Here is a 67,108-nt window from a genome sequence, read left to right as displayed (position 1 = left end):
ATGCTACAGTTCAGTTTTCTCATCTGTAAAATGGGGATGATAATGGTACCTACCTTGCAGGGTTGTTATAAGGATTAAAGGAGACAGTGCAAGAAAAGGCTTTGGTTGGTGAAGAGCCCAACCTCAGAGGGGAGCTGCTGGGATCTTTATCTTGATTGGGATGTCCCTGTCTCCCCCTCCCCTTGCTCCCTGAACATGACCAAGAAAAGTGAAAAACAGAAGTTATTCACTCGGCTGCACCCTTCCCCTTGATGCCTGGGAGTAGGTTTTGCCAATAAATGTATCTGGGTTGGAGTGGCTGCCTTGCCTGAATTTCCCTTCCCAGAGGCGGGGGTTCCAGGGGTCTTGGCTGAACTCGGTGGGCATGGTGTGTGTGGCACAGGCCTGGCACAGGGCTGCATCTGTGTGGCAAGGGGAGCCAGGCTGAAGCGTGACCGTGAGCCCTAGGGTGGGAGGCCAGCCCCCAGAGAGTGGCTAGGGATCAAGAGATGAGATTATGCTCTGAGACTCCTTCCTCTCTCAAATAAGCAAGACCTGTGGGGGTGGGAGGAGGGGCTGTAAGGGGACCTTGCCCCCTGCCCATTGTACTTGTGAGCCCCCAATTCCCTTTAGAACAGTGGGCCCCTTACCAGGAAGCTGGACAACCCCTTTGACAGAGATGACCAGAGAAGGAAACAGAGGCCCAGAGAGGGCACATGGCCACACAGGCACAGGGTCTCCTGGCCAGCTTTCTGCTTACCCTCACCCTGGTCCCCTACCCCCAATCACTTCCAGCAATTCTAGGGTGCTGTTGGGCTAGATGTCCCTCACTCCGGGAGAGGAGGGTGCCGGGACTGGATATCTGCCCTCCCCAGACTTCCAATGAGAGGTCAGTGCAGGGCTGGGCCACCTGGCTTCCTGCCCTGGATCTATATTTACTGTCTATCCCCAGCTGACCCCTCCCAGGCTGGCCAGGGCAGCTGCCAAAGGGCCAGAGAGCTAACTCTGCCAGCGGAGAGCCGTCCCAGCGTCCACCTCCCACACATAGCAGCTGCAGATCCCCACAGCACTGGCCCTGTCCCCAGGGCTCGCCAGACCCCCCATTCCCCACCTGCATGTACCCAGAAGTCAGGCTATGAGACAAGCTTGCAGAGAGCTCAGGCCTCAGGCATCCCCAGGCCTCTTCCACAGGCTGGCTGTGCAGCCTGGGACAAGCCAGTCCCCTCTCTGGGCCTCCATTTTCTGCTGGGCTAATTCTTTCTGGCAGATCCTTTCCATCGCCTGGAGAAGGATCCTTTCCATCCTTTTCCAGTTTATCATATCTGGACTTCGGGAAATAAACGCTGCCTCAATTTGGAAGACCACTTCCTGCTCCTGCCAAGGGTTAAGCATGTTTTTAATTGCAATTCTGAAACAGTACGTGGAGCTCGGGCAGCAGGGGAGGCTGGGACCCTGGCCAGAATCCATAGGGCATTGCTACTCAGTGGGGCTCTGGGACCAGCAGCAGTGCCATTTCTAGGGAGCTTGCCAGTAATCCAGGAGCTCAGGCCCTGCCCCAGAATTGAGAAATAAGAATCTGCATTTTAACCAGATCCCCAGGTGATGTCCAGCACAGGAAGCTGGGCCTTAAGAACAGATAGCCAGGGAGCAGGGCGAGGGTGTGCAGACCTCATGCTTCTGCTTGTCCATCCCACTCCTCCCACCCTTAGAGAAGATTCGGAGGCCTTCTTGAGGGAGTAGAGGGGCCTGGGGTGGGGGCGGGGTATCAGGGCAAAGAGAGAGCAGCTGGATCACAGTCTGCCTAATCCCCCTTGTACTGCACCTCAGACCCCAAACAGCTTGGGCCAGGAAGGCGTTAGGGAAATGTGGGGGACACAGGAATCCCCCCAGACTGACTTCCTGCCTGGCTGGAGGCCTCACACTACCCCAATTTCCTGTACCTCACATGATCTCCCATCCCCCAACACACACACACACACAGACATGCACACACACACACACACACACACACACACACACACACAGAGTCTCTGGGTTTTTTGGGGAGTTTTTTTTGGTTTTGTTTTGTTTTGTTTTGTTTTGTTTTGAGATGGAGTTTCGCTCTTGTGGCCCAGGCTGGAGTGCAGCGGCATGATCTCAGCTCACTACAACCTCCACCTCCCGGGTTCAAGCAATTCTCCTGCCTCAGCCTCCCGAGTAGCTGGGATTACAGGCATCAGCCACCACCCTGGCTAACTTTTGTATTTTTAGTAGAGAGGGGGTTTCACCATGTTAGCCAGGCTGGCCCCGAACTAACGTGATCCTAATGTCCTCACGTGATCCACCTACCTCGGCTTCCCAAAGTGCTGGGATTACAGGTGTGAGCCACTGCATCTTGCCCATCTCTGGGTTTTAACTCCTGCTTGCCCATTCAACTCTTTTGTGAAAACCATGTCAACGAGAATGAACTACTGTAATGAGGTCAACATTTGTGTGTGAACACAAAGGAACCCCACCCTGATAAGGAAGTAATTCAACAGGCTCAAAAAGCTCTGGACCTGAAGATAATTTATAGGACTATCTATGTGAGCAGAAAGCTAGAAAGAGCCCAAATACTCAGAAATAGGACAGCAGTTAGTAAATTACAGTAAATTACCCTCCATCGATACAATGGACCACTAGGCAGACCTTAATAAGAATAATTATGAGGAAGCTATTGGATCAACTTAATGGCATCACATGACCCTGGGCCTTTGAGGCCAAGGTGTTTGGAATACTAGCTTTGTGATTTATTTTTTCATTTTGTTTTGTATAGATGGGGTCTCATTATGTTGCCTAGGCTGGTTTTGAATTCCTGGCCTCAAGCAATCATCCCACCTTGGCCTCCCAAAGTGCCAGCTTTGTAATTTATTAATAGTAGAAGTTGGATGAATAACCTGATCTCTGAGGTTAAATGCATCTGTAAAATAGAGATAATGATACTCACCTTACAATGTTGTGAAGCAGATAAAATGATATCATATATCCAGAAGTTCTGGCCCAGTGCTAGCAGTTTCATAGGCAAAAATTCAGAGTGATGTGTTCCTCATGGTAACGGCCACATAGAAATATATAGTAGGGTGCACAGGAGTGAGGGTTCGAGGCTTAGACAGAAAAAGTTAAAATGCCACCATGACAGAGTTATAGGAGATATCATTTTCTTTTTCTCCTTGTGGACTTTAGGTGCAGAGGGTTAAATTAGTCATCCTTCTGAGGTCAGGGCAGGTTATCATCAACTGTTCTTGTTTCCTTTCCTTCTTCCTTTTCTCATTCCATTTCTTCTTTTCTTCATCCGTCTTTTTTCTTTTTTTTTTTTTTTTTGAGATGGAGTCTTGCTCTGTCGCCCAGGCTGGAGTGCAGTGGTGCCATCTTGGCTCACTGCAAGCTCTGCCTCCCGGGTTCACACCATTCTCCTGCCTCAGCCTCCCGAGTAGCTGGGACTACAGGTGCCCGCCACCACGCCCAGCTAATTTTTTATATTTTTAGTAGAGACGGGGGTTTCACCGTGTTAGCCAGGATGGTCTCAATCTCCTGACCTCGTGATCCGCCTGCCTCGGCCTCCCAAAGTGCTGGGATTACAGGCGTGAGCCACCACGCCCAGACCTCTTTTTTTTTTTTTTTTTTGAGACAGAGTCTTGCTCTGTCACCCAGGCTGGAGTTCAGTGGCACGATCTTGGCTCACTGCAATCTCTGCCTCCTGGGTTTAAGTGATTCTCCTGCCTCAGCGTCCTGAGAAGCTGGGATTACAGGCGCCCACCACCATGCCTAGCTAAATTTTGTATTTTTTAGTACAGATGGGTTTTCACCATGTTGCCTAGGCTGGCCTCGAACTCCTGACTGACCTCAAGTGATCCTCCTGCCTCGGTCCCCCAAAGTGCCTGGATTGCAGGCACGAGCCACCACACCTGGCCTGCTTCTCTTTTGTCCTCATTCCCTACTCCTATTTTATTCCCCCTCCACAGCAACCATTTTAACTTGCTTAATTTGTTTCTTTTTATACGAATGGGTTCTTGAAAACATGCGTCATTGTTGTTTTTTAAAATTTTATTACGAAAATTTTTATACACAAAAGTAGAGAATGAATCCCAGTATACTCATCTGTCAAATTCAGAAATTATCATCTGGGTGTGGTGGCTAATGTCTGTAATCCCAGCACCGTGGGAGGCTGATGAGGGAGGATTGCTTGAGCCCAGGAGTTCAAGGCTGCAGTGAGCTAAGATCATGCCACTGCATGCCAGCCTGGACAACAGAACCAAACTTATTCTCTTAAAAAAACAATAAAATAGGCCGGGCGCAGTGGCTCACGCCTGTAATCCCAGCACTTTGGGAGGCCGAGGCGGGAGGATCACGAGGTCAGAAGATCGAGACCACCCTGGCTAACACGGTGAAACCCCGTCTCTACTAAAAATACAAAAAATTAGCCGGGTGTGCTGGCGGGCGCCAGTAGTCCCAGCTACTCGGGAGGCTGTGGCAGGAGAATGGCGTGAACCCAGGAGGCGGAGCTTGCAGTGAGCCGAGATGGCGCCTCTGCACTCCAGTCTGGGTGACAGAGCGAGACTCCGTCCCCCCTCCCAAAACAAAAACAAAAACAAAAACAAAAACAATAAAATAGGTCGGGCGCAGTGGCTCACACTGTAATCCCAGCACTTTGGGAGGCTGAGGCAGGAGGATCACTTGAGGTTAGGAATTCAAGACCAGCCTGGCCAAAATGGCAAAACCCCGTCTCTACTAAAAAATACAAAAATTAGGCTTGGCGCGGTGGCTCACGCCTGTAATCCCAGCACTTTGGGAGGCCGAGGCAGGCAGATCACGAGGTCAAGAGATCGAGACCATCTGGCCAGCATGGTGAAACCCCGTCTCTACTAAAAATACAAAAATTAGCTTGGGTGGTGGTGCATGCCTGTAGTTCCAGCTACTCAGGAGGCTGAGGCAGGAGAATCACTTGAACCCAGAAGGTGGAGGTTGCAGTGAGCCGAGATTGCACCACTGCACTCCAGCCTGGAGACAGAGCAAGACATCGTCTCAAAAAAAAAAAAAAAAATTAGTTGGGCATGGTTGCATGTGCCTGTAATCCCAGCTACGCAGGAGGCTGAGGCAGGAGAATCGCTTGAATCCAGGAGGCAGAGGTTGCAGTGAACCTAGATGGCATCACTGCACTCCATCCTGGGTGACAGAGCAAGATTCTGTCAAAATAATAATAATAATGATGATGATAAAATAAAAACAAAAATTATCAAAATTGTGCCTTGAAATCTTGCTTAAATATTTGCCTAAAATACATTTGCTTTATCTTCCTCTTTTTTCCCTTTGCTGAAATACTTTAAATCCCAGACTTCATGCCATCTCACCCTTATATTCTTTAGCTATGCATGCCCCCATCATTGAATCTAACCACAATGCTATCACACCCAACAAAATTAGCAGTAATACCTTCATATCATCTCATATCTAATCCATAACCAACATTTTTAAATTGTCTCAAAATGTACCTTTACACTTGGTTTGTCTTATGTGTATTTCTATACGTAATCAGCATTAGATTCTAAATCTTGATCTGCTGTTTCCTCTTTTGTTTTTTCTTCGTGTCTTTTTTTTTTTTTTTTTTTTTTCTTTTGAGACAGGATCTCACTCTCACCCTGGCTGGAGTACAGTGGCACAATCACAGCTCATTACAGCCCCCACCTCCCAGGCTCAAGGGATCCTCCCGTCTCAGCCTCCCGGGAAGCTGGGACCACAGGCACTTGCCACCATGCCCAACTAAATTTGTTTTGTAGAGACAGGGTCTTGCCACGTTGCCCAGGCTGGTCTCCAACTCCTTGGCTCAAGCGATCCTCCCACCTCGGCCTCCCAAAGTGTTGGAATTACAGACTTGAGCCACCACGCCTGGCCTTTCTTTTCTTACAAAGCCACCAGTTCCCCTCCCATGATAACTCACTAATCCATTAACCCATTAATCCATTAATCCATGAATGGATTAGTCCATTCATGAAGGCTCTGCCTTCATGACCCAATCATCTCTTAGAGTCTTACCTCTTGGCCGGCACAGTGGTTTACACCTGTAATCCAGCACTTTGGGCGGCCGAGGTGGGCAAATCACCTGAGGTCGGGAGTTCAAGACCAGCCTGACTAACATGGAGAAACCCTGTCTCTACTAAAAATACAAAATTAGCTGGGCATGGTGGCACATGCCTGTAATCCCAGTTATTCGGGAGGCTGAGGCAGGAGAATCGCTTGAACCAGGGAAGTGGAGGTTGCAGTGAGCCGAGATTGCACCATTGCACTCCAGCCTGGGCAACAAGAGCAAAACTCCCTCCCCCACCAAAAAAAAAAAAGCACTACCTCTCTCGGGGTGCGGTGGCTCACACCTGTAATCCCAGCACTTTGGGAGGCCAAGATGGGCAGATCACAAGGTCAGGAACTCGAGACCAGCCTGGCCAATATGGTGAAACCCCGTCTCTACTAAAAACACAAAAATTAGCTGGGTGTGGTGGCGGTCACCTGTAATCCCAGCTACTCAGCTACTGAGTACGGAGAATCTATTCAGGAGGCTGAAGCAGGAGAATCGCTTGAACTCGGGAGGCACAAATTGCAGTGAGCCAAGATCACACCACTGCACTCCAGCTTGGGCTACAAGAGCAAAACTCCGTCTGAAAAAAAAAAAAAGATCTCATATATAGGGTCCTGTCTCTGTCTTCTCCGTTGTGTTTCTTCAGACTATTTCACGGCTCTTTTTTATTACCAAAGTTTTAGAGAAGGCCTTAATATCTGGTAGACCAAGTCCTCCTTGTATTAAGATAGGGTAGATCATCTTGTGGTGATAACCCCAAATCTCAGTGGCTTAATCCATGAATGTTTATCTCCCACTTACACAAGATCCACTGCATTTGTCCATGGCAGCTTCCTTCATATGGGGCCCATGGATCCAAGCTGATTATATCTGTAGTGAAACTGAAATATACGACTTCCAGGTCACTTTGGCAGAAGAAGAAAGGGCTGGAGGATGCACACAAGCTCTTAAATGCCTGAGCTGGGCAATGATGAAGTCACTGTGCTTACAGCCCTTTGACCAGAACTAGTCATTTGGCCCTGCCTAACTTCAAAGAGGCCGCAAAACGGGAAGAGCCCAGCGATATTCAAAGCAGACTAAAATGTTTCCAACCAAACGCCTCTTCATTCTTTTTCATAAAGATAATTTAGCTATAATGAGGGCCTTTATTCTTACTCTTATTGTAGTCTTCCAAAACATTCCATTGGAAATCTGATTGAGATCGCTTAAATGTTTTTAACGTTGTTGGCATATCTTTTTTTTTTTTAATTTGAAACGGAGTTTCGCTCTGTTGCCCAGGCTGGAGTGCAGTGGTGCGATCTCAGCTCACTGCAACCTCCACCTCCCGGGTTCAAGCAGTTCTCATGCCTCAGCCTCCCAAGTAGCTGTGAACCTGGCTCATTTTTGTATTTTTTTAGGAGAGACAGGTTTTCACCATGTTGGCCAGGCTGGTCATGAACGCCTGACCTCAAGTGATCCGCCCACCTTGGCCCAATCCCAAAGTGCTGGGATTACAGGCACGAGCCACCCTGCCTGGTCTTATTTTAATGAGAAAGACCATCTACCCTAACAAGTCCAAAGGCTGAGGCTAGAATGCTACCCCTTCCTTTATCCTTTATGTCCCTGAAGGCTCCCACTACTGGGCTTCCAAGCCCTAGGTTTATATTTATTTTTTTTTATTTTTATTTTTTTTGAAAGGATCTCACTCTGTCGCTCTCTTGCCCAGGCCAGAATGCAATGGTGTGATCTTGGCTCACTGCAACCTCCACCTCCCAGGCTAAAGGGATCCTCCCACTTCAGCCTCCTGAGTAACTGGGACTATAGGCACACACCACCACACCTGGCTAAGTTTTGTTTGTTTGTTTGGTTGTTTGTTTGTTTGAGATGGAGTCTTGCTCTGCCGCCCAGGCTGGAGTGTAGTGGCTGGATCTCAGCTCACTGCAAGCTCCATCTCCTGGGTTCACGCCATTCTTCTGCCTCAGCCTCCCGAGTAGCTGGGACTACAGGCGCCCACCACCACGCCCGGCTAGTTTTTTGTATTTTTTTTAGTAGAGATGGGGTTTCACCGTTTTAGACAGGATGGTCTCGATCTCCTGACCTCGTGATCCGCCTGTCTTGGCCTCCCGAAGTGCTGGGGTTACAGGCCACCACGCCCGGCCTAAGTTTTGTATTTTTTATAGAGATGGAGTCTCGCCATGTTGCCCAGGCTGATCTCAAACTCCTGAGCTCAAGCGATCCTCCCACCTCAGCCTCCCAAAGTTCTGGAACTACAGGAGTGAGCCACCATGCAGGCCTATATTTATTCTTACAGTTGTGCAGCACTCTCCATTTTGATTTTTGTTGCTTATGCATGTCCCAATTGAGTGGAAGATCCCAGAAGCGGGGACTTTAGGTTGAGCATTTCTTTTCTCCTCCCACCTACATCCCAACCCCTGTTCCTAGCACAGTTTATGGGAAGACTGCACCCTAAGTCCAGTGTTGAGGCCAGGGTGGGGTTGGAAACTTGGGAGAGGTCTTGAAGGCTAAGAACCAGGGATAGGAACCCCACTCCCCTTTATTGGAGAGAGGCAGAGCCTGGAACTTGGAAACTCTCTGGTGCCCTGTGGCCATGCAGGGCATCACATCACATGGTCAGGGGGCTGAGCTTGCTGATATGCTAATTCAGGTTTCTCTTCTTCTTATAAAGCTACCAGTTCCCCTCTAATTCATTCATTAATTATGAATGAATTAGTTCATTCATGAGGGCAGCCCTCAAGATCCCTATCATCTCTCGCTCTGTCACCCAGGCTGGAGTGCAGCGGTGCTATCTTGGCTCACTGCAACCTCCGCCTCCCAGGTTCAAGCAATTCTCCTGCCTCAGCCTCCTGAGTAGCTGGGACTACAGGCGCCCGCCACCATGCCCAACTAAATTTTGTATTTTTAGTAGAGATGGGGTTTCACCATATTGGCCAGGCTGGTCTTGAACTCCTGACCTTGTGATCCGCCCACCTTGGCCTGCCAAAGTGCTGGGATTACAGACGTGAGCCACCGCACCTGGCACCCATCATCTAAAGGTCTCATCTTTCTCATTTTTTGTTTTTTGTTTTTTGTTTTTTTGACGGAGTTTGGCTCTTGTCGACCAGGCTGGAGTGCAACAGCATGGTGGCATGGTCTTAGATCGCCACAACCTCCGCCTCCCGGGTTCAAGCGATTCTCTTGCCTCAGCCTCCCAAGAAACTGAAAATACAGGCACCCGCCACCATGCTGTACTAATTCTTGTATTTTTAGTAGAGATAGGGTTTCACCATGTTGGCCAGGCTGGCAAACTCCTCAGGTGATCTGCCAGCCTGGAACTCCCAAAGTGCTGGGATTACAGGCATGAGCCACCGCGCCTGGCCAGCCTCACCTTTCTCTTCTGCTCTCAATCTTCTAGGCCCCTTCCTTCTTTGGGCCTTATCAAGTTGTTGAGAGTTGTTGGGTAGGGGATGGTGTCACTCCCAGGCTGGGTAATAAACCCTTTTCTCTTCTGATCACTGCTAACAAGGTATGTCATATTTGGGAGGTTTGTTTCTGTCTCTTTGTAAATGGGGGGTCTGGGTTCTCAGTTTTGCTGATCAAATGGAACAGTTCTAGGGCTGTGTGACAGGATGTGACCCAGGGTTGACAGGCTGCAGGATATGAGCTGCGGAAATTGAGAGGGCAGAGAGCAGAATGGGCTGAAGAAGTAGCTTTTAGTATTTATTGAGCACATACTATGTGCTAGGCACAGTGCCAGGTGCTTTCCGTGTTCTTACTCTTTTCCTTCTCACAATAACCCTGTGAGGTCAGTTCTAGCCCCATTTTAGTGATAAAGAAACTGAAGCACAGAGAAGATAAGGAACTCACCATAGGTCATATGGCTTCTAAGAGGCAGGGTGGGATTCAGACGCACGGCTGTTTGACCAAGAGCCTGGTGTCCTTCTACACCTCTATGCCATCAAGCTCATGGAGTCCAGAGACAGAAGGCTTCTGGAGAAGAGGAACTAGACTTTGGACACTGGATAGAACTCAAGTTGGTGGCATGCACAGTGGCTCACACCTGTAATCCCAGCACTTTGGGAGGCTGAGGTGGGCGGATCACCTGAGGTCAGGAGTTCGAGACCAGCCTGACCAATATGGCAAAACCCTGTCTCTACTAAAAATACAAAAATAGCCGGGCGCGGTGGCTCAAGCCTGTAATCCCAGCACTTTGGGAGGCCGAGACGGGCGGATCACGAGGTCAGGAGATCGAGACCATGCTGGCTAACACGGTGAAACCCCATCTCTACTAAAAAATACAAAAAACTAGCCGGGCGAGGTGGTGGGCGTCTGTGTTCCCAGCTACTCGGGAGGCTGAGGCAGGAGAATGGCGTAAACCCGGAAGGCAGAGCTTGCAGTGAGCTGAGATCTGGCCACTGCACTCCAGCCTGGGCAACAGAGCCAGACTCCTTCTCAAAAAAAAAAAAGAAAAATACAAAAATAGCTGGGTGTGGGGGCATGCACCTGTAATCCCAGCTACTTGGGAGGCTGAGGCAGGACAATCGCTTGAACCTGGGAGGTGGAGGTTGCAGTGAGTGGAGATGAGATTGTGCCACTGCACTCCAGCCTGGGTGACAAGAGCAAAACTCCGTCTCAAAAAAAAAGAAAAGGGAATTCAAGTTGGTCTCTAAGGTCAGGGATAATGGAGGGTGGGGCACTTCCCAGGTAGGTAGGGGAGTGGTTTGGCCAAGGGCAGGGAGGTAGGAATGGTGTGTGGACAGCACAGGGAAGGCTTGACTGCAGAGGTAGGTCCTTCCAGAACAGGTTCATATAAGATGGGGAAAGCAAGGTCAGGTTTGAAGAATCCTAACTGCCAAGAAGTGTTTGGGCTTGATTCAGGAGGCACTAGGGAGTCTTGCAGGTTCTTGGACTGGGAAGTGACATGATTAAAGTGATTCGCCTGGAAGTGAATTCATACAGGAGGAATTCGCTGCAAGGAGGCAAATTGGGAATCTGTGCATGTCAGTGAGTCAGTAGCAGAGGCAGGTGGACATAGCCCATGCTGTCACAGGGCCTGCAGTCAGTATGGGAGCCTGACGTTCAGCAAGAGTGAGCACTGGCTGGCCATGGTGCTCACGCCTATAAACCCAGCACCTTGGGAGGGGCTGAGGTGGGCAGATGCCTTGAGCCCAGGAGTTTGAGACCGGCCTGGGCAACGTGACAAAACCCTGTCTCAAAAAAAAAAAAAAAAAGCCGGGCTTGGTGGCACGCGCCTATAGTCAGTATTTGAGAGGCTGCGGTGGGAGGATCACTTGAGTCCAGGAGGTCAAGGCTACAGTGAGCCGTGATCGCACCACTGCACCCCAGCCTGGGTGACAGAGTGAGACCTTGTCTCAAAAACAAAACAAAAGAAAACACTAGTATTGTGCAGGGAGTGGCAGCAGCAGAGGGAGCTGGAGTTAGGCAGGGCTTCTTAGAGGCAGAGACATTTGATCTGACTCCCGAAGGACAAGCAGTAACTGTCCCAGTGATGAGAGAGGTGGAATATCTTGAAGGAATAGAGTCTAGGAAATGGAATATATGTGAGAAGTAGCCTGAAGAGAAATGGGTGAAATTTGCTCAGCAAAGTGAAGTGACATCATGGAAAGTCTACTGGGTTGGCAGACCACATGGTGACCTCAGAAGGTTATTTCTTCCCCATGTACCTGGGCCCAAAGCCAGCTGACAGGAGGTGAGGAAGGAAGGGCCGGGTGAGGAAGCAGAAGCAGGAGGTGTGGGTTGTGGTCTGAGGGTCCAGCAGGAGTGCTCAGCTGACTTTTTCCCAAGATGGACCAGAAAATGCTTTGCAGGCTGGGGGGACACATTCACACTCGCACACATCAAATCGTGTCTCTCTTTCCTTTAAAACATATCTTTGTATTTTCAGATTTCAAAAATAATACATGTATAAAATACCTACAGAATGATCTAACATAGAGAATAAAAATCTCTAGTAATTTGGCCAAGTGTGGTGGTTCATGCCTGTAATGCCAGTACTTTGGGAGGCCAAGGCAGGAGGATCACTTGAGGTCAGCAGTTCAAGACCAGCCTGGGCAACATGGTGAGACTTTGTGTCTACTAAAAATTTAAAAATTAGCCAGGTGTAGTGGTGCTCACTTGTAGTCCCAGCTACTCAAGAGGCTAAGGTGGGAGGATCACTTGAGCCCAGGACTCTGAGGCTGCAGTGAGCTATGATGGCACCGCTGCCCTCCAGCAGAGTAAGGCAGAGTGGGAGGCTGTCTCTAAAAAAAAAAACAAAAAAAAACTCCAGTAACCACTGTTAATAATTTAGAGTATATTCCTCCAGATTTATTATATGTGAACACTAATTTACATACATATTTTTCTTTCTTTCTTCTTTTTTTTTTTTTTTTCGAGACAAGGTCTCGCTCTGTCTCCCAGGCTGGAGTGCAGTGGCACGATCTGGGCTCACTACAACCTCCACCTCCTGGGCTCAAGTGATTTTCCCACCTCAGCCTCCCTAGTAGCTGGGACTACAAGTGTGTTCTACCACACCCAGCTAATTTTTTTTTATTTTTGGTAGAGGTGGGGTTTCATCATGTTGCCCAAGCTGGTCTTGAACTCTTGGACTCAAGTGATTTCACCCACCTCAGGCTCCCAAAGTGCTGGGATTAACAGGTGTGAGCCACCGCGCCCAGCCTACCTTACATATATTTTAAAATAGAGCATGTCTGTATGCGTGTGTGTATTTTTTTTTTCTTTAATTTTAGAGTGTCCCACTCTGTCACCTAGGCTGGAGTACAGTGGCTCAATCACGGCTCACTGCAGCCTCAACCTCCCAGGCTGAAGTAATCCTCCTACCTCAGTCTCTGGAGTAGCAAGGACAACAGGCACCCATCACCACACCCAGTCAATTAAAAAATAAAATTTGGTAGATACAAGGTCTTCCTATGTTGCGTAGGCTGGTCTCAAACTCCTGGGCCCAAGCGATCCCCTCAAACTCCCAAAGTGCTGGAATTATAGGCATGAGTCATTCCACCTGGCCCTTATATAATTTTTTTAAACAAAACTTCAAAATACATGAAGTTAAAACTGATGGAACTGAAAGGAGAAATAGATAACTCTACCATTATGGCAGGAAGCTACCACTACTCTCCCAGTAATCAATAGAACTAGTACACAGAAAAGCACGAAGGATATAGAACACCTAAATAGCACTAGCAACCAACTTGACCTAATTTATCTTTGGGGGACACTCCACCCAACTACAGCAGAATACATATTCTTTTCAAATGCCCATGGATCATTCACCTTAAAATAGACAACATTCTGGGCCACAAACATAAACCTTAACGAATTTAAAAGAATGGAAATCACAGAAAACATAGCCTATGTTCATAACTTTTTTGAAGGAGTCTCTTCTGTCGCTTCAGGTTGAGTGCAGTGGCGCTGATCTCAGCTCACTCAAAAGCCCGGCCCCGAGCCACGGCTCTTCCCCTGCCTCAGCCTCCCAGTAGCTGGGACTACAGGCCTCACCACCACGCCTGCCACTTTTCGTGTATTTTTAGTAGAGTACTTTCTCCGGGTTTCTCACCCCTCAGGCATGATGGTCTCTCTGGATCTCCTGGACCTCGCGATCCTCGGGCCTGCCTCGCCCTCCCCAAAGTGCTGGGATTACAGGCTTGAGCCACCGCGCCCGGCCATAACATTATTAAATTATAAATCAATAACAGAAAGCCATCTAGCAAATCCCTAAATATTTGTTTTTGTTTGTTTGTTTTGAGATGGAGTCTCTCTCTGTCGCCCAGGCTGGAGTGCAGTGGTGCGACCTCAGCTCACTGCAAGCTCCACCTCCCGGGTTTAGCAATTCTCCTGCCTCAGTCTTCCGAGTAACTGGAATTACAGGTGTGTGTCACTATGACCAGCTAATTTTTGTATTTTTAATAGAGATGATGGGGTTTCACCATGTTGGCCAGGCTGCTCTCAAACTCCTGACCTCAAATGATCTGCCCACCTAGCAAAGTGCTAGGATTACAGGCATGAGCCACAGCGCCAGGCCACAAATCCCTAAGTATTTGGAAAGTGAAACAATGCACTTCTAAATAACCCATAGACCAAAGCTAAAGTGATAAGTGAAACTGGCAAATATTTTGAACTAAAGGAAGATGAAAACATATCAAAATCTGTGAGATGCAATGAAGTAGTGCTTAGAGGGAAACGGAGCCTTAAATACCTAGATTGGAAAGTAAGAGGCCAGGTGAGGTGGCTCACGCCTGTAATCTCAGCACTTTGGGTGGCTAAGGCAGATGGATCATTTGAGGTCAACAGAGTGAGACTCCATCTCAAAAAAAAAAGAAAGAAAGAAAAAGAAAATAAGAAAGATCTCAAATCAATAACCTAAACTCCTGCTATAAGAAACTAGAAAAAAATGAGCAAATTAAACCCAAAGCAGACAAAAGGAAGGAAATAATAAAGACAGAATAGAAAACAATGAAATTGGCCAGGCTCAGTGGCTCAGGTCTGTAATCCTAGCACTTTGGGAGGCCAAGGCAGGTGGGTCACTTGAGGTTGGGAGTTCGAGACCAGCCCGGCCAACATGGTGAAACCCCATCTCTAATAAAAATACAAAAATTAGCCGGGCATGGTGGTGCGTACCTGTAGTCCTGGCTACTTGGGAGGCTGAGATGGCGGAACCGCTCAAACCCGAGAGGTAGAGTTTGCAGTGAGCCGAGATAGCACCACTGCACTCCAGCCTGTGTAACTGAGTGAGTCGCAAAAAAAAAAAAAAAAAAAAAAAATCAATGAAATTGAGAACAAACTGTAGAGGAAGTCGATGAAACCAAAAGCTAGTTCTTTGGAAAAAAAATCAGTAAAATTGATAAACCTTTGGTCAGACTGACGAAGAAAAACAGAGAAGAGACACAAACTATAAATAACAGAAAAGGAAGACATCACTACAGACCCTAAAAACATTAAAAGAATAACAGAGGAGGCCGGGCGCGGTGGCTCAAGCCTGTAATCCTAGCACTTTGGGAGGCCGAGACGGGCGGATCACAAGGTCAGGAGATCGAGACCATCCTGGCTAACACGGTGAAACCCCGTCTCTACTAAAAAGTACAAAAAACTAGCCGGGCGAGGTGGCGAGCGCCTGTAGTCCCAGCTACTCGGGAGGCTGAGCCAGGAGAATGGCGTAAACCCGGGAGGTGGAGCTTGCAGTGAGCAGAGATCCGGCCACTGCACTCCAGCCTGGGTGACAGAGCAAGCACCGACAAAAAAAAAAAAAAAAAAAAAAAAAAAAAAAAAGAATAACAGAGGAGTACTACAAACATAAATACCCATACATTTGACAACTTAAATGAAATTGTAAAATTTCTGTTGGCCAGGCGCGGTGGCTCACTCCTGGAATCCCAGCACTTTGGGAGGCTGAGGCAGGCGGATCGCTTGAGGCCAGGCATTTGAGACCAGCCTGGCCAACATGGTGAGACCCTGTTTCTACTAAAAATACAAAAATTAGCCGGCCATAGTGGTGCGCCTCTGTAATCCCAGCTACTTGGGAGGCTGAGGCAGGAGAATCGCTTGAGCCTGGGAGACGGAGGTTGCAGTAAGCTGAGATCACGCCACTACACTCCAGCCTTGGCAAAAAGAGAGAAACTCTGTCTCAAAATAATAATAATAATAATAATAATAATAATTAATTAAATTAAAAAGTAAAATAAAATTCCTATACATCAGGATAAAAAAAATTCCCATCATCTGTGCTGTGTGGGAATTTTTTTTTTCTTTTTTCTTTTCTTTTGAGACAGGGTCTTACTCTGTCATCCACGCTGGAGTGCAGTGGAGCAATCATGGCTCATTGCAGCCTCAACTTCCTGGGTTCCAGTGATCCTCCTGCCTCAGCCTCCTGAGTAGCTGGGATCACAGGCATGAGGGCACTATCCTCAGCTAATTTTTGTATTTTCTGTAGAGACTGGGTCTTGCTATGTTGCCCAGACTGGTCTCAAACTCCCAGGCTCAAGCAATCCTGCTGCCTCGGCCTCCCAAATTGCTAGGATTATAGGCATGCGCTACCACACCCAGCCCCTATATAATTTTTTAAACAGAGTGAAAGACACAAACAGCCAAATTCACTCAAAATGAAATAGAGGATTTCGACCGGGCAAGGTGGCTCACGCCTGTAATCCCAACACTTTGGAGTTGGGATTATGAGCCCAGGGGTTCAAGATCAGCCTGGGCAACATAGCAAGACTTCCTCTTTAAAAAAAAAAAACAAAAAAAAACCAAGAAGGAAAGTTTCCAGTCTAACACGTAAAGAGCTTGGAAATCACCTCTACATTCAAACAAGTAAAAAGCTGAAAAAACTGAAAAATCAACTCTTGTTAGGTCCATCAGAGAAGTGGGGTCACACAGCAAATTGTTGTGCCCTAAATTGGTGAGCCAGTCAGATAAAATCACAATTTTTTTCTTAGACAGGCTCTTGCTCTGTCTGGAGTATAGTGGCACAATGATAGCTCACTGCAGCCTCAAATACCCGGGCTCAAGCAATTCTTCTGTCTCAGCCTCTCTAATAGTTGGGACTACAAACACGAGCCACCACACCCAGCTAATTTTTCAATTTTTGGTAGAGATGAGGTCTCCCTGTGTTGTCCAGGCTGGTCTCAAATTCCTGGGCTCAAGCAATACTCCTGCCTCAGCCTCCCAAAGTGTCGGGATTACAGGCATGAGCCACGATGCCCAGCCTGAGAATCACAGTTTATGGGAGCAGAAATTCACAAGCAGCAACCTCCACAGGAACCAGTGCCACTGTAGGAAAACCTGAAGTGTAATTGACAAATTGCTGTAGGCTTAATGTGAGCAACTCTGAAAGTTAAAAACCCCAGGGGGTGAGGGTCAGGGGTTATTGAGGCCGGAAGTGAGTATAATAAAGTTTCTTTTTTTTTTTGAGACGGAGTCTCGCTCTGTCGCCCAGGCTGGAGTGCAGTGGCCGGATCTCAGCTCACTGCAAGCTCCGCCTCCCGGGTTCACGCCATTCTCCCGCCTCAGCCTCCCGAGTAGCTGGGACCACAGGCGCCCGCCACCTCGCCCGGCTAATTTTTTGTATTTTTTAGTAGAGACGGGGTTTCACCGTGTTAGCCAGCATGGTCTCGATCTCCTGACCTCGTGATCCGCCCATCTCGGCCTCCCAAAGTGCTGGGATTACAGGCTTGAGCCACCGCGCCCGGCCTATAATAAAGTTTCTATAGGGAGGCAGGGCCAGAGGAGAAAGTTGGAGTGGTGACCTAAGCAGGCAGTGGTGTAATCTGGAACCAAATCGGCCCGCAGTGCGATGCGGAGACTCCATGAGGCCCTGCTTTTCTCTTCCTCTTGGCCCTGCTCTGCATCCACTGAGACCACTTCCTTCCCGTCCTCATTTTGCTAGCTCCAATCCACAGCTGTTGTAGCAGAGGATGCTAATGGCCCAGGCTCACTTCCATGGGCTATATGGAGGTCCCGCAATCAATGCGTGCCCTCGACTTCAATACCCAACTCAGGTCACTCAGGGAGGCAGGCCATCAGTCTGGTGTGTGATGCTGTGCCCGGTACTAAGAGGGTGACAAGGAGGAGAAAGCCCTGTAGCTGCCTGCTCAGCTCTATCCTGGGAAGGAGTAACCTGAAATTTGCTGGAATGCCAATCACTCTCACGGTTTCCACCAGTAGCCTCAACTTCATGGCCACAGACTGCCAACAGGAAACAACTGAGGATGTTGCCTACGTTGCCAAAGACCCTGTGAATCAGAGAGCCTGCCACATTCTGGAGTGTCCCAAAGGCCTTCCCAGGATGTCATCAGCACCATTGACCAGGCCTTTGAGTTGTGCTTCAAACAATACCTCAGGAACCCACCCCAACTGGTCACCCCCATGACAGGATGGCTGGCTTTGATGGATCAGCTTGGGATGAGGAGGAGGAGGAGGAAGAGCCACCTGACCATTAGCACTACAATGACGTCCCAGGGAAGGAACCTCCTCCTGGGGAGTTGGTAGACATGAGGCTTCGGGAAGGAGCTGCTTCAGAGGCTGCTTGACCCACTCCACCCAGTGTCTGGTCCCCCAGCCACTTGGGAGCTACACTGCCTGTGGGACAGCCTGCTGGGGGAGATCCAGAAGTCCACAAACAGATGCTACCTCCACCACCCTGTCCAGCAGGCAGAGAGATCTCTAGTGATCCCTCCTGTGTCAACATCCAGAACCCAGACAAGGTCCAGCAAGAAGAAGGTGGTACTGGGCCCCCCATCCTGCCATCAGTGGCAGCGCACCCTGGGACCTCTTTGACATGAAGCCCTTTAACGATGCTCTTTGGGTGCCTCCCCCTCCCCAGCGGTGTCTGTGGCTGAGCAGCTCCAAGGGGAGCCCTGGTTCCATGGGAAGCTGAGCCAGCAAGAGGCTGAGGCATTGCCACAGCTCCACGGGGACTTCCTGGTGCAGGAGAGCACGACCAAGGCCAGTATGTGCTTACTGGCTTGCAGAGTGGGCAGCCCAAGCATCTGCTACTGGTGGACCCTGAAGGACTGGTTTGGACAAAGGGTCACTGCTTTGAGAGTGTCAGCCCCAGCACTTTGGGAGGCCAAGGCGGGCGGATCACGAGGTCAGGAGATCGAGACCATCCTGGCTAACAACGTGGAACCCCGTCTCTACTAAAAATACAAAAAAATTAGCTGGGCATGGTGGCAGGCACCTGTAGTCCCAGCTACTCAGGAGGCTGAGGCAGGAGAATGGCGTAAACCCAGGAGGCGGAGCTTGCAGTGAACCGAGATAGTGCCATTGCACTCCAGCCTGGGCAACAGAGAGAGACTCTGTCTCAAAAAAATAAAAATAAATAAAAAGAGAGAGTGTCAGTCACCTCATCAGCTACCACATGGACAATCACTGGCCCATCATCTCTGCAGGCAGTGAACTGTATCTATAGCAACCTGTGGAGCCAAAACTGTGATCTGCCCCAGCACTCTCTTCCAGAAGATTCCACCCTATTCCCTAACTCTGGGGACCCCATTTGGGAGTGTTTTGTGGGTTTGGCCTTGTGTCAGAGCTGAGAGTAGTGTGGACACCGGGTTTAGTATCCAGCTAAGTGAGACAGTTTGAGTCAGAAGCCTGGGGGAGAATCCTGCTTCTCCCCAAACATTAATCACCGAAGTATTAATGAACAGAGTGGCCCCTTACCTAGGCCTTTCCTGTGCCAATCTGATGCCCCTTCCCCAAGAAGGTGAGTGCTTGTCATGGAAAATGTCCTGTGGTGATAGGCCCAGTGGAGCAGTCACCCTTCTGGGCAAGGGGGAACAAATCACACCCCTGAGCTCTGTGTTGTACCCCCTCCACAACCCCCACCCCATGTTTAAACTTTGTGCCTTTGACCATCTCCTAGGTCTGAAGACATTTTATGCAAACAGTTCATGCCAGATGTGGTGGCTCACGCTGTAATCTCAGCACTTTGGGAGGCCAAGGCGGGTGGATCACTTCAGGTCAGGAGTTCAAGACCAGTCTGGCCAACATGGTGAAACCCCGCCTCTACTAAAAATACAAAATTAGCTGGGTGTGGTGGTGTGCACCTATAATCCTAGTTACTAAGGAGGCTGAGGCAGGAGAATCCCTTAAACCCGAGAGGTGGAGGGTGCAGTGAGCCAATATTGTACCATTGCACTCCCGCCTGGGCGACAGAGCAAGATTCCGTCTCAAAAAAAAAAGAGTTCATGGGTCCCTGAGTTCAATGACAGGGATGCTGACACCTTCTTGGCTTCTGGGACCCTGTTTTCTCCTTGCTCTGCACCCTCTCTGGTTTGGGTTGGGAGAACAGAGGCAGGAGTGGCAGCTATCCCCTCTCCCTGGGGATATGCAACCCTTAGAGATTGCCCCAGAGCCCCGCTCCCAGCCAGGGGGAAGATGGATCCCTCCCTTGCTCAGTGCCTCCTGGCCGGGGCCCCTCAATCCAAGGAGTCTGTATACACATTTCATAAACCCCACCCTCCCATGATGCATGCCTATTGTACTCTACAGCCAAAATGTAGCCCTTCCTCCTGGAGCCTCTGCCCTGCCTCCCTTTCTGAGAAAGGAGGGGTGGGGTGACTGAATTTGGGCTTCCTGTGCAGTAAACTCTCCCAGGTGGGTTTTGTGGAGGCGGGAAAAAGGGCATTGAGACTCTAAAGCAGTAGACCATGCCTGAATACCATCTGTAAGAACTGCATTCTTTTAAAATTCTATATGCATACATTTTAGGGATATGGACTTACTTTCCTAATTTTGTTTTCCATGGCTTATTCTTCAGCACAAAATGATAATCAATTATTACATTTATACATCACCTTTTTGAATTTTCCAAGACCTTTTACAGCTCTCAGCATTTTCGTTGCCCAGGCCTGTGAGGTAACAGGGATCAGCAGCATTATTATTTATATCAGAGACCTGAGGCAGATGAAATTGATTTCCAGCTAGGACTAGAAAAACTTGGGCCTCTTACAACGAGGCTGGGAGGCAGAAGTTTGTGGGAATGCATGTTCGTTTCACAAAGGGGAAATGCAAAACCTGCAGTTCCTGAGTACCTTCTACAGGTCCAGCCCTGCCTAGGCCTGGAATGGCCACACAACAGCAAGCCGGGCTTTCTCTTTAGCCCTTGTGGATAAAGGCCTCCTTTTATTGTTGTTCGGATGTTTCCATGGGTCTCACTTGTACCAAAGGGAAAACTCTTCATTAAAGTCCATATTTCTTCTAAAAATTAAAAATTAAAAAATTAAAAATAAAAATTGCAGGTGGAGTAGGTCAGAGGGGGCCCTACATTTTTGTGAGTTTTACCTCCAAGAGCTCTACTCAGTTACCCTTTCCTTCATATCCTGCCATCCCCTCACACCATGTACCCCAAATCACCACACTCTATTCTTTTTTTTTTTTTTTTGAGACAGAGTCTTGCTGTGTCGCCCAGGCTAGAGTACAGTGGTGGGATCTCAACTCACTGCAACCTCCGCCTCCCGGGTTCAAGTGATTCTCTTGCCTCAGCCTGCCGAGTAGCTGGGATTACAGGTGCTTGCCACCACGCCAGGCTAATTTTTGTATTTTTAGTACAGATAGGGTTTCACCCTGTTGGCCAGGCTGATCTCGAACTCCTGACCTCTGGTGATCCACTCGCCTCAGTCTCTCAAAGTGCTGGGATTACAGGCATGAACCACTGCACCCGGCCTAGAAAATGTTCTATATCTCTACTATCCAGTAAGGTAGCCACTAGACACATACAGCCATGGAGCACTTGATATATGGCAAATGTGACTGAGGAACTGAATTTTCCATTTTATTTAATTTTAATTAATTTGAACTTATGGTCGGGTGCGGTGGCTCACGCCTGTAATCCTAGCAGTTTGGGAGGTGGAGGCAGGCGGATTGCCTGAGCTCAGGAGTTCAAGACCAGCCTGGGTAACATGATGAAATCCAGTCTCTACTAAAAATACAAAACACTGGCCAGGCATGGTGGTGCAGGTCTGTAGTCCCAGCTACTTGGGAGGCTGAGGCATGAGAATGGCTTGAGCCTGGGAGGTGGAGGTTACAGTGAGCCGAGATCACACCACTGTACTACAGCCTGGGTGACAGAGCAAGACTCTGTCTCAAGAAAAAAACAAGTCCGGGCACAGTGGCTCATGCCTATAATCCCAGCACTTTGGGAGGCTGAGGCGGGCAGATCACCTGAGGTCGGGAGTTCAAGACCAGCCTGACCAACATGGAGAGACCCCGTCTCTACTGAAAATACAAAATTAGCCAAGTGTGGTGGCTCATGCCTGTAATCCCAGCTACTTGGGAGGCTGAGGCAGGAGAATCGCTTGAACCCGGGAGGCAGAGGTTGCAGTGAGCCAAGATCATGCCATTGCACTCTAGCCTGGACAACAAGAGCAAAACTTTGTCTCAAAAAAAAAACAAAAACAAAAACCAGGAGTTCAAGAGTTCAAGACCAGTCAGGGCAACATAGCAAGACTTCATCTTTAAAATAAATAAATAAATGTAGAATGGATAAATTGTGGTATATTTATACAATGGAAATACTACAAAAACAGGCAAAACTGATCTATGGTGATAATGGTGATAGAGCTCAGAACAGTGATCACATTTGGAGGGGAATACTGACTGAGTAAACTTGCTAAATGCACTAGGCACGGTGGCTCATGCCTATAATCCCAGCACTTTGGGAGGCCGAGGTGGGCGGATCACGAGGTCAGGAGATCAAGACCATCCTGGCTATAACATGGTGAAACCCCATCTCTACTAAAATACAAAAAAAAAAAAAAGAAAAATAAAAAATTAACCGGTCGTGGTGGCGGGCGCCTGTAGTCCCAGCTACTTGGGAGGCTAAGGTAGGAGAATGGCGTGATCTCGGGAGGTGGAGCTTGCAGTGAGCTGAGATGGCACCACTGCACTCCTGCCTGAGTGACAGAGCGAGACTCCATCTCAAAAAAAAACTTGCGAAGTACTAGAAATATTTGATATTTTGACTTGGGTGCTGGTTACATGGTATGCATATATGTAATATGATACTAAATACACATACCTAAAAGTTCATCAAGCTGTATACTTAGGCTGGTTTGGGTGGCTCCTGCCTATAATCCCAGCACTTTAGGAGGCTGATACAGGCAGATCACCTGAGGTGAGGAGTTCGAAATCAGTCTGGCCAACATGACGAAACTCGATCTTTACTAAAAGTACAAAAATTAGCCGGGCATTGTGGTGGTCGCCTGTAATCCCAGCTACTCAGGAGGCTGAGACAGGAGAATCGCCTGAACCTTGGAGGCAGAGGTTGCAGTGATCTGAGATCGTGCCACTGCACTCCAGCCTGGGTAACAGAGTGAGACTCAATCTAAAAAGAATAACTAAAAATAGAATAAAATAAATAAAAATACAAAAAAAATTAGCTGGGTGTGGTGGTGCATGCCTCTAATCCCAGCTACTCAGGAGGCGGAGGCAGAATTGCTAGAACCAGGGAGGTAGAGGTTGCAGTGAGCCAAGATCGTGCCATTGCACTCCAGTCTGGGTGACAAGAGCAAAGCTCAATCTCAAAAAAGAAAAAAAAAAAAAAGTTGTATACTTAAAGTGTGTGTACTTTACTATCTCTAATTTACACAGCAATAAAAAAAATAACAAGGGGGCCGGGCGCGGTGGCTCACGCCTGTAATCCTAGCACTTTGGGAGGCTGAGGCGGGCAGATCACGAGGTCAGGAGATCGAGATCATCCTGGCTAACACAGTGAAACCCTGTCTCTACTAAAAATACAAAAAATTAGCCGGGTGTGGTGGCAGGCGCCTGTAGTCCCAGCTACTTGGGAGGCTGAGGCAGGAGAATGGTGTGAACCCAGGAGGCGGACCTTGTAGTGAGCCAAGATTGCACCACTGCACTCCAGCCTGGGCAACAGAACGAGACTCAAAAAAAAAAAAAAAGGGACAGGCCGGGCACAGTCTTCTGCAATCCCAGCACATTGGGAGGCCAAGGCGGGCAGATCCCCTGAGGTCGGGAGTTCAAGACCAGCCTGACCAACATGGAGAAACCCCATCTCTACTAAAACTACAAAATTAGCCAGGTGTGGTGGCGCATGCCTGTAATTCCAGCTACGCGGGAGGCGGAGGCAGGAGAATCACTTGAGGCGGGGGTTGCGGTAAGTCAAATTCTGTCTCAAAAAAAAAAAAAAAGTAACAAGGGACAGTAACATTCTTGGCCCAAACACGTGTGTCTTTCTACCATCTTAAATAAATATTTAAAAACAGAACATTTCCAATACATATTAAAATATATAAATCTGAAAATATTGGTATACCATCTAAAATTACTCCCTGTAGACCGGGAATTTAAGTACCACACTTTGGTTAACGCATTCCAGGCACTCTGGGGGTTTTATATAAGCTGGTGCTTGGATGCTGGCAACCTGGGGAAATGCTGAGGCCAAGTGGAAATTGTGTAGCTAGGATCCTGCTTTGTCACCAGCCTGGGCTAGGGTTATTGAGTGCCAGCGCTCTGCTTCAAGGCACATGCCGGAAGGCTGGAGGGTGGGGAGGGAGATGAACTAGGAAAGGGGGCAAAGAAAAAGGGACAAGGGCAGATTCCCTCATATTCTGGCCCTTAGCCCAAGTCTTGGACTCCTGACCTCACCACAGATGAAATAGATGTAAAACAAGCCAATTGGTTTCCAAGTGGGAAGGGTGCCAGCCATAGTTTTTGCTGCCCAAGGAATCAATAAATACTCATTCTTATGATTCATGTTCATCCTGTTTTATTCCAAAGCATTTTACCAAAAAGCCCCTTGGTCCAGCCAAAAAGTTCGGGGCCAGGAGCCAGGACACCTGGACTCCAGATCTGCTTGTGGAAGATTTGGAACGTTGTTGGTGGGGGGGGGTCTCAGGTTCTCTCACTGTAATGTGGCAAGTGCCATCTGTGGAGGACTTTTACATACATCATCTCATTTGACCTTCTGATCCCTGGTGAGAGAAGCAAAGTAAATAGGATTGCTATTCTAACTTTACAGATATGGAAACTGGGACCAGAGAAAGTTAATAAGACACTCAGATTCACACACTATTAAGAAGGTGGGGAAGCTGAAACTTTGGATTCCAAACCCTTTGCTCTTTCCTAGTCAAAACAATAGTCAGTTCTATGCCTCACTTTTCCTTTTTTTTTTTTTTTTTTTAACGTATTATAATAGGGTGTGTGTGTGTTTGTAGAGGCAGGGTCTTGCTATGTTGTCTAAGCTGATCTCGAACTCCTGGGCTTAATCACTTAAGACCTCCTGTCTCGGTCTCCCAAAGTGCTGGGATTACAGGTGTGAGCCAGTACGCCTAGCCCACCATGCCTCACTTTTAGTGCAGTGTGATCCTACACAAATTGCCCTGTGTATATTCCAAGGGCCAATCTGGGTTTGTAAGGCCAGAAACATGTGCAATTGCGGGGTGAGGGGTAGGTGGTCGGTGGCTCTTTTGACAAAAAAAAAAAAAAAAAAAAAAGATGAAAACAAAATTAAGTTCAGGGTCTTGGGCAGGTCCTGAAAGTTAGAGGCCTAGAAGCTGAAATTAATCTACGAGTGGTAAATCCGCCTCTCCTACATGCCAGTGCCCCCAAAAACAAACAAACAAACAAACAAAAACAGGACACACCAGATCTTGACAGGGCTTCCTCCCTGTTTGTGAAACGTGACAGAAGTGGGATCTGGAAGTCCTGGGAAAACAATCTCATTTCTCCCAGGAGACAAGAGGAATTACAGCAGCAAAGAGGCAGGCCGAGTGGAGGAGAAGGCTGCATGCCAGGGGAGAGTCGAAAGGGGCTGGGTGATCCAGCTGGCCGAGATGCGGGCAGCAGAGCCTCGGTGTGGGAGACTGGCAGCCTGAGAGCCAGGAGCAATGGCGCTGCCCCAGAAGCGGTGGCTGGAGGCTGGGCCTGCTGGAAGCAGGCTTCCTTCAGATGGTCTTCTGGCTCCCTGCGTCCTGTCCTGATAACCTTTCCTCTGAAAAGGGCAGGCAAAGACAGACAACCACAGCCATGGTAGTGGGAGGGTGGGTGGTGGACCCCGTCCAGGCCTTTCACCCCCGGCCTGCTGTTTAGTGAACCGGGAGACGTCTCGTCGGAGACTGCTCCGCTGCCGCCCGGAGCAGCGAGAACCGGGTGCTGGGCTCCCCTCGAGGCTGCCCGCCGCCGCCGGGGGGCAGCGCCTGCGGCCTGCTTTCCCAGGGCCGGCCGAGGCTTTTTGACAAGCTGATTGCGTGGCGGGGATTGGCTGGTCCGGGCGTGACGCCGGTAACAACAAAGGTGGAGTTGGAAGAAATTAGATTAAAGGAGAGAAAAAAAATTAAAGGGGGAGCTGGCAAAAGACAGGAGGTATAGACCGAGGGGGAGATGCGCCAAGTGGTGTCTCCCGGTTCCGACTCCCTCCCCCGCCTCGACCCCAGAAGATCCCTCGCGCAAACCCAGTGGGATTTTGCTCTTTCCCCTACCCCCGCCCAGTGACCGACGCCGGGGTAGGAAGGATAGCCGCTTCTTCTTGAAAAATCCCCGCAACTCCCACCCTGACACCCCTCACTACGACCCAGGGGGAGAACTTTTTGCTCGGACTCCTCGGATCCTAAACCCAGCGAAGAGGGGGACATTGATAAGCTCGTCCTTTTAAAACCCGGAAGGCCCTCACGGAGCATGGAGATCGGATAAGGCGGGGTGCTCCCTCGGTTTTCCGATGTGTTGCAAATCTAAGAGCTTCTTTCTCGCTTTTTTTTTTCCCCTGTAACTACCCCCCCTCCCTTTTGCTTCAGGGTTGCAAAAGCAAAGAGCAATAAAAAAAAAAAAAAAAAAACCGCGCACACACTCAGACACACACCAGTGGCGACAGGGGAGAGTTGGAAAGACGCAGGAGAGAACCAGGAGGCAGGAGGCAGCGGGGATGGAGCAATGGGAGCGGGAAGCAGGCAGGTTTCCTTGCAAATTCCCCTCCGGCCTCACGCCGCCTCGCCGGCCCCGGCAGGGGAGCGAGGACCCCGGCGAACAGATGGAGGAGTGGAGCTCGCTCTAGGCAGCTGGGCTTGGCCGGAGAATGGAGGAGCCACCAAGCGACCGGCTGATTGGAAGAGAAACGCAGAGCGATGGAGGCGGGGGTAGGAGGACGATTTCTCTGCGGGGACTGGCGGCGGCGTACACGCCCGGGTCGGGCGCTGCAGAGCTTGGCTGGCTTTCAACCCGCGCTCGCCGGCTCCAGCCCCGCGCGCCCCCACCCTTAGCCCTCCCGGCGGCTCCGCAGGTGAGTGCGAGCTGCGGGCAGAAAGATCCAAAAGTCTCAACACGCCCGCCCTGCAAAAAAGGAAAAAAGAAAAAAAAGGAAGAAAACCATTTTACTTTAAAAAAAATTTTTTTTGTGTGCAACCCCTAAAGCAGTGGGAGGGAAGGGGTGAGGCTGAGCCGCCCGGAGGAGGCGGAGGGGCCAGGCGAGGCCGGGGTGGCCCGGGAGGCGGCGGCGCCGAGGCGGCTCTGACGGGCAAGCGCTCGGAGCGGCGCTGCGCTGCGCCGAGGCGGGCGGGCGGGCGGAGCGGGGCGGGCGGAGCGCGGCGCGTGGGGCTCGCCATTAGCCGTCGCTCCGCTTCGCCATCTCGGGCTTTGTCTGGCGACTCGCTGCCCCGGCGTCGGCTGCAGCGGAGCTGCGGCTCGGCTGTTCCGCCCGCCGTGCTCCCAGGTGCCCCCGGCCTGCGCTCCCATCCACACGCTCGGTAAGTGAGCCCGGGCGCCGCGGATTTCGGGGGAGAGGGGTTGCTACGAGTGGCGGCGGCACCGATCTCCATGCGCCCGGGCAGGCCTGGGGAGCCATGCCGGGCTGGATTGAACCGGCTCCCACAGCGGCCCCTCCGCCGGAGCCCGTCGTTCCCTCGCCGTTTCCGGGGTGTAAAGAGCAACGGGGATTTTTTTTTTTTTTAAATGCAGAGATTTTCGGTTTTGGGTTTTTTTAAAGTTTCCTATGTACCGTTCGGCAATGAGAGGATCGCGAGGTAGGCGCCGAAGCTGGACGCCGCGATCGGCGTGCGTGCGCCCCAAACCAGTGGCCACGCTCCGGGGGATGAGGGTGGGCGCGGACCGCTCGCTCCGGGAGGCGGGAGAGAGCTGGCCTGGAAGCCCCAGTCTGAGCTGGGAGGACTTGGGGGAGAGCTCCGGAGCAGGGCTGTGGGCGCCCCCCAAGCCTTCCTGGCCGCCAGGGGCCCCTCCGGGCACCCTCTCCGCGGCCGCGCCTCGGCCCTCCCTCCCGCGCCGGCAAAGCCTGCTAGTTCCCCCGCGGGTCTGGCGAGGTCGCTCTCGGCGCCCGCCCGCCCCGGCTCCGAGCCCCGCCGCCATCCGGGCGGCTGCGTGTCTCCCTGCCCCGGCCCCCCCCTTCCCCGGCGGTGGCGGCGGCAGCAGCAGCAGCAGCAGCAGCCGCCGCCGCCACCAGCACCAGCACCACCACCACCCCCCTCCCCTCCTTCCTTCCCTCCGCCTCGGCCGCCCGGGTCCCCCCAGCTCCCGCCCCTCCTCCCAGCTGCCCCCCGCGGAGCCCGCCCGGGCAGGCTGTGGGAGGGAGCGGAGCCGGCGAGGCGGGCGGGCTGGCGCTCGCTCCCCGGGGGTCGGTGTGCGCTCTACGGGGAAGGACGCGCTCGCTGCCCCGCTTCTCCCGCCCCCCCTCCCGCTCCTCCTCCTCCCTTCTCCCTCCTCCTCCCCGCTCCGGCGGCTGAGGCTGCGGCGGCGGCGGGGGGTGTGCGAGCTGAGGCCGGGGCCGGCGGCGGGCGGGCTGCCTGCAGGCGGAGGGCGCTGTGCTTTGTGCTTTTCGCCGCGAGGAGCAGCAGGCAGCAGCCACAGCCGCCGCCGCCGCCGCCACAGCAGCAGCAGCCGCCGCCCCAGCGCCGCCGCCTCGCCCGGAGGAGGAGCCGCTGCCGCCGCGGGAGGGAGCTGCGGCTGTGCCCGGCCGAGCGGGGGAGGGCGCCGCCACTCAGAGCCGGGGAGGGAGCCGCCGGAGCGGGAAGCCCGGAGGCCGCGCTGCGCCGGGTAACCGAGGCGGCTGAGGACGCGCGCTGGGTTCGGGGCCGGACAGCAGGGAGCGAACCGCGGGTTGCGGTGGGCGCCCAGCAGGGACCCGGAGCGACCACCGAGCAGGGGACCGGGCGCGAGCAGACCAGGGCACTTGGGAGGACGCCGAGAGCCGGGGGAGGGGAAGGCAGGAAGCGAGGCCTGAGCCGAGCCACGGCCGCTGGCGGAGGAGCCCGCGCTTCTCGGATCCGGCAGGCGCAATTCTCCCCGGCCGCCGGAGGGGGCGGCGGGGCCGGTGAGCGCTGCGCCCCCGCCTCCCGGCCGCCGTCCTCCCGCCCTCTCCTTGGCTCGGCTCCCCGGAGGCCGGGGCGGGGGCGCCGGCGGGGCTGGGCCGCAGGCTCGGGGGAGGAGGCGGCGGTTCCCGCCGCGGTCGCGCCTCTGTGCCGGGCTCCTCCGTGCGCGTCGGGGTGGCTGGGTGGTGGCGGCGCCTCTGGCCGGGGTGGGTGGCTCGGGGGCGGGGGGCAGGCTAGGCCGCTTCTCTCCGGCTGCTCGCCCGCCTGTGCGGGCGGGGACGGCGAAGGGAGCCCGGGAGGGGGGAGCGGCGGGAATCCGGATCCGGTCCCCGGGGGCGGTGCGGCCGCTGCGCTCCGGGGCTGGCGGCGGCTGCGCTGCGTCCGGGTCCCCGCCGGGTTGCGGAGGCGGGGGGAACCGGCTGGGGGGAGGCGGGAGGAGGAGACTGGGGCGCGTGCCCGCTTCCGTGGCCGCGCGCGCCCTTTACCCGCCCTTCCTCTTCCCCCGCCCTCCAGCCTGGGGCCTCCCCGGGGCGGGCGCTCAGAGGAGGAGGAGATTTTTTTTTTTTTTTGGCTGGGGTTGGGGAAGGGGGGCGGAGGGCGGGCGCTCGCTGCACGCGGGAGCTGGGAGCAGGCCCTCGCGTGGGCAGGGGAGGGCGCGCGCCGCGGAGCCGGGCCGCAGGGGCTGGGGGAGGGGGGTCAGGAAGAAGAGGAGGGGCGTACTCTCCCTCCCAGAGACCCCTTAAGTCTGATAAGGTTATGGCTGGGTCTCTGAGAGCGTGGACCTGCCCACCTTTACTCTGGGCGGGGAGGGTTAGAAAGTCGTTCACCTCTTAGCCTTCCTGAGTGGGAATTTGTATGTCTTCCAAAGGGTGAGGTGGCTTTGACCCCGGGTTGCCCGGCCAGCACGACCGAGGAGGTGGCTGGACAGCTGGAGGATGAACGGAGAAGCCGACTGCCCCACAGACCTGGAAATGGCCGCCCCCAAAGGCCAAGGTAGGGGCATCCACTCCCAGCCCTCTGAAACTTAAACCCTCTTTGCCTCGTGGCTGTGGGGCACACTGCCTTCTTCAAGGGCTTTTCCAGTCTGCATACACTGAATTGGGGGAGAAAGTGCCTTGAGTACTTATGAATCAAGCATCTCCCACACTTGATTGGTTTGGCTGAATCCAAATTTTTTGGCCTGGAGTGGCTTACCTCCCCTCTCTCCCTGTCCCTCACACCCTATGTTAGAGGAGGCCTGCCTTCTGGGGTTTGCATTCAGCCTTAAGTGTGTCCCAGCCCAGTGTCCTGGAATGGGAGGAATGATGACTGTAGAGGAAGGGTCAGGAAGCGGTTAGGGAAGGCTTCTCAGGCTTTTTAGGAAGACCATGAGGCTTTTGTAGAGGCAGGTGGAGAAGAGGGCTGTTGTGGTGGTTTGAGGCCCCAAGCCATGGGATATATGTACTCAACTAGATCTCTGCCTCATTCAGCAGTGATCCAGTTTGGATGGGGGTGGAGGGTAGGATGGAGCTGGGCAGCTGGCCATGCTTGTGGGACATTGAGGGGAGAGGGGATTATGGGTCCTTGTGGCCCATTCTGCAGAATCCCTGGCCTAGGTTACGAGATGCAAATGAAAATGGAGAGCCCTTTTGACTTCTGGCCTTAGGTGACTATTCTCCCAGCCCATCCACAGAGGCCTAGAGCTCTCTGGGGTTGCATTTCAGTGGCTGAAAATAACTGGTCCAAACCTGGTCTTGCTTCCCTGGGGAGTTGGGCTGACAAGACAGCTTGTAATTCTGGGGGTTCTCCCTGGATCAGGGCCCTGAGAGCTTTTGTGCACCTGCCTACTTTGCCTCAGAGTTGCCCGGTATCCTGCTTCTGTTTCTGTTTCTTTTTTCTTATTTGCCAGAAATTCTCCCTTGATCTGCCTTGAGGGGCTAGGGGATAGTGGGTATCTCTAACATTGGTTTCCAGCTGTGCAGGAGAGACATCTGCATGAATTTTCCTTACTGCCCACACCCCATCCTCAGTCCTTGCACATTTAGAGTATCCACTCAGAACTTGAACTTGGCAGCACATTTAGATACATTGCCTCCTTGCTTCCCTCCTCTGACAAGCTATCTCATTTCCCACAAAGTCCTGAATCACTGTACCTTCATTTCCACCCCTCTTCCCCTTGCAGCAAATAGCTGCCTGTTGCAGCTTGGCACAGTAGAAATGATAATAGCTTTGAAGCAAGCCAGACTTGAGTTTGAGCCTGGCTTTCTAGGTATAGCATGGTCTGGACTGGAGTCCCTGCCCTCATCCAGTGTGGCCACAGTTTCCTTAGGGCTGAGCCATATCTTGTCTCTGCCTTCAGATGGGAAGCAACCAGGGGCTGGGATGCCCTAGGGAGGAAGAGTTGAGCACTCAAGAACTGGGGAACAGATTTGGGGGATAGCATGAGCCAGGCATGATGGCCTCTGTTACCCTTCACCAGACCGTTGGTCCCAGGAAGACATGCTGACTTTGCTGGAATGCATGAAGAACAACCTTCCATCCAATGACAGCTCCAAATTCAAAACCACCGAATCACATATGGACTGGGAAAAAGTTGCATTTAAGGACTTTTCTGGAGACATGTGCAAGCTCAAATGGGTGGAGATTTCTAACGAGGTAACTGATCCCCCCTTTCTGACACACACACATACATATACAAACATTACCCCCTCCTCAGCCGTGGTAGGGGAAGTGAAACAGGCTGTAAACAGGAAGGAAAGAGACCAGGAGAGGCGTTCATGTGGTCGCCCGTTAGCTCTCTACCTGCCCCTTTGCATTTTGGGAGGTGGCACGGTTGACAGCACTGGCTTAAAGTTATGCCACTTTCTATCTGGGTGGTCTTGAGCCGAACAGCCTGAGCTGTGCTGAGATTGACAGAGGTGCTAACATGCTGAGATTGAAGGAGGTGCTGGCATGGACAACCAGGTTGAGGTCAGGTAGTCCCCTTGTTGCTGGCCTTTGGTGTGTACTGACTGCCTGGGCCTCTGTGGTAGGCATGGGCCAGTGCCTGGGTGTCAGGGTGCCTGCTTCATTTGGCTGTTGGCCTCTGCTCTTCTTTGGTAAATTTAGTCTAGTAAAGAGTAGAAGAGACCCGTTATAAGATGGGGGTATGCTACTGTGTGGCATTTTCCTTTTCCCAACTTCCCCTTCCTCCCGCCCCTCTTCTTCCAGGTGAGGAAGTTCCGTACATTGACAGAATTGATCCTCGATGCTCAGGAACATGTTAAAAATCCTTACAAAGGCAAAAAACTGAAGGTGAGTTACTAGGAGGAGGAGCATGAGGGGTAGGGGAGGAAAGATCCAAAGAACGGATGGTATTTGACCTCCATTGTGTCCTTGTTCCTTGTCCCTTCTTCCAGAAACACCCAGACTTCCCAAAGAAGCCCCTGACCCCTTATTTCCGCTTCTTCATGGAGAAGCGGGCCAAGTATGCGAAACTCCACCCTGAGATGAGCAACCTGGACCTAACCAAGATTCTGTCCAAGAAATACAAGGAGCTTCCGGAGAAGAAGAAGGTGGGGGGAGGAGAGTTAAGGTGGGAGGAGGGGAGAGGCTGGGAGCAGCTGGTGTGGTGTGGGTCGGTTGGAGGTAGGCCTTGGAGAGACCTGGCATCAGGGACGAGGGTGAGTCAGCACAGCAGAGTAGGTCCTGGGCAGGCACACCTGATCGCCCCTTCCTCGGCCCACACGTGTTGAGGCACAGGCACCACCACAGATGCTCAGACAGCAGATGCTCAGACCAACCTTTCCCCCTACAGAAAACCCACAGCATTCTGTTTCATCAGGCTCTCTCCCCCATACACCCATCCTCACTGTTAGGCTGCGCAGCACTTCTTCACTCTCTATGACGTTTCCCGTCATGGTCTCATCTGATACTTGTGATGTCTTCATAAAGGTAACCCCAGGAAAAGGTTATCCCAGTTTTGTGGGCAAGGAACTGAGGTGCAGGAGGGTTAAGTGTCCCAGGTGACACAACTATTGATACTAGAGCAGGATTTAGTGCCCCAGAGTTCCAGTCCAGTGCTGTTACTGCCATGTCCACCTGTGAAGTGCACTTCCTTCTCCACACACACATGTTCACTCAAGGACACACATTGTCCCTCCTGGCCTCATACTGTTCCTTGCAGAGGTCGGGCACTATCCCAGACCATCAAAGCATTAACCCTGGTTGGAGGGTTGCCCAAGCCTCCTAGGCAGGACTGCAGCACAGAGCTCAGGAGGTCCCTCCCAGAGAAAGGCAGCAAAACATTGGAGGAGCCCTGCAGATGGGACATGAGGAAGATGGCATGGGGACAGGGGACACAAGAGACACTGGACAAGGAGACAGAGCCAGGGATAGATGGGGAAGGGCAGCGGGAAAGACAAGGAGCACATCTGCTTGGAGAGGAAACAAAGCCATACACAGCCAGTTCTCAAAAGGTGGCACCAGCCGCCGCTATGCTATTAGTAGCCCTTTTTCCTGGTTGGCATGCCCTGGCTGCAGACTGACATGCCCTTGGTGCTGTACCCAAAAAAGCCAGCTGTCTGCAACCACTGCCCAAGCAGAGCAGGGGTATGGATTGCTGGAACTGTTGTTGACTCTTTTGATAAGGATGTTGGACAGTTGACTGCACACACCCAAACACTCATGGGATGGGAGGGAGAGGCCAAGCTCTAGAGTCAGAGTCAGGGAAGGCCAGAAGAAACTGGTAGAGTGGATGAAGTGCTGTCCTGGGGGGCACAAGACTTGGGCCTGTTCTCCTGGCTCTGCCACTGAATCGCTGTGTATGGGGCCTTTGGTAAGTCATTTTACTTCTCTGGGCCTGGTCCTTATGTGAGGTGAGCCAGGTCTGTGTGGTGTTCTCCAGCTCTAAAACTGTTTTGTCTGAGGAGGACTGAGATTGGAGAAGAGGAGGCTGAGCTCTGCTTCTGGTTTTCTGTGGGAACTATGGGAAAGGAGCACTGCCTCTCTCTGTCTGGTGCTTCTGTAAGAGGCGGGTTGGGCTCAATTGCCATGAGCACCTGGCACCTGCCAGTGCCACTCTTGTGAGCCTGCGAGGATGAAAGAAGAGATGGACATTGCGTGGCAGCCAAGAGAGGAGGTTGATGAAGAGAAAGAGACACATTGGAAAGGAGGAACAAGAGGGAGACTGCAGAAGTGGGGAAAGATGCAGGGAGGGAGTGAGGTGAGGGTGGGAAGGCAGTGGGGAGGCCAAAAAGGGGGTGATGAAGGGAAGGGAAGCCAAGTGGTGGGAGAGAATGAGTGGGCTGAGGGAGGGAGGGCCGGAGGGGACAGATAGCTGGGATCCTAGAGAAAGGGAAGAAGGTAATGGTGTCAGAAATGGGCGGGAAGGTGCAGGGCAGCTGGCTGTGACTTGTATTGGAAGAACTTACTCTGGGTTCCCCTCCACACAATCTCCCCTCATGCCTTGGAAATAGGACTCAGCCCAGCCCTGGCCCTATGTAGAGGCCACCTCCAAGGGGCCAGACTAATGTCAGCTGCCTCAGACAGTGAGAAGAGGGAGCAAGGCCTGCACCCGACTCCACTGTGAGAGTTCTGTGGTATTGGAGAAACAAGTGGGGGAGCCTCAGCGCTGCCACCACGCACTGTGTGACTGTGGGTAATGCCATGGCCCCCTTCTGGGACTCTCGCTCAGAAGGAGAGAATAGGATATAGGATTCAGTGTCTGGGCAGCCCCTGCAGCTCCCACCATCTGTGGTAGAAGCCAGCAGGTCTGCTCTGTGGTGAGTCCCGCCGGGAGGCGGGCAGGGCACCAGCCTCCACTCCCTGCATCACAGCGTGGGAGGCAGAAGAGCCAGCGAGGAGGGGCCTGGGTAGCCTTCATAGCTTAGGGCAAGATACCCTTGGGTCCTGGGTGACCCTATCCCCTCCTCCCCCCAGATGAAATATATTCAGGACTTCCAGAGAGAGAAACAGGAGTTCGAGCGAAACCTGGCCCGATTCAGGTAAGGCAGTGGAGCCCAGAGGAGGGCTATGGGGAACTGGGGGCAGCAGAATAGGCTAACCCTGGCCAGAGCCTGGAGTTTGCCATCTCTGAGGCATGGAAGAGGATGGGTCACATGTGAGCCCTAGTGTGTCATGCTCAGGGGCAGGGACAGGCAGGCAGCCACTGTCCCACTGAGCCCCAGCTGAAAGGCCCAGGAGGCTTGGTGGGTGGGGCAGCTAGCTTGGGTCTGCCCTGGCAGCGTCCCCTGCTGATCCTTGCTCCCCATGTCCTGGCTAGGGAGGATCACCCCGACCTAATCCAGAATGCCAAGAAATCGGACATCCCAGAGAAGCCCAAAACCCCCCAGCAGCTGTGGTACACCCACGAGAAGAAGGTGTATCTCAAAGTGCGGCCAGATGTGAGTGTCCGGCCAAGGGCTGGGGGTGGAGGATGCACGGCGGTGGCCAGGGGGGAGCCGCACCAGGTCGGCCGGGCACGGTGCAGGGGAGCAGGAGAGGAGGCCCCTCCCCAGGGGTGGGCTGCATGGACAGGGCCCGGGCCAGCTGGCGTGCGAGCGTGTGCGTGCGTGCGTGTATGAGCCAGTCCCCTTGCACCTAGGCGGGATTGCCGCCTCTCCGCCTTCCCCTCCTGGCCTGTGGGGGACACTGATGTGACCTCCCATGGCCTGAGGGGGCGGGGGCCTCTGTGCCCCCTTCCCCCCTCCCCCTCCCCCTGCCCCTGGCTGCCTGTGCGTGTCTGACGGCTTTTGGTTTGCAGGCCACTACGAAGGAGGTGAAGGACTCCCTGGGGAAGCAGTGGTCTCAGCTCTCGGACAAAAAGAGGCTGAAATGGATTCATAAGGCCCTGGAGCAGCGGAAGGAGTACGAGGTTAGGCTTCCGCTGCGCTCCTCCCTGTCCGGCTCTTCACGAGCCTCTGCCCTCCGACTCCGTGGCCACCGCACTCTGCGGGAGGTGTCACTCCCCATCCTCTGTTGAGGGAGGGGCCTTCTGGGCCCCTCACCTCTGCCCCTACCTTCCCCACCCCCCACCCCTATGAGATCTCAGGCTAGGGCAGGGCAGGGCACCATGTCTCATGTGACACCATTGACGCGCAGCCATCCCCAGCTTTGCTCCCTGCCTGCCCTCCCCAGCGGCTCTCCCCGTGCCCCTGCCGCAGCTAACCCCACACCCCATTGCCCTCCATCCCCCCACCTGGCTCTGCAGGAGATCATGAGAGACTATATCCAGAAGCACCCAGAGCTGAACATCAGTGAGGAGGGCATCACCAAGTCCACCCTCACCAAAGCTGAACGCCAGCTCAAGGACAAGTTTGATGGGCGACCCACTAAGCCACCTCCGTGAGTGCTGCCCTGGGGTGGGTGGGCGAGTGGGCAGCTGGGAAGTTGGGCTGGGCTCTACGGGTGAGGCGGCCTGCTGTCCTGCTCGCTCACGGGCTGTGCCTCTCTCCCCATGGCTCTGATAGGAACAGCTACTCGCTGTACTGCGCAGAGCTCATGGCCAACATGAAGGACGTGCCCAGCACGGAGCGCATGGTGCTGTGCAGCCAGCAGTGGAAGCTGCTGTCCCAGAAGGAGAAGGACGCCTATCACAAGAAGTGTGACCAGGTGAGCTGTGGCAGGGGCCACCCTGCCTTGGGGTTTTGAAGCATGAGATCTGATCCCATCTTGGGCTAGTCAGTCTCTGGTGGCGTGTGCCTTGGGTACTTGCCTCCAATTCGGTGTGGGGCTGGGCTGGGCTTAGCAACTGAGCCCATCCAGGCAGGGAGTCCAGCCCACACCCAGGCTCTAGAGGCCCACTGAAGGTCACTGTCCTCCGAGTACTGCAGGGTCTGTGGTGACACTGTCACCAGAATGATCCTGACTCCACTCACTTTCCCAGAAAAAGAAAGATTACGAGGTGGAGCTGCTCCGTTTCCTGGAGGTAAGTGTTCCTCCGGTAGGGCAGTGGGCAGAGAGGACTGGGGCTTGGCAGGCAGAGCCCTCGTGAGCCCTGTGCCCCTCTTTCCTCTCCAGAGCCTGCCTGAGGAGGAGCAGCAGCGGGTCCTGGGGGAGGAGAAGATGCTGAACATCAACAAGAAGCAGGCCACCAGCCCCGCCTCCAAGAAGCCAGCCCAGGAAGGGGGCAAGGTGGGCAGAGGGTGCGGCCGCGCAGGCGGGGGTGGGCAAGACTGGGCTCCCTGGCAGCACCACGGACCCCGACCCTCTGCACCTGGACAGGGCGGCTCCGAGAAGCCCAAGCGGCCCGTGTCGGCCATGTTCATCTTCTCGGAGGAGAAGCGGCGGCAGCTGCAGGAGGAGCGGCCTGAGCTCTCCGAGAGCGAGCTGACCCGCCTGCTGGCCCGAATGTGGAACGACCTGTCTGAGAAGAAGAAGGTCAGGCTGCCTGGCGGAGCGCGGTGCCCTCAGCGGGGCTGCCAGGGCCCCCTCCTCCCCTTGGCGGGCCGCGCCACCTCGCCCCTGGCCGCCTCAGCCAGCCTGAGCCACGCGGTGCCTGGGCTGGGACGTGGGGCCGGCGCCCAGCAGCCGGAAGGCGGGAAGCTGTCAGCTGAGCGCTGCGGGCCAGGCGGGGGCGAGCCCCAGGCGGGAGACATCTGCACCAGCCCACGCCTCTGCCTGCTGGCGGGTGCGCCTGAGCTGCTGCGCGGGGAGCGCGCGCCCCCTGGGGGTGGGTGGAAGGCTGACGCCCGGGCCATCCCCGCAGGCCAAGTACAAGGCCCGGGAGGCGGCTCTCAAGGCTCAGTCGGAGAGGAAGCCCGGCGGCGGGGAGCGCGAGGAACGGGGCAAGCTGCCCGAGTCCCCCAAGAGAGCTGAGGAGATCTGGCAACAGAGTGTCATCGGCGACTACCTGGCCCGCTTCAAGGTGACGGGTGGGAAGAGGTAGTACTGCAGCCTCCAGCCCCGGGTGACCCCTCCCACGGCTGATACCCTTATTGGTCCCCAGAATGACCGGGTGAAGGCCTTGAAAGCCATGGAAATGACCTGGAATAACATGGAAAAGAAGGAGAAACTGATGTGGATTAAGAAGGCAGCCGAAGACCAAAAGCGATACGAGGTAGGAATGGGGCTGGGGCCACCCCATTTGTTGAAAGCTCGAGCACTCCCCTTTGGGTGAGCCTCTCTGAGCAAGAAGGCCCAGTCTTGGTCTGTGACCCTCAGCAAGCCTCAGCTTCCTTCTCTGAACCCCTGTCTCTCATCAGTAAGGTGGGGGTGACATTGCTAGCCTCCAGGCTGACTCGGGGGACACGAGCAGTTGTGAAAGCACTTGTAAACTGTGGTGCCTGCTACAGATGTGAGCTGTTAGGAGGTTGCTCACTAGCTCTACCTGTTTCTCCTCCTCCCCAGCACAGAAAAAGACAGCCAGCTAAGGTGCTGATGGCATGGGGCAGAAGGCAACAGTATTTTGGGGGTGGGACTGGGGGGTGAGTGTGACCTTTCTCCCTCCAGAGAGAGCTGAGTGAGATGCGGGCACCTCCAGCTGCTACAAATTCTTCTAAGAAGATGAAATTCCAGGGAGAACCCAAGAAGCCTCCCATGTGAGCCTGGGGGCTGGAGCCTGCCCTGGAGGTGGGGGAGGGTCAGGGCTGGAGGGCTGCTTTGTTGGGGTCCTGACCCTCCTTGTACCACCCCCACCTTCCAGGAACGGTTACCAGAAGTTTTCCCAGGAGCTGCTGTCCAATGGGGAGCTGAACCACCTGCCGCTGAAGGAGCGCATGGTGGAAATAGGCAGCCGTTGGCAGCGCATCTCCCAGAGCCAGAAGGAGCACTACAAAAAGCTGGCCGAGGAGCAGCAAAAGCAGTACAAGGTGCATCTGGACCTCTGGGTCAAGGTGAGAGAGCAAGGGGCCCTTGAAAGGAACAGGGAGGCATCAGACTAAGCCAGCACCAGCCCAGCCTGGCCCACCCACCCACTTGTGCTGGCTGGTCTCATTCATGACTTCATTCTATGCCCTCGCAATCCTGCAGGATAACGGTTACTATCACCCTTTTATTTTTATATTTTGAGACAGAGTCTTGCTCTCTTGCACAGGCTGGAGTACAGTGGTGTGATCTCGGCTCACTGCAACCTCCACCTCCCAGGTTCAAGCGATCCTCCTTCCACAGCTCCAGAGTAGCTGGGGCTACAGACATGCACCACACCACCACACCTGGCTAATTTTTGTATTTTTAGTAGAGATGGGGTTTCACCGTATGTTGGGCAGGCTGGTCTTGAACTTCTGACCTCATGTGATCCGCCCACCTTGGCCTCCCAAAGCACTAGGATTACAGGCTTGAGCCACCGTCCCCAGCCACTATCACCCTTTTAAAAATAAGGAAACCAAGGCTCAGAGAGGTTAAGTAACTTGTCCAAGGTCACACAGTAAGTTGAAGAATCCAAATCAGACTGCCTTTTCCTCCCCTATCTGGGACCATGGGACCTCTCCTAGACTGCTGGCCTTTGTGCTTCCCGTCTGTGCTTTGGGTGAGTAGTCAGATCTGAAAAGTGGAGGGAATCACCTGTGTCCTTCCCACTCACCAAGGCAGATTGGCCAAGGACCCAGGAAGATTGTGGGGATTTGCTGTTTCAGGAGCTTGGCGAGCCCCACTGCCTCATCAGTGGCTCAAGGGTTTGATGTTGGGGTGTGGTTGATGATGCCAGGCTGACTCATCACAGGGGCACTTCTTTGGAGTGAGGAAGAGTGAGGAAGACTCTGATAGGAGCTTCCATTTGTGTAGAGCAATAGGGTGAATGTGAAAACCAACAGTCTTAGTGGTTTATAGAAGGACTCTGGGCATCAGAAGCAGAAATACTAGAGCTTGGGCCAGTGCAGTGGCTCACGCCTGTAATCCTAGCACTTTGGGAGCCCAAGGTATGAAGGATCACTTGAGGCCAGGAGTTCAAGACCATCCTGGGCAACATAGTGAGACTGCTGTCTCTACAAAAATGATTATAAGGTAGCATGGTGTGGTGGTACACACCTGTAGTCCCAGCTACTCTGGAGGCTGAGTTGGAAGGCTCACTTGAGCCTGAGAAGGCCAAGTCGTGAGCTGAGATTGTGCCACTGCACTCCAGCCTGGGTGACACAGGACACAGAGCAAGACCCTGTTTCAAAAAAAAATTGGAGCCGTGTTCTCAGATCACAGGGGCTCTCTGCAGAGACCTAAAATCTAGGGAGCCTGGGAGGGATAAGATGGGGTGATGATATATAAATGCTCAGCCCACTGCCTAGCACTGGGCCAGCATGCTCAGTCAGCAGTAGTTGGCTATATTCCAACCCTTGCCACCTCTGTCTCCCCCAGAGCCTGTCTCCCCAGGACCGTGCAGCATATAAAGAGTACATCTCCAACGTGAGTCTGGGAGCAGAGCAGCAGTGGGGTAGGGGTGGGGGGATTCAGGGGTGTCTGGAACTCACGGCTGCCACCTTCGTGTCCCCATCCTGCAGAAACGTAAGAGCATGACCAAGCTGCGAGGCCCAAACCCCAAATCCAGCCGGACTACTCTGCAGTCCAAGTCGGTAAGAAGCCCCTCCCAGATGCAGGGGCATGGGGCGGGTGGGACTGCCTGGAATGGCTGGGCAGAGACCAGAGACCACTGATGTGCCTCTGTCCCTCCAAGGAGTCCGAGGAGGATGATGAAGAGGATGAGGATGATGAGGATGAGGATGAAGAAGAGGAAGATGATGAGAATGGGGACTCCTCTGAAGATGGCGGCGACTCCTCCGAGTCCAGCAGCGAGGACGAGAGCGAGGATGGGGATGAGGTGGGGCAGACAGGGCACAGTGGGAGGGGAGGGGATTCCTGCCAGGATGGTCACCTGATGACTCTCCACATCCTTTCTCACCCCCCAGAATGAAGAGGATGATGAGGACGAAGATGACGACGAGGATGACGATGAGGATGAAGACAACGAGTCCGAGGGCAGCAGCTCCAGCTCCTCCTCCTCAGGGGACTCCTCAGACTCTGACTCCAACTGAGGCTCAGCCCCACCCCAGGGCAGCCAGGGAGAGCCCAGGAGCTCCCCTCCCCAACTGACCACCTTTGTTTCTCCCCCATGTTCTGTCCCCTGCCCCCCTGGCATCCCCCACTTTCTTTCTTTCTTTTAAAAAAAAAAAAAAAATACGGTGGGGGTAGGGGGCTGGAGGAGCCCAGGCCAGGACTCTGCAGCCTCAGAGACATCAGCCCTTGGGGGTCCTCCTCCAGGGACAGCAACCATCAGACTAAGCCAGCACCGGACCAGCCTGGCCCACCCCACTGACTTCTCTGCACTTGCAGTTCCGGCATGGACAGTGTACCGGAGAGTGGGGGTGGGGGGGGTCCCAAAGAGTTCGACGAGGCCCTCCACACCTGCGGCCCAATCCAAGGTGGGGTGGAAGCTTGGGGAAGACGCATTCCTTCCCAGAGGGGCCTGCCACCTGGACCCCTGCATTGGAACTGGAGGCAGGGAATGTGGGGAGAGGAGGGCTGGTGCCTTCGAGAAAACAGGCGCTGCCCTGGTGGCCCTCTCCCCTGCCCCCTGCAGGAAGGAGCTGCCTGGACCCATTCATGGGGGAGGGGGCAGAAGTGTTTTTTATATATGTGTATATATTTTTTTTTAAGCTCTGAGCTGTCAACGAGACGTTTCCTACCGATCTCGGCTGCCGTCTCTGTTGTCATTTCTGGGAGAGGGAGGGTTTAGGGGTAGGTTTGGAACCTTTTAAAAATGGTCTTGATGTGTGTGGAAGAGAGTATGTGTATGTGTGTTCCTGTACATAGCATGGGTGCAGCTGTGGATGTGTGCAAAAGAGAGTGTGTGTGTGTGTAAGGGGGTCTGTCCTAGAGCCCACATCAGTTTGTTGTGAATCTGGAAAAAGGGTCGGTGAGAGCCGGGAGATGTTGACCCTGGTGGGAGCAGACTGAGGCTATCCCATTCTCCACATCCTCTGTTTTGCCCAGTCTCTGATTCCACTGGGGGAGTGTGCCGAAGCCACTCTAGGATGCTTCCCAGACCAGGCTCCCTCTGCCAAGGTCACATGCATCCGAGCTGCTGGTCTCCATTGTCCAGCAGGAAGGCTTCCGGAAAGACAGGCAAGATGGTGTGAAGCTTAAAGCTTGTATTTGGTGGAAAAGGCCTCCCCTGCTCATCAGGGGCCAAGCCTGGCCACCCTAGGCTCAGAACCTGGGCTTCAAGAAATGTGCTGGGAGCTCCTATCTTACACATCCCTCCAGCTTTCCTTAAATCCTCCCACCACCCCCTATTTCCTTTAATTTCTCAGGTCTGCTCCCTCCTCCCCCAACCCCACAGCTGGGCAAGAAGTCTGCAAAAGCTGCTTCTCAGCTGTCTCTAATTCTTCCCAGCCATTTCCCAAATTTTTTGGTACCTTATTCCTCTTAATAAGCCAAGTCACCTTATATCTGTAGTTCTTACTTTTTTGTTGACTAAATTTGGAGGGTTCTTTTTTTTTATGATCATGTCAATGACCTATTAAATTGGGGCTTGGTGCTTTTCCACCTTCCCCCTCTGAATGAAAGCCAAGGAATGGGGGAAGAGCGGGAACTTCGCCGCAGAAGTGGGGCAGGAATGGTGAAAGGCCCTGGCCCCAGAGAGGCTGGTGGGTCCCTCTCCCAAAGGCAGGCAGACAGTCTCTGCTTCGCCTTGGACCTTGGTGCTGGGGGTGGGGAGGTCTGGGGGGTTACTCTCCACTCCCATTCCCCTTCCTTTGTCCTAATCCTGGAATTAAGTAAAGGGGTTTATAGGTTCTATTTCTTCCCAAGAGCCCTGCAAAGAACCCCAGTCTCCTATTTGGCTGCCCTACACTGTTGTGTTTCAGTGGAATGTATTTTCATTTAAAAACAACTTGCAATGGGGCCCTTTTTTTTTTTTCCTGTTTTAAAAATTGAAAAATTCTTACAGTACAAACAGGACTGTCAGGGTGGGGGTGTTGGTGCTGTAAGAGGTCACTCTTGAGTGCATTTTGGCACTGGGATGGGATGGCTGGGGTGGGAAGACCCCCGTCCCCACCCCCAACTTTTTTTCTAATATTTAAAGAGTGTTTTGTAGGATTCAACAACAACCACAACTTGAATTTGTATCATGGGAGGTGGGAGGGAGTGGCTTAGAGGTGTCTGCCTATGCTTAAAGCCAACTGTGGAAGTTTTGTTTTCCCTTTTTTGTATAATAAAGTGAAAAACAAAGGTTTGACTGCTGTCTGGTCACTGGAATCAATGAAGGTGATGTAGTTCACAGGGGTGACCCAACAGGTTTGATCTATAAAAATGCTTGAAGCCAATTTGCCTTTTTTCCCTAGAACTATCTTCCTCTTCCCTGAAGATTCCATAGGTAACCTATATTCACATTGTTCTGTGCTACTGTTCTTGCCCTTTTCTCAATTCCATTTGTTCACCTTGGGTTGTCAGACCACTAAAGACTCTGAGAAGTTGGAGAACAAATGCATTTTCATTCAGAGTACATGGTCTTGGGGAATTGGAGGTGATGAGCTATTAGGGTCAAAGGTTTGCCCTGGACATGCAACCCTTCCTAGTGTAGGGCTTATCGTGGGGAGTTGAGGGAGCACTCTCCCACTCAGCCTTCAGCTCCACCCCAGGTTAAAGGTTAAGGGTTAAGGATGACTTTCCTAAGACCATCTAGACCTCTGATGGGAAGCAGGCTGGGCTGGGCTGAGATGACTTGCTCCCTGAGATTAAGGAAGACACCCTTCCCCGTGCAGGCCTTGGCTGGGTTCCTGGAACCTCAAAGGGCTGCAGACCCAGGTCCCGTCCAAGAACTCTCTCCCAGCCCTCACCCCTATCCTATACTGGCCAAACTTCTAAAAAGCTTGTTGCGCCTCTTGGCCTCCAACTTACCAATATCCCTTGAGGCTCCTTGCTAAGGTCACCAACATGTTCATTACATCTGGTGAACACTTGTCTGTCTTTCGCCTTCTTGATCTACTCTGCTGGTGTCAGCTCTTCCTCATTTTATCCCAGGTGTTCATGTCTCTCCCTTCAACCTCCCATGATCGCCAATATGCAACCATTCTGAAGGGTGGTGCCGACAGAGACTGCTCTTCCAAGCTGCAGACCTGTGTAGACACCCTTGCATCCTCTGGGATATCTTGCAGGCATCTCATACCTCAAGACACGAAATGATTACCAAACGCTTAGTCGTTCAACCTAGAAAGCAGAGTATTGGCCTTGACTTCTCTCTCCCTTTCACCTCCAGGTTCAATCACCTAGACCTCTCCAGTCCACTTCCTAAAGCTGTCTCAAATCTGTCGACCCCTCCCACAGGGTGACTCCCACAGCTGCCACGCCCATCCTATTTAAGGCCACCATCATTGCTCAACTTCTGCAAAGACCTCCTAAAGCTGATCTTCCTGCTTGCACTCTCGCCCCCTACAGCCCATTCTTCACATGGCAGCCAAAGTTATCTCAGAAATAAATCTGATTATTTCTGTACTGAAAATTTACCATGTCTTACCATGGCCTTACAAGGTTTGGCCCCTGCATTCCTTCTCTTATCTTCGCTCACCCTGCTCTTCCTAACCACTCACAGTGATCCAGCCAAGTGATCTCTTTTGTTCCTCAAACACGCCTACCCGTGGGGTCTTGGCACCTGTTCTTTCTGCCCAGAATGGCTATTCCTCCAACTCTACACATACCTGATTTTTTTTCATCCTTTAGGCCTCAACTCACATGTCCTCTCTCAGCGAAGCCTTTCCCAACCACCTGCTCTAGAGAGGCGTCCTCCATCTTCTTGTTTATGTATTTGTTTATTATCTATCTCACCAAGTAGAAGACACCTTATCTGCTTGTTCATTACAGTAATCTCAGCACCTGAAACTGCCTGATATACATTCGACACCCAAGAAAGATTTGTTGAGTGGGTGAATAAGTCTGGCCCACAAGGCCCTAGGGGATCTGCTGCCCCTGTTAGCCCTGCCCTGGCTCTAGCCACACTGGCCATTCATGTCTCGAACATAACATGCTCTGTCCCAGGGTCTATACACATGGTGTTCTCTCTGCCTAGTTAATTCAGGGCTCCACTTAAAAGACCACTTCCTTCCCTGAGCTCCTGAGAAAAAGGGTCTCCACACTATATGTTTCTTCAGCAACCTGAATGCCTTCACACTCAGGCCTTATTTCCTTCCCATCAGGCCTTGCTAGGCTGTAAGCCACGCTAGGACAAGGTTTGTGTGTCTCTCTTGCTTGCTGCTGTAACCCCAGGGTCTCACCCAGAGTCAGGACCAGCTCAGGCCTTAGTGTTTATGAACTGGTGCTAACAGTGGAGACTGGTACATGCCCAAAGAGGTCACCACCACAGAGCAGCCCAGGCCAAGCACAGAATGAACAGTACAGTCTAGTTGTACAGAAGTTTGGTATGAGGATGGCCACGGGTGGGGATATGAGGAAAGATTTAGGTCAACAGGGAGAAGCCAGGAGGATTTTCTGGCCATGGCGCAAATTCCTTAGGGCAGAATGTACTGGGCATATTTAGGTAAGAAACAGATCAGCATCACTGGCGGGAAGAATTCCTGAAAAGGAGGTGGGAGATAAGAGAAAAAGAAGGCTGAGGCTATGTTGCTGAAGTTCCTGAAAACCTAGCTTACTTCTCTGTGCCAGATCTAAGTTCAATCACCTTTCGGGTCTCCATCAGCTGATCCCACAGAAACCTCAATATATCCCAGAGTGAAGTCATCCTCCCATGTCCTCCCCTGAGTTCCCCATCCTAGTTAAAGGTGTTTTCGAGACCTCCCTCTCCTTTCCTCCATACACCCCAATCAGTAACAAAAACCTACTGCTTTTGGCCAAGCCCAGTGGCTCATGCCAGTAATCCCAGCATTTGGGAGGCTGAGGCAGGTGGCTTTCCTAAGGTCAGAAGTTCGAGACCAGCCTGGCCAACATGGTGAAACCCTGTCTCTACTAAAAATATAAAACAAAAATTAGCTGAGCAAGGTGGCATGTGCCCGTAATCCCAGCTATTAGGGAGGCTGAGGCATGAGAATCGCTTGAACCCGGGAGGCAGAAGTTGCAGTGTGCTGAGATCACACCACTGCACTCCAGCCTGAGTGACAGAGCAAAACGCTAAAAAAACAAAACAAAACAAAAAAACCTACTGCTTCTAAGTTATTCTCCAGACCACACTCCAGCATGATCTACTAAATATATAAGTCTGGTGAATGATTCCCCTTGAGGATTCCTCATGGCTTACAGGCGAAACTTTCAACACCTACTTGCTTTGTCCTGTATGATCCAGCCTGCTCACCTCCAGCTATTCTGCCACCCAATCCTCTGTTTCAGCTTGATCCAGGCTTCTGAAGCTTCTGGTTGGGGATATCCAATGCTTTCTTGGCCTACCTTCACCTGGTTCATCTCCCACTACAAGAAGTTTTTCTTTTTCTTCTTTTTTGTTTTGTTTTGTTTTGAGACAGCATCTCGCTCTGTCGCCCAGGCTGGAGTGCAGTGGTGCAATCTCAGCTCACTGCAACCTCCGCCTCCCAGGTTCAAGCGATTCTCCTGCCTCAGCCTCCTGAGTAGCTGGGATTACAGGAGCATGCCACCACACTCAGCTAATTTTTGCATTTTTGCAGGCTGATCTTGAGCTCCTGGCCTCCCAAAGTGCTGGAATTACAGGCCTGGGCCACCCTGCCCAACCCAAGAAGCCTTTCTTGACCAACTCTCTTACATTATTTGATGTCTTCTTCTGGCTACCTCTGTTCTCTCTCTCTCTGCTGTTTTCGTCACACTCTTTCGCAATTATTATCCTACCTGTCTATCCCACAAGACAGTGAACTTCTTGAAGAAGCACAACTGTCTTATATCATCTTTTATCCCAGCACCTGGAGCACCGTAAGAATAACAGCTAAGATTTACCAAGCACTTACACAGAGCTAAGAGTTTCACATGCACTGACTTGTTAATCACTACAGCAACGCAATGAGATAGGACTATCATTATGTCCACTGACAACAGAGGAAACTGAGGCAGAGGAAACTCATTTGCTAGATCCAACGATTTAAATTCAAATCAGACGCCCGATCTTAACTACTCTGGAATATCGCCTCAATAAATGTTTGCTGTTTCTCAGGAGAAATCGGTGAGAATAAAATAAATATTTGCGGAAAACTAAAAACCAAAGATGGCTCCAAGTATGTGATTTCAGACTATCCTCCTTTTTAATCTTATCTCTTGAGGGGAGAGGGCTGTCACACAATCGTTCCAGGACACCAGACACAGAGTAACCGAGATGAAAGCGCCAATCCAGCCATCCACCGCGGCTGGGAAAAGGCTCGCTCCTTCCTAAAGAGGGACTGAGAACGTGAGCATAGGGACACTCTGCACCCAGGAGAAAAGCACTGGGTCGGGGGAAGGATCTGGCCAGTGCCAGGCAGGCTGTCTTGAGGGGTGGGGGGTCCAGCGTGGGTTCCGGAAGCAGGAAAGGCAAGCAGGTGTGGGATCTAAATTAGGATGAGAGGTGGGGAGGGCGCTCCGCGCAGAAGGGCGCAGCTTGGCCTCCGACCTCAGCAGCGGACCCTCATCTCGGCCGCTTGTTGGTCCGCAGGCCTGGCGTGGGCTGAGACCCGCCCAGAAACCAGGAGAACTGAGGCGCGGGCGAGCCCCTTCGATTCTACGGGCTTTCCGCTCCGAGGTCCTAACTGCGCCCCACTTCAAGTCTGGCCTCTTCACAGAAGTGGCTGCACGCCTCGGGGTAAAGGGGGGAGCGGAGGGTGGGCGGGAGAGAGCGGGGAGCCCCGAGGGAAGGGCGGGGAAGCCTGGGCCGGAAGGCGTCCCAGGATCGGCTGGGAGCCGGCGCTCTCTTTCGACGCCACCCGCTGCTCCCGCCCCGGAGCCGGCCGGGACTGCACAATGTCTCCGCCCCCAGCGCACCGCGCACCTCACCTTGAACGCCGCCCCACCCACCCCCATCTTATTGGGCCTCCCGGGCCGAGGCCTCTCGGCGATTGGTCGGAGAGGTCCGCGAAGGCCCCGCCCATCTCCCCGCCCCCGTCCCCGTCCGCCGGTACTTTGGACGGCGGCGTGGCGCCCCTCCTCCCCTCCCGGTCCCCGCCCCCTGGAGCAAATGCTGCCGAGCTGCGGCCGCGGGGCAGATGCACGCGCTCGGGCCCTTCTAGCAGGCGCGAGCAGTCGCTGGGCGCGCGAAAGCGAAAGAAGGAAGAGGAAGGGAGGGGGAGGGCGGGGTGTTGGGGAGGGGCGGGAGGAGGAAGAGGAGGAGGTTGGAGCGCGCTCGCGCTTGGCCTCGCGCCCGCGCGGAGGGAGGGGGAGAGGGGCGCGCGCGCGCACGTTCGCGTTCTCGCTCGCTCCATCCATCCATCCTCCGGTCGCGGCACACGCGCGCGCGCTCCGGGCTCGCGCCGCACCCCCCGCCCGGGAGAGGCGGGCTGGAGTGGGGGGCGGGGGGAGGGGCGCGCGGACGGCGCGCGGACTGCGCGCGGGCGGGGTGAGGTGAGGAGGAGGAGGCGGCGACGGGACAAGAAGGGAGGGGAAGGGGCCATGGCCGCCCGGTGAGGCGGCGAGGCGGGGGGGCGGCCCGACCCCCCGGCCCCGGGCCCTGGGCCCCGGGGAGAGGCGAGGACGGACCGACGGACATGGGGCTCCGGAGCAGCCGCCGCCGCCGCCGCCGCCGGAGGACGCGGCCCTGAGAGGCCGCCGGGCCCCGGCGCGGCCCCCCGGGCGGGGTGAGTACGGGACGGAGACGGGGACGGGGGAGGGGCCTGCGGGGGGCGGGGGGCGGGGCCCGAGGCGGGGCTTGGGCCCCCTCCCCCCAGGTCTGGGTCAGCGCCCCTTCCCCTCCCCCCGGGCCGACGCGGAAACGCCCGGCTTCCCCCAGCTTCCCGGCCGGGCCGGGGCCCCCAGCTCTCCCCCGTCTGGGTCCCCCTTGGGCGGGGCAGGGCCGGCCGGGGAGGGGGCGCGGGGCCTTTGTTAGGGAGCCAGGCCCCAGCCCCCGGGACAATAGAGACACCCTCCCGGACTCCTCTCCCCGGCCGGCCGGGGCTGCTGGCGGGCGGGGAAGGAGAGGGGCCGGGACGCGTCCCACTCTGTCCACTCTCTGGGGGTCGGTCTGTCCCGGCCCGGTGCCGGCCCCGGCGGCTCGGCTCTCCTCCCCCCAGTCGGTATGATGCAGCAGCAGTGCCGCAGGGACGGGGGAAGAGCCGAGGCCCGGCCTCCTACCCTTCCCAGTGCCCCCGGCTCATTCGTCAGTCCCCACCCCACTCTAGGCCGGCGGCTCCTGAAACTCGTACCCACCGTTCCGAGGGGCCCTGGGCTGTGGGTGCTGTGTCTGAATCCTTGGGTGGGGGTTCCTGGACTTTGGGGCTCTTGGAGAGACTTCCGGGCTGGTCCTGAGGGAGGGCGGGTGGTTATTTAAAGGAAGAACAGGTAAGGGGAGTGCCCGCTCCTGGCGTGCCACCCCACCGGGCCCCCCCCCCCCCCCCGCCCCGCCGCTCCTGCTCATGGTGGCTAGAAATGTCCCTTAGCTCTAGGCTCCTGTGAGCTCTGCTTCCCTCGTGGAGTGGCAGGCTGATTTCAAGGGAAGGCAGAGTGGGGTGAAGGTTGTAGGGTCCTAGGGCCATTTCTACTTCTGGTAGCAGTACCCCCCCAAGTGGACATCCTGGCTGAAAGCAGAGGTGACTCTGAGGAGAGTCTTTAGGGAAGGCGGGGGGGTGTATTTAGGAGTCTGTGCAGTTCTTTGCCACACCCTGTGGGTTTGCTTTGAGGCCTTGGAGTTCCTTCTCCTCCCCCTGCTGCATTGCACCATGGGTATCAAAGAGGGGTTTGAGTTTTGGGGACCTAGGGTGAGCTGCTGCCTCCTATAGACCCAGACTCTGATTGGCAGTGGAGTCCAGGGCCTGAGCTCAGGCCTGGGAAAGACTAGGCCCCCTTTAGGTTTCAGGCCCTGAAGGACCATCCAGACTTAGTGAGCCTGGGCCTTGGGGAGGGAGAGACCCTGATGCCAGGACTGAGCTCTGGGCAGCGAGGTGGGAGGGAAGGTGGCCGCCTTCAGAGGTGCCTTGGACTCACAACAACACCCCCACCCCCGTGTGTGCAGCCGTGTTGCCGCCCGCTGTGCTATGAGCAGTCAGAGCGCCGTCTCCACAAGAGTTTACAAATGAAAATGGAGGAAATGTCTTTGTCTGGCCTGGATAACAGCAAACTAGAGGTGAGGGCTCCCCCACGTGTGCCTCCAGTTCTTTCTCTTGATGTCTCTACGTCGCTATATCTGGCATCCACACCAAAGAGGAATTTGGGTAGTCAGCCTTGTTCCTTAAAGGGAATAGCCAGCTGAAAAGGCCAAGGATCCAGGAAGAAGAAAGAACACAAAGTCAAGATGGGGAAAATGGCAAAGAAAGCGTGATTTTTGGCTGGGGCCAGTTGGCAGCAGATTTGGTTGGTGAGAGTCCAGGGGGCTGTGACTCTTGTGACCGTAGATGTTCTCCCCTGGGGCCCAGGCCATCGCTCAGGAGATATATGCGGACCTGGTCGAGGATTCTTGTTTGGGATTCTGCTTTGAGGTACACCGGGCTGTCAAGTGTGGCTACTTCTTCCTGGACGACACGGACCCTGATAGCATGAAGGATTTTGGTGAGCTTCAGGGTGAAGGAGCAGCAGTCCAGCCCTTCCCTGGGACTGTTTGGAGTTTCCTTCTCTGGAAACTGTGCTAGATGTAGCATCTGGAGCTCCTGTGAGCCGGGGGAGGGATTGAAGAGGCCGTGGGACCCCAGGTGGGAACAAGAGGAGAGGGTCCCCTGCCCACCCTGATCGCCAGCCTCTCCTGTCCCCAGAGATCGTGGACCAGCCGGGGTTGGACATCTTTGGACAGGTTTTCAACCAGTGGAAGAGCAAGGAGTGTGTTTGCCCCAATTGCAGTCGCAGCATTGCCGCCTCCCGCTTTGCTCCCCATCTGGAGAAGTGCCTGGGAATGGGTCGGAACAGCAGCCGAATCGCCAACCGCCGGTGAGGAAACCAGAGCTGCCCATTCTCTGCAGCCTGTGCCATGGTGTAGTACCCTGGGGGCATTAGGAGGGTACAGAGAGTGGTTTTTACTTGGCCCCAGATACCCCACGTGCCTCTGAAGTTGGGGGCAGAGTGGGGTGACCCCGTTGACCTTTTCTCTTCCCTCCCTTTGGCAGGATTGCCAATAGCAACAATATGAATAAGTCTGAGAGTGACCAAGAGGATAATGATGACATCAATGACAACGACTGGTCTTATGGCTCGGAAAAGAAAGGTGCTTGGGGATCTGGGGAAACTTGGGGAGCATTGGGATGAGGTGGGAAGCAGAAATTGGGTATAAAGTGGTCACAAGTTGTTGTCTTGAATGATGAAGAGAGAGTATAGTTGTGCGGTTTCCTTTTTCTTTTTTTTTTTTGAGACGGAATCTCGCTCTGTTGCCCAGGATGGGGTGCAGTGGCGCAATCTTGGCTCACTGCAACCTCCATCTCCCGGGTTCAAGTGATTCTCCTGTCTCAGCCTCCTGAGTAGCCAGGATTACAGGTGTGCGCTACCACGGCGAGCTAATTTTTTTGTTTTTAGTAGAGATGGGGTTACACCATATTGGCCAGGATGGTCTTAATCTCCTGACCTCATGATCCGCCCGCCCGGGCCTCCCAAAGTGCTGGGATTATAGGCATGAGCCACTGCGCCCAGCCTATTGTACAGTTTTCTTGAGATGCTTTTAGATTGAGAACTTAACAGAAACCCTGCTCTTTATGCTTTTGTTCCCCCTCAGCCAAGAAGAGGAAATCAGACAAGGTGAGAGCCGGGGCAAGCATTGGGGAATTAATGGGCAAAGGACAGATACCCTCCCCTTTGGGCAGGGAGTCCTCAAGTGTCTTGACTCAAGGCTGAGGTCACTGAGGGCTTGAGGGTGTCTGTGGTGGGCGGGTGGGGGGTGGGAATGGAGGGCGGGGGAGGGCACATGGGTAGACAGGCCTCCTACTGGGGAGGAAGAGTAGGAATTTGAGGATGCTGCTTTGTCAAATCTTTTTTCCTTCCCTGGGTTCTCGGCTCCCCCTTATGGTTACCCTTTCCCCAAAGCTATGGTATCTCCCATTCCAGAACCCCAATTCCCCTCGAAGATCCAAGTCTTTAAAACACAAAAATGGTAAGTGGGGCCGGAGCAATGGGAATGCTTCTAGCTACGTCTTCTGGGACTCATTGCTGGGGGGTGGAGGTGGGGCCTGGGGATAGGGGAATTGAGGGAGGGCCTGTGATCCTTCTGTCACCCCCACTTCCTCTCTGGTTATTTTCAGGGTTCTCTGTCTGTACCTCTGCATCAAACACCCTTCCCCTTCTTTTTTCTTCTTCAGGGGAACTTAGCAATTCGGATCCTTTTAAGGTGAGTATGGGCCGCCCCTCGCGCTTGCTCTCATTGTCCTGGTTGTGAGGTGGTAGGGATTTGGACAAGTAGGGATCAGAATGCTGACAGCCAGAGGCACTGATGAGCTATTTGGATCTTATATATTTATGTTCTTTCTGAGTCCTGCCCCTTATCCATAGGCAGGTGGGATGAGAGAAATCACTTGGAAAACGGCAGGGTTGTCCTAAAGCCTCTCGCTTAGAAAGGCACCAGAGGGACTGATTCTCGCTTCCCCCCCGCCCCTGTCTCTTCTCTGCCCCATCTCTAACCTGTACCTCTGGTTCTCCTGCAGTATAACAATTCAACTGGGATCAGCTATGAGACCCTGGGGCCAGAGGAGCTTCGCAGCCTGCTCACCACGGTGAGGGGTACCGGCAAGGGAGAAGGCCCTTGGGAGTGGGCTGGAGCCATAGGCAGTGGTCAAGGCCCGGGAGGAAGCTGGTGACATAGCAGTCAGGGCCATATTGTTCTCTCTTTCTGGAATTAGGTTTCCTGGCCCATAGTGTCCTGGGACTGTCTGCTCTGGACACCTTGGGGCCATCTCTGCTTGTGCTTTCTAGCATTTATACAGAAGGGAACATCTAGCATCTAGAGTAGGTTCCCTCCATCCCTCCTTTCAGCTTGTATTCCTCTTCCAGCAATGTGGGGTGATTTCTGAACACACCAAGAAGATGTGCACAAGGTGAGCACAGAACCTAGAAAGGGGGCCAGGGGCCTCCTGCACACTCACCATGGGCATGGGTCGGACTTGAGCAATGGGGCTTCCGCCCTTCCCCTTCCCTCCTCTAATGATCAGGCCTTCGGCCACAGTCTGGGGACGAATCTGCACTCATCCCTTCCCTGTCTGTGCCTGTGGCTCCTGCCTTGCCGAGGGGAGGGGCTTTACCTGAGTTCCTCAGACCCCTCCCTGCCTTGCCTCACCACCAGGTCCCTACGCTGCCCACAGCACACAGATGAGCAGAGGCGAACCGTGCGGATTTATTTCCTCGGGCCCTCGGCGTAAGTGGCCCTACAGGAGAGGTGGGGGGTTATGACCAGTTAGGGCGATGATCGCTATCTCTAAAGCCCTTCTTTGGCTCATCCCCTTTCTAGCGTCCTTCCAGAGGTCGAGAGCTCCCTGGATAATGACAGCTTTGACATGACTGACAGCCAGGCCCTGATCAGCCGGCTTCAGTGGGATGGCTCCTCTGACCTCTCACCCTCTGATTCAGGCTCCTCCAAGACGAGTGAAAATCAGGGATGGGGTCTAGGTACGTGATACAGTTGGGCCCCAGGGGCTGTGCCCGAAGCCGTGGGAGTGCCACCTCTCCTGCCACAACCCTACTCTCATTCTTTGTGTCTCTTCCTCTACAGGTACCAACAGCTCTGAATCACGGAAAACCAAGAAAAAGAAATCCCATCTGAGCCTGGTAGGGACTGCCTCCGGCCTAGGTTCCAACAAGAAGAAGAAGCCAAAGCCACCGGCACCCCCGACGCCCAGCATCTATGATGACATCAACTGACTTGGGTGCAAGGGATAGCCTTTGGCTGAGCAGAGCCCTCTCTCCTGACCCCCACCCAGGTGGCATAGCCTGGCAAATGGACGGCTGCTGGGGGTTGGGGCTTGGGAAGCTTGGTGGGCCAGGCAGGCAGAGGATCCGATTATGCGCCCCTGGGGGGTGTCAAAGTCCTCTGCAATGGAGCACGACTCCTCAGCGTGCAGGACTCAGACCTGGACATTATGCCTTGGACATAAGTTTGGTGGGGAGGCGGTTTTCCTATTTATTCTGTGAGTTACTGGATGTCCAGCTAGGCCAGGGGCCTGACCTGGGCGCTGTGCCAGGGCACTGCCTGCCCCCCACCCCAGGAACTGGACTAAGCCCTGCTGAGGGGCAATGTGGCGACCCGGGAGGCTGTGGGTTGGAAGCTGAGCCTGGAGGGGGCCTGCCTTGGCCGCCCTCAGCAATGTGAATGGGTCCGGTGCTTGGAGCTGAGGGGCAAGGCTGGGCATGTCCTGTCTGTGTGCAGAATCCTATCAAATGCCCCCAGTCCCAGGGGTAGGCAGGCACAGAGTGCTGTCTGCTGAGGTGGGCGTCCAGAACTGCCGCCACCTTCCCTGCCCCTCACAGGGGCAGCCCTTTCCCCTCAGTCCCCATGGGCCTCCTTGGCAGCAGGAGCTGTCCTTTTGTTGTTGGGTGCCAGGAAAGGGCCTCCAGCCTCTACAGCTTCAAGGAATGGGAAAGGGAGGGTAGGAAGAGGGAGAAGTGTCAGAATTCCTCCCCCCATCTCTCCTCCCTGACCCAGGGCTGGTGAGGAGTGGGGCCCCAAGGTGAGAGGGAACGGTGCTGCTTTATTTGAAATGTTTTCTTACCTCATTCCCTGCCCCAGGAAGGGACCCAGCCTCACCCTCCTGGGGTGGCCCCGTGTTCCTCCTGCCCATCCTGCCCCACTGCCCTACCGGGGCAGCCCAGGTTCCCAACTGCTGCTTCCACCCCCTTCACCTTGACCGGCTTCAGTTTCTCTCGGCGCTCCTGCCTCCAAAGCCTGCCCTGTTTCCCTTCCTTAGCGCTTTTAAGTTATTTATTCTGTACTTGTGGTTTGGGGCTCTGAGGAAAATCCTAATCTCGTGCCTCTCCCCCTTTGCTAGGAGTCGGGTGGGAAGAGAGGGTGGCCTCTGTGCTCCGGGTTGTCAGTGGAGGGGAAGGGGTGTCATTGCCCCTCTCTGGGACTGTCATGCCAGTGTGCCCACCTGCCTGGTCTACATCCTGAAGAGATGTACCGTCCCCCCTCCATGCGGGCACCACCACTCCCAGGAGCCAAGCTGGAGGACCGCGACCTGGGCTGGGAGCAGAGCCGACTGACACGGGTGGAGGTGACCCTGAGCCAAGTTCTCTGGCACTTCCTGGACATGTCCCCTGCCCTCTTCCCAAGAGGAGCCATCCCACATTTGGGTAGCTAGTACCCAGGACTGGTTGGACTGATCGGGTTAGGGACCCTAGAGGGTTAAGGGAACAACAGAGATGGGGCTGCAATGCCCTGTCTGGAACTCCGCTCTCCCCCTGGGGTGGTTCTGATTGTGGCTCATGCCTGGTTGCAAATTGGTTTTTAACCCACAAATTGTGATTATTTTTTAAAAAGCCAAACATTTTGGCAGGAGTTAGAATACATCCTGGGGCCTGGGCTCCTCCGTTCTTGGCCCTCCGTAGCCTTCTCCCTCTGAGGGGAGGCCGGAGGGAGAGGAGGATCTCAGCAGGCCTCCAGCCGCTTCCAGATGCAGTCTGGGGAGTGGGCTGAAGGTGAAGGGAGGAAGGCTGTGGGCCACTCTCCCTTCTGAGAGGCAGCTGCAGCTCAGGCCCTAATACACTCTTTGCCCTGTGGCTTCTCCCTTTTTCCCCCTTCTGGTTGGAGGAGGGAGAAGTGGGAAGTAGTTTGGGAACTGGTTTGTCCACATAAACTTCCCCATTGTTCCTTGGCCCGCCCTCAGGGCAGAGCCCCCTGCCCAGGCTGGGTAAGAGATGGGCTTGGTCCAGCAGGGACCCTGAGGGAACAAACCCTTTTCCTTCTGGGGAGAGAGTGCCCCCCTACCATGTAGTTGAACAGGGGCTAGGAGCTCCCCACTCCCCTCCCTTTAACAGCAGGCTGTGTGGGTTTCAATTCCCATCCTTCCCACCCCGGCTAGGTGTCGTCCGCCCTGTATCCTATCATGTGTCTGAGTGTGTGTGGGGGGGGTTCTGTACTAATTTCCATGGCCGGTGGCTTTTCCTTCCATGCATCACTCCCCCCCGCATGCCCAGGGGCCACCCGCCTGGCATTACCGCATGCTGGGGTCATTGGGGGAGGGGGGTGGGGCTCACGCTGTCCTGTGGTCTTGAGATTTTTATTTTTGCATATGTAATCCATTCTGTACAGGTAGCTAACTTTGTAAACGCTGTGTATTCCCTCTGCCCCCATGGCTGCTGGTGTAAATAAACTGCATCTCCCGTTGGTAGCCCCGGCCTACCTACCCTCATTACCATGTTGCTGGGGGCAGCGCAGTCATTCTCTGTCACAGAAAGAGGCTCCAGGACCACAAAAGGGAACTTTATTCAGTCACAGACACTGACCCTCCAATAGCCCCAGAAGCAGGAGCCTAGGGCCCAGCGATCCATACCCAGTCCTTGGAATTGGGAAGGGTAGGACGCTGGCCAAGGGCCAGTGCTGTCTCTTGCTTACAGCCTGAGGCCTACGGGAGCAGCAGCTGTGGCCTGGCCGCTCCCAATGCTGGGGGCTTGGCTTGGTGTCCTGTCCCCTTCCTGACTGAGCTCTATGAAGGACTCTTAAAAAAATAAAATAAAATGCAAGCAAAGTGCTTTGAAAGAAGGGAGGACACCCTATTCCTGCTAAGGGGTAGAGGGAGAAGGTGAAGGTGGCTAGGTGCCCATAAGAGAAGGCTGGCACAATCTTCATTCCCTCCTGTGTGATTTCAGTCTCAAAAGGTATTTGGCTGAGAAATGGAAGGATACTCCAGGATTCCTATGGAGGTGTGCTGGGGCCATGCTGAGCTGCCCAGGCAGGCAGCCCTGGGTGCTGGGGGCAGACATGCAGGACACTGGGAAGAGCCAGGACCACAGGTGGGAGGGAATCTCAGAGCCCAGGCTCCCCACTGAGCTTGGCCAGCAGCTTTGAACTCCTTCAGGAGGACCCTAAAAGTGAAGGAAGATGACATCCTCATTTCTACCTGAGTTGTGCTTGCACAGAAGGGACGTCTGTACTCCTGTGGACGAGAAGAGGAGGCCCCGCACCTGCCTCCTGTGTCCTATGGAGGAGATTTCCATCACATCCTTTCCACCCCTCCCTCCCAGGCCCTTGGGCCCAGCTCTGGCCAGGAAAAGGGGGGAGGCCGTAAAGGAGGAAGACCATGCCTTTCATTTTCTTCCTATGTCCTTATCGTCCATACATCCCAAATACTAGGAAGCTGAAGAAGACGGTGACTCCCACCAGGGAGACAGTGGCAGGTGCTGTGAAGAATTGGCGGTAATTGATTCGGAAGTACCAGACCACACCCAATAGCACCACAAAGACAGGCACCATGAGGCTGCCCACATTGACACCAAGGCTGGGTGGCTCAGTGGCTGAGGGGGCCAAGGAGGCTGAGGGGCCTGTAACAGCTGACCCTGGGGGTGAGCGGTGGCAGTGAATCACACAGTTGTCAGTAATGTTCAGAGAACGCAGTGTGCAGGCTGGGTCCTGTAGCAGGCGGCCCTGGTAGATCAGTTTCATGTGGCTTTCTTGTCCAGGGAAGTATTTGCTGTAAGGATGAAAGACATGGAAGGAAAGACAGAGGGTGAGGAATGAGAAAGCAAACAGGCCTGGACCAACAAAGGGGAGTGGGGAAAAATTAGAGGGTGGATTTTTTTTTTCCCTCATCTTAATTTTTTTTTTATTTTAATTTTTATTTATTTATTTTTATTTTTATTTTTTTATTTTATTTATTTATTTATTATTTATTTTTTGAGACGGAGTCTTGCTCTGTCGCCCAGGCTGGAGTGCAGTGGCCGGATCTCAGCTCACTGCAAGCTCCGCCTCCCGGGTTCACGCCATTCTCCTGCCTCAGCCTCCCAAGTAGCTGGGACTACAGGCGCCCGCCACCTCGCCCGGCTAGTTTTTTGTATTTTTTTAGTAGAGACGGGGTTTCACCGTGTTAGCCAGGCTAGTCTCGATCTCCTGACCTCGTGATCCGCCCGTCTCGGCCTCCCAAAGTGCTGGGATTACAGGCTTAAGCCACCGCGCCCGGCCTATTTTTATTTTTTTTTTGAGACGGAGTCTCGCTCTGTTGCCAGGCTGGAGTGCAGGGGCGTGATCTTGGCTCACTACAACCTCCGCCTCCTGGGTTCAAGCAATTCTCCTGCCTCAGCCTCCCAAGTAGCTGGGATTACAGGAATGCGCCACCGCGCCCAGCTAATTTTTGTTTTGTTTTTTTTTTTAGTAGAGATGGGGTTTCACCATTTTGGCCAGGATGGTCTTGATGTCTTGACCTTGTGATCTGCCCAAAGTGCTGGGATTACAGGCGTGAGCCACCGTGCCCGGCCTCCTTCATCTTTATCCTTAACTAATGAAGAGTGTATTTGTTTTGTTTTGTTTTTTTGAGACTGAGTCTCACTCTGTCACCCAGGCTGGTGTGCAATGGCGCAATCTCAGCTCACTACAACCTCTGCCTCCCAGGTTCAAGCAATTCTCCTGCCTTAGCCTCCTGAGTAGCTGGGATTACAGGTGTGTGCCACCACGCCCAGCTTATTTTTTTACTATTAGTAGAGATGGGGTTTCACCATATTGGTCAGGCTGGTCTCAAACTCCTGACCTTGTGATGCACCCACCTTGGCCTCCCAAAGTGCTGGGAGCCACCGCGCCCGGCCTGAGGGGTGTATTTCTAAGAAAGTATCTACGTGCCCTTAGTAGGGGCTGGATCTTATACTTTCCTGCAGCTCCTACGTCTGCACCAGCCTCCTTAGAGGCAACCAAGGGCTGGGGGATGAGCACAAGCAGCTTCCCACTTCCCAGGCCACTCACCTCTTCAGGGCACCCACGGTATCCTCTGGCCTAGCCACAGCCAGCTCCTCGGTATCATTGAGGAATTTGAGCCGTACAGTGATGAGGCCAGGGCTGGGAGGGAGGCAGGTGCTATCCTCAGATCTCAGGGGGGCCTCTGGACTGCTGCTGTCTGCACCTGCTTGTCTTTTGGGCAGGCCTTGGATGTCAAGGAGATGCTCAAGGCTGGGTTCAATACCACCCCCAGCTCCAGCTTCCCCTGTGGAGTCTCCCCGACCTTCACCAGCCTCTTCAGCCTTCTCATCATTACCCTCTGATGGATGGGGGAGTTCAGTTGGCTCGGGGTTGCCTTGGCCTGCCACCAGGTGGTCCACATGCCCCAGGTGGAGGACGGATGTGTCACCTGCTGACACAATGGCGCCCAGGAGCTGGTTGCTACCGCTGTCTGCCACGTAGGTAGAGAGCCAAGCTAGGACCAAGGCTAGAATCAGCACCACCACACCTGCCACCACCATCACCTCATTACCCACACCCTCAATGAGGGTGACATCAGAGAGCTCCATGGCCTGGCTGCCGGCAGGGTCCACGCTGCAGGAACAAAGGGGGACAGCATCAGCAGAGCCTGAGGGGTTGCAACCAGGTCTCTAGTTTGTTTAGGTTCTAACTGACCCAGCCCTGAAAAAAAAAAAGGAGTTCAGTGTTCTGTAGAAGGGGGCACAAACCTTCCTAATTCTGGCACCCCAACGTAAAGCTAAAGACCTATCGTACCCTTTGCCTCTATTGTGAAACTCTTGCTTTCAGGTCCTGTGACCTTCCTCTCTCACACTCCAACTTCCCAATGAGCGTGGATCAGCAGGAAAAGCCCACAGCCTTGCTGCTGCTGCTGCTACTGTTGTTGCTTTTTTGGCGAATGAGGAAAAACCTTTGCTGAGGCCTGAGTTTCTCTAGGATTTCTATCACTTGGTCAAGCAAATATGTCTCCTAAGCAGCCTCCAAAGTGGCTTCAGAGAGACCCAAAAGTCTGGAATATTTTACTGCGGGGCCCGCTTAGAGGCACTGTTTAGCCATCCCTGCCGGATTGTCTCATTTCAGCCTATTTCATTCCTGGTCACATATCCAGGCTGCCAGATGTCAAGAGTCAAAGAAAACTGACCTACCATCAAAAGCAGAGTCAGACAACCTCAAACGGGCAACTCTGTAGGGGTCACGAGCAGACACTATGCAGCAGACATTATATGCCACCTCTGAAACTTCTGGCAAGCCCCGGGGGAGCAACATGGGACAGACACCAGAAGCACCACCCTCCTGGGGTCACCATGGGCCCACTCCTGCAATGACCACTCCCCATGTGGAAGTGATTTGAAAAAGATTCCATAACAACTCTCACAATCCATATCTCAGTCTCTCTTCTTTCACTGTGAAGGTTCTGCTGCTGCAGTTTCTTAGAAAGGCAGGAAGGGTCCCTGTGCTTGATCCCTGGAGTACCTACTATGTCCTTTGGAGAATCTGCTGCTTTCACAGCTGTCCCTGGGCAAATCCAGTCTGGTGATTATCATTATCAGACTATTCTCACAGCACCTATAAAACTTCATTATACTTATCTACCTCTCCATCTCTCTATTAGACTCCTGGTAGACAAGGATAGTATGTATTTCTCTTGGTACTGAAGTGTCCAATATAATGCCCCAGTAGTTGCTCAAAGAATATCTGTGGAACACATCAACATCCTTATTTAATATACTGGCCCTGGAGTTAGAAAACCAACAACTAATTATAACCCCAGTCTCGCGTCTTACTAGCTATATCACCTCAGACAACTTTCTCAGAGCCTCAGCTTTCTCATCAGTAAAATGGGGTTAAAAACAGTACCTACCTCATGAGGTTGTTTTGAAGATGACGTGAAATCATCGAAGCAAAATACTTAGCACAGTGCCTGGCACAGTGCAAACTGCAATTGCTCAATAAATGGTAGCAATTATTTATCACACCCACAACTAATCCCTGATGGCAAGAAGGTTAATGTCATTAACCATGATTTACAGAAAAGGAAACTGCGGCGAAGAAAGACGAAAACGGCTGGCACAGACACAGGGAACTCTCGTGGGGAGGGGCCCAGCAGGACCCCAGGTGTCCGGCCTGAGAGGTCTTTACTCTGTCCCTCAGCCTGTGATCTACCCTGTCCGTACCGTGACCGCACGGTGAGGAGGGGTCCCGCACCCTTTTTCTGAGGCGAAGGTTTCGCGTTTGGATGGTCCTATTCCCGCGGCGTTGGACTGGGGTCCATGGGCCCACCTGAACCGAAGGGCTGCCTGGCCCCGGCCTCCGTGATAAGCCCAGCTCTCCCGGCCCGTGAGGGGTAGGGTCGGCTAAGGGGGTCACAAACCGTCCACACCCCTCAAACTTCGGGGCGGGGCTAGGGAACTGGGGGCGGGGCTTGAGGACGCGGGGAGTCATGGGAAATTAAAGGGGGATTTGACCAGCACTGTGCCTGGATGGGGAAGTCCTCACCTGAAAAGGCCAGACTAAATGTTTTGACCTCGCCAGGACGGCCCCTGGACTCGTCTTTCCGCAGGGGTCGGGAAAAGGGCTGGCAATCTGCGATTCTGTTCAGGGTCCGGTCTCTTCCGGCTTCTCCCGGAAGCTGTTATGCCAGGGACAGGAAGTCCCGCCTCCGCGCCTTGCACTGATGACGCAAAGCTACGTAAGGCGGGCTGACGTAAAAGGTATTCTTTAAATAAAAGGGACAGGTTTCTCAGCGGAAGGAGGGGCGGAGTCATTGTTGGCGGGATTGCGGTCCTCCCAGAGCGGGGCCACGCCTGGTGGGCGGGGACTTAGACAATCCGTGTGAGAGGCTGGGCCAGGGGGAGGAGTTAGCGGGGAGGTACTTGGGGAAAGGGGTGTGGCTTCGCGTCTGTGTAAGGTTGCCCGGGCTGGCGCCGCTGGGCAGAGCCGGTGCGACGTTTCCCTTTCCAGCCTTGTTCTTCGGTCCTTGCTGTCTGCCTCCCGGGCTGATTGGATTTGTTACTGCTTTGCAGCGCGCACCGAACTACAGGTTAGCGGGATTAGTAAGAACTCAGCTCTGGGCCATTCGGGAAGACAGATAAGGAGACGAGTTAGTCAACATCCAGTGCTTGAAGAGTGCGGCCCCAGGTAGCGTGGGACCCCGAGAAAGAAGGCGGGAAAGCATTTCAAAGAAGGCACAGATTCAGCGCAGGCTTAGGGCACAAAAAAGGGGAAAAGTCCAGCTTTCAAGAACTTATTCGGATTTTTGCAATTAAAATTTTTTCTTTTTTCTTTTTTGAGACGGAGTTCCGCTCTTGTTGCCCAGGCTGGAGTGCGATGGCGCGATCTCGGCGCACTGCAACCACCGCCCCCCGGGTTCAAGCGATTAGTACTGCCTCAGCCTGCCGAGTAGCTGGGGTTATACGCATGGGCCACCACGCCCCGATAATTTTGTATTTTTAGTAGAGACGGGGTTTCTTCCTGTTGGTCAGGCTGGTCTCGAACTCCTTACCTCAGGTGATCCGCCCCCATCTCGGCCTCCCAAAGTGCTGGGACAGGCGTGAGCCACCGCGCTCGGCCGCAATTAAAATTTTTTCCCACCGCTTTGGGAGACAGAGATGGGAGGATCGCTTGCTTGAGCCCAGGAATTCGAGGCTGCAGTGAGCTATGATCTGAGCCACTGCACTCCACCCAACAGCGAGGCCTTGTCTCAAAAAAAAAAAAAAAAAGCGCTGGAGTTTGAGGGTTTTGGAGAACTAATGATTAAAGGATAAATAATGCATGCAGGGGCAAACATAAGCAAAAAGCTTGGTGGTTTGTAACAACTGAACACTGGCAGAAGTAACACTTAGATCAAGAAATAGATAATTAGGCCCAGCGCGGTGGCTTACACCTGTAATCCCAGCACTTTAGGAGGCCAAGGCAGGCAGATCACAAGGTCAGGAGTTCAAGACCAGCCTAGGCAACATGGTGAAATCTCTACAAAAATACAAAAATTAGCCGGGCGTGGTGGCGCACGCTTGTAATCCTAGCTACTCAGAAGCCTGAGGCAGGAGAATGGCTTGAACCTGGGAGGCGGAGGTTGCAGTGAGCTGAGATGGAGCCACTGCACTCCAGCCTAGGTGACAGAGCGAGACTGTTTCAGGGAAAAAAAAAAAAAAAAGAAAGAAATAGATAATTACCCCAGAACCTCCCCCTTCATACATTCTTCTAGCCATTAACCTCCAAAGAGTAGTCACTGTTCTGATGTCTGTCACCAGACATTAGTTTTTCTTGTTTTTGTACTTGCTATAAATGGAATCCAACTGTGTATTCTCTTCAGTGTCTAGCTTCTTTTTTGTAAGTCCTTTCTTTTTTTTTTTTTTTTTTTTTTTTTTTGAGATGGAGTTCACCGGCTCTGGCCGCCCAGGCTGGAGTGCAGTGGCACAATCTCGGCTCACTGCAAGCTCCGTCTCGAGGTTCCGCCATTCTCACTCAGCCTCCCGAGTAGCTGGGACTGACCGCCACCATGCCCAGCTAATTTTTTTAGTATTTTAGTAGAGGCGGGGGACTACCATGTTAGCCAGGATGGTGTTAGCCAGAATGGTCTCGATCTCCTGATCTAAGTGATCCGCCATCTTAACCTCCCAAAGTGCTGGGATTACAGGTGTGAGCCACCGCGCCCGGCCTGTAAGTCCTTTCATTGTGGTAAAACAAACATAGCTGCTGGGCCCAGCGGCTCACGCCTGTAATCTCAGCAATTTGGGAGGCCGAGATGGGCGGATCACGAGGTCAAGAGATCGAGACCATCCTGGCTAACACGGTGAAACCCCGTCTCTACTAAAAATACAAAAAATAAGCCAGGCGTGGTGGTGGGCGCCTGTAGTCCCAGCTACTTGGGAGGTTGAGGCAGGAGAATGGCGTGAACCCGGGAGGCAGAACTTGCAGTGAGCTGAGATCGTGCCACTGCATTCCAGCCTGGGCGACAGAGTGACTCCATCTCAATAAATAAATAAATAAGTAAATAAATAAATAAATAAACAAACATAGCTAGGCACGGTGGCATGCACCTGTAGTCCCAGCTACTCTGAAGGCTGACTCAGCAGGGTCACTTGAGCCCAGGAGTTAAAGGCCAGCCTGGGCAACACAGGGAGACCTCTATCTCTAAAGATAAATATATACATATACATAATATAAAATGTACCATTTTAACTATTTTTAAGTTTACAATTCAGTGGCATTAAGTGCATTCACAAAGCCGGGCACAGTGGCTCATACTTGTAATCCCAGCACCTTGGGAGGCCGAGGCAGGAGGATCCCTTGAGCCAGGAGTTCAAGACCAGACTGGGCAATATGGTGAGACCCACATCTCTAAAAAAAAAAGTAATTAACTGGGCATGGTGGCGTGTGCCTGTAGTCCCAGCGACTCAGGAGGCTGAAGTGGGATGATTGACCCTAGGAGGTTAAGGCTGCAGTGAGCCATAAGCCAGCTATTCAGGAGGCTGAGGTGGGAGGATTGCTTGACCCTAGGGTCAAGATTGCAGAGAGCTGTGATCGTGGCACTATGCTCCAGCCTGGGAGACGGAGTGAGACTCCATCTCAAAATAAAAAAAAAAGTAAAGGAAAATAGCTGAGCATGGTGGCTCAAGACTGTAATTCCAACACTTTGGGAGGCTGAGGTGGGAGGATCACTTGAGCCCAGGAGTTTGAAACCAGAATAGGCAACATTGCGAGACGCTGTCTCTACAAAAAATTTAAAAATTAGCCAGGCCTGGTGGTGTGTGCCTGTAGCCCCAGCTACTTGGGAGGCTGAGGTGGAAGGATCATTGGAGCATAGGAGGTCAAGGCTACAGTGAGCTGTGATTGCGTCACTGCACTCCAGCCTGGCATACAGAAAGACCCCGTTTCAATCAATCAATAAAAAGCACTCTAGGAGATCTTCCCAAGGCAGTACACATGCTGGTCACTTGGAATCCCTCCCTAGTTCTTTCCTGCCATGGGTAATACGGATTTGTCTAACCACTCCAACATGAGTTGTTGCAAGCAGTGCTGAGAGGAATATTCCCGTATGTAGCCTGCTTTTGTGTAACTGGGAACAGTGTTTAAGGAAGTGGCCAAATTGTCCCCAAAGAGGTGATTTGCCCACCAACAGGATTTGCACACCTGGCCTTGTACCCTGAATTTTTTTTCTTTTTTTTTTGAGACAGAGTTTTACTCTGTCACCCAGGCTGGAGTGCAGTAGGAGATCACGGCTCACTGCAACCTCCGCCTCCCAGGTTCAGGTGATTCTCCTGCCTCAACCTACTGAATAGCTGGGACTACATGTGTGCACCACCACACCTGGCTAATTTTGTAGGGACAGGGTTTCACCATGTTGGCCAGGCTGGCCTCAGGTGATCCGCCTGCCTCGGCCTCCAAAAGTGCTGGGATTATAGGCGTGAGCTACCACGCCTGTCCTAATTTTTGTATTTTTAGTAGAGAAGGGGGTTTCACCATGTCAGCCAGGCTGGTCTTGAACTCCTGACCTCAGGCGATCCACCCACCTATGCCTCCCCAAGTGCTGGGATAACAGGCGTGAGCCACCGCACCCAAGTATTTTTCTTTTTTAACCGTATCTTTTGTAGTTGTAAATATATCAGAAAAGGCTGAGCTGGCTGTGGTCCGTCTGCTGTAAAGGGGTAGAAAGTTCAGCATTGCCTCTGAGAGTGAGGCTCCCAGCCTCCCTCTCTAGGGAGGAGTTCTTTTTCTTCTGTCAGGCCTTTTGGCTCTGTAAAACTAAAGCACAAATTTCATCCAGAAACGGGGTGTTGCATTCTGCATAGCAAGGTAAAAAAAACTGTCTTTGTGTTGATGAAATGGAATCCCACAGATAACAGTTCTCCTGGAGGAGGGAAGGTTGGGCAGCTGCAGCAGGTGGCCAACCCCAGGACTTTGCATCCCTGTCTCCACTGTGTAACTCCAACTGGTAATGGGACTGGAGACCCCAGGATCCCTCAGCAAAAAGACTGCTGACTAAGGAGAAGACTGCTGGGAGCCCCTCCCCAGTTCCCTCCTGTGATAGGTACTATAGGTTCTGGGTCTGTGAGGGGATTTGTGTTTCTGTTATTTTTATTTATTTATTTATTTTGAGATGGGGTCTCACTCTGTCGCCCAGGCTGGAGTGCAGTGGCACAATCTCAGCTTGCTGTGACCTCAGCTCTCTGCTACCTCTGCTTCCTGGGCTCATGCGATCCTCCCACCTCAGCCTCCTGAGTAGCTGGGACCACCGTCTGCACCACCACACCTGGCTAAGTATTTTGTGTTTTCTTTTTTTTTAATTTCTAGAGACAGGATCTTGTTATGTTGCCCAGGCTGGTCTCAAACTCTTGGACTCAAGTGATCTGCCCCCTCTTGGCCTCCCAAAGTGCTGGGATTACAGGCATGAGCCACCGTGCTGGGCCTTTTTTTTTCCCCCAGCCTCAGCAACATAGTGAGACCCGTGATGGTGCATGCCTGTAGTCCCAGCTACTTGGGAGGCTGAGCTGGGAGTATTGCTTGAGTGTGGGAGGTTGAGGCTGCAGTGAGCGGTGATCATGCCACCACACTCCAACCTGGGCAACAGAGAGAGGCCCTGTCTCAAAAAAAAAAAAATTGTTTTCGGGACAGTGTCTCAATGTGTTGCCCAGGCTGGTCTCCAACTCCTGGGGTCCAGTGATCCTCCTGCCTCAGCCTCCCTTGTAGCTGGGACTACACAGCACCTGGCCCTTGTGTTTTTCTTGTAACATTTGCTCAATGCAGAAAACCTGAAAACCACAGAAGAGCACCAGGGGGTGGGGAATGAACATGGAATGATGGGGACCTCTGTCACATTTAAACCAAACAACATCCGTACTTTCATTTCATGCACTAATCATTTATTTGCACTCATAAAAACTGGCTTGCTTTGAAAAGCTTCTTCCAAAAGCTGTATTGTGGTACTTTTGACTCTGGGACAAGAGGAAGAAGTTGGGGGATTCAGGCAGTTGGTGGCTGGGCCCTCAGAGACCATATGTGGTGACCACTGTTTAAGACACCATTCATCACTTGGGGACGGAGGGAGCACATAGATGGACCCCAGGCTCATGGATGTTCCTCCTTCTACAGTCATTTACCAAAATACCCGTTCAAGAAATACAGTTCCAATCTCAGCCTAGTTGAGACAGACACAGGCACTTAAATAAGTACCAAGGAGGGCTCTGCAGAGACAGTGCTATTGGAACTGAGTCCTGAGGGCCAAATCAGCCTTGACCAGACCAAAAAATGTGGAAGAGTATTTCAAGCGGTGGGAATAACGCATGCAAAACCTGAAAGCAAAGAGGAGCAGGTCACATCCAGCAACTGGTGACTTGTTTACTAAGGCTGGAGATGAACCTTGGAAGGAAGAAGGGAAGTCAGAAGGCCAGATAATTTGGCAGAGGCTAGAGGCTCTGTTTTACTGAGTTGTTTTTGTTTTGTTTTGTTTTGTTTTGTTTTTTGAGACGGCGTTTCGCT

At 53.2% G+C, this 67,108-nt stretch overlaps 4 protein-coding genes and 1 pseudogene across 36 annotated transcripts in view; 4 read left to right on the top strand and 1 right to left on the bottom strand.

Annotated features, from left to right (window-relative positions):
* SLC4A1 (solute carrier family 4 member 1 (Diego blood group)) overlaps positions 1 to 299 on the top strand; it is a 19,895-nt gene extending 19,596 nt beyond the window's left edge. Inside the window, exon 20 of the mRNA XM_021929278.2 lies at positions 1 to 299. This exon is cut by the window's left edge and continues 1,840 nt beyond it. The gene's annotated coding sequence lies outside the window, so the exon portion shown is untranslated.
* Positions 300 to 17,176: 16,877 nt separating this feature from the next.
* Positions 17,177 to 18,983, top strand: LOC101006613 (annotated as a pseudogene).
* A 5,275-nt stretch (positions 18,984 to 24,258) lies between these two features.
* Positions 24,259 to 42,933, top strand: UBTF (upstream binding transcription factor). Of its 8 annotated transcripts, none has more exons than XM_017950797.3 (21): positions 24,259 to 26,783; positions 29,690 to 29,814; positions 31,280 to 31,455; positions 32,011 to 32,094; positions 32,199 to 32,354; positions 34,720 to 34,784; positions 35,063 to 35,183; positions 35,543 to 35,653; positions 35,990 to 36,123; positions 36,249 to 36,390; positions 36,665 to 36,706; positions 36,799 to 36,912; positions 37,003 to 37,158; positions 37,487 to 37,645; positions 37,727 to 37,837; positions 38,230 to 38,318; positions 38,423 to 38,612; positions 40,063 to 40,110; positions 40,206 to 40,277; positions 40,379 to 40,522; positions 40,611 to 41,390. In XM_017950797.3, exons 2-21 carry the CDS (start codon positions 29,757 to 29,759, stop codon positions 40,734 to 40,736), a joined length of 2,298 nt encoding a protein of 765 aa, XP_017806286.2. In that variant the 5' UTR covers positions 24,259 to 26,783; positions 29,690 to 29,756; the 3' UTR covers positions 40,737 to 41,390. The 8 variants fall into 8 exon arrangements, with proteins under 8 accessions (XP_017806286.2, XP_021784957.1, XP_021784961.1 ...); XM_021929265.2 differs by lacking the exon at positions 24,259 to 26,783 and adding an exon at positions 27,071 to 27,246 and having other exon boundaries at positions 40,611 to 40,879; XM_021929266.2 differs by lacking the exon at positions 24,259 to 26,783 and adding an exon at positions 28,322 to 28,546.
* Positions 42,934 to 48,233: 5,300 nt separating this feature from the next.
* On the top strand, positions 48,234 to 56,081 carry ATXN7L3 (ataxin 7 like 3). Of its 13 annotated transcripts, none has more exons than XM_009190791.2 (13): positions 48,234 to 48,434; positions 49,805 to 49,915; positions 50,205 to 50,337; positions 50,538 to 50,709; positions 50,886 to 50,983; positions 51,485 to 51,507; positions 51,793 to 51,859; positions 52,008 to 52,093; positions 52,407 to 52,475; positions 52,753 to 52,796; positions 53,042 to 53,113; positions 53,207 to 53,364; positions 53,468 to 56,081. In XM_009190791.2, the coding sequence occupies exons 2-13, from the start codon at positions 49,865 to 49,867 to the stop codon at positions 53,614 to 53,616; spliced, it is 1,122 nt and encodes a 373-aa protein (XP_009189055.1). In that variant the 5' UTR covers positions 48,234 to 48,434; positions 49,805 to 49,864; the 3' UTR covers positions 53,617 to 56,081. The 13 variants fall into 13 exon arrangements, with proteins under 13 accessions (XP_009189055.1, XP_009189053.1, XP_009189056.1 ...); XM_009190789.4 differs by having other exon boundaries at positions 48,310 to 48,434; positions 50,184 to 50,337; XM_009190792.2 differs by lacking the exon at positions 48,234 to 48,434 and adding an exon at positions 48,546 to 48,869.
* Positions 56,082 to 56,152: 71 nt separating this feature from the next.
* On the bottom strand, positions 56,153 to 61,522 carry TMUB2 (transmembrane and ubiquitin like domain containing 2). Of its 14 annotated transcripts, XM_017950800.3 has the most exons (5): positions 60,492 to 61,081; positions 60,224 to 60,325; positions 58,640 to 59,206; positions 56,995 to 57,380; positions 56,153 to 56,775 (listed from the first exon to the last, which is right to left on the bottom strand). In XM_017950800.3, exons 1-4 carry the CDS (start codon positions 60,524 to 60,526, stop codon positions 57,017 to 57,019), a joined length of 1,068 nt encoding a protein of 355 aa, XP_017806289.2. In that variant the 5' UTR covers positions 60,527 to 61,081; the 3' UTR covers positions 56,153 to 56,775; positions 56,995 to 57,016. The 14 variants fall into 14 exon arrangements, with proteins under 14 accessions (XP_017806289.2, XP_009189040.2, XP_021784967.2 ...); XM_009190776.4 differs by lacking the exon at positions 60,492 to 61,081 and adding an exon at positions 61,127 to 61,522 and having other exon boundaries at positions 56,153 to 57,380; XM_021929275.2 differs by lacking the exons at positions 60,224 to 60,325; positions 60,492 to 61,081 and adding an exon at positions 61,127 to 61,522.
* Between the last annotated feature and the right edge of the window lie 5,586 nt (positions 61,523 to 67,108).

This window comes from Papio anubis, chromosome 17 (assembly GCF_008728515.1).
Source record: "Papio anubis isolate 15944 chromosome 17, Panubis1.0, whole genome shotgun sequence".
Classification (NCBI taxonomy): Eukaryota; Metazoa; Chordata; class Mammalia; order Primates; family Cercopithecidae; genus Papio; species Papio anubis.
Note: the sequence above shows the minus strand (reverse complement) of the source record. Positions and strands in the feature narration are given on the sequence as shown.

What these genes read in the sequence shown, in the direction of transcription:
- TMUB2 (XM_017950800.3), bottom strand. Translation starts at nt 60,526, where the DNA reads ATGATTTCACGTCATCTTCAAAACAACCTCATGAG. An exon ending in CTTCAAAACAACCTCATGAG is followed by an intron (nt 60,326 to 60,491) that starts GTAGGTACTGTT and finishes TGTGTTCCACAG; the next exon opens with ATATTCTTTGAGCAACTACT. An exon ending in ACCGTGGGTGCCCTGAAGAG is followed by an intron (nt 57,381 to 58,639) that starts GTGAGTGGCCTG and finishes TCATCCTTACAG; the next exon opens with CAAATACTTCCCTGGACAAG.
- ATXN7L3 (XM_017950798.3), top strand. Translation starts at nt 49,706, where the DNA reads ATGCCAGGACTGAGCTCTGGGCAGCGAGGTGGGAGGGAAGGTGGCCGC. An exon ending in TGATAGCATGAAGGATTTTG is followed by an intron (nt 50,338 to 50,537) that starts GTGAGCTTCAGG and finishes TCCTGTCCCCAG; the next exon opens with AGATCGTGGACCAGCCGGGG. An exon ending in AGAAGAGGAAATCAGACAAG is followed by an intron (nt 51,508 to 51,792) that starts GTGAGAGCCGGG and finishes CTTTCCCCAAAG; the next exon opens with CTATGGTATCTCCCATTCCA.
- UBTF (XM_017950797.3), top strand. Translation starts at nt 29,757, where the DNA reads ATGAACGGAGAAGCCGACTGCCCCACAGACCTGGAAATGGCCGCCCCC. An exon ending in CGAAACCTGGCCCGATTCAG is followed by an intron (nt 34,785 to 35,062) that starts GTAAGGCAGTGG and finishes TGTCCTGGCTAG; the next exon opens with GGAGGATCACCCCGACCTAA. An exon ending in AGCAGCGGAAGGAGTACGAG is followed by an intron (nt 35,654 to 35,989) that starts GTTAGGCTTCCG and finishes CTGGCTCTGCAG; the next exon opens with GAGATCATGAGAGACTATAT.